The sequence below is a fragment of the Polypterus senegalus genome, chromosome 14 (genome assembly GCF_016835505.1).
Source record: "Polypterus senegalus isolate Bchr_013 chromosome 14, ASM1683550v1, whole genome shotgun sequence".
Classification (NCBI taxonomy): domain Eukaryota; kingdom Metazoa; phylum Chordata; class Cladistia; order Polypteriformes; family Polypteridae; genus Polypterus; species Polypterus senegalus.
The window spans coordinates 3,625,121-3,685,120 of NC_053167.1; the positions used below are offsets into that span (position 1 = coordinate 3,625,121).

At 42.9% G+C, this 60,000-nt stretch overlaps 10 protein-coding genes across 10 annotated transcripts; 4 read left to right on the forward strand and 6 right to left on the reverse strand.

The window, feature by feature from the left end:
- Positions 1–12,473: 12,473 nt before the first annotated feature.
- On the forward strand, positions 12,474–12,902 carry LOC120514481 (histone H2B 8-like). The gene has a single exon (XM_039734880.1). It carries the CDS (start codon positions 12,485–12,487, stop codon positions 12,860–12,862), a length of 378 nt encoding a protein of 125 aa, XP_039590814.1. The 5' UTR covers positions 12,474–12,484; the 3' UTR covers positions 12,863–12,902.
- Positions 12,903–13,640: 738 nt separating this feature from the next.
- LOC120514483 (histone H4) lies at positions 13,641–14,028 on the reverse strand. The gene has a single exon (XM_039734882.1). It carries the CDS (start codon positions 14,014–14,016, stop codon positions 13,705–13,707), a length of 312 nt encoding a protein of 103 aa, XP_039590816.1. The 5' UTR covers positions 14,017–14,028; the 3' UTR covers positions 13,641–13,704.
- A 5,079-nt stretch (positions 14,029–19,107) lies between these two features.
- On the forward strand, positions 19,108–39,182 carry LOC120515170. Its single transcript, XM_039735920.1, has 3 exons — positions 19,108–19,565; positions 25,620–25,844; positions 38,715–39,182. Exons 1-3 carry the CDS (start codon positions 19,157–19,159, stop codon positions 39,131–39,133), a joined length of 1,053 nt encoding a protein of 350 aa, XP_039591854.1. The 5' UTR covers positions 19,108–19,156; the 3' UTR covers positions 39,134–39,182.
- Positions 20,041–20,850, reverse strand: LOC120514478 (histone H1-like). Its single transcript, XM_039734876.1, has one exon. It carries the CDS (start codon positions 20,685–20,687, stop codon positions 20,094–20,096), a length of 594 nt encoding a protein of 197 aa, XP_039590810.1. The 5' UTR covers positions 20,688–20,850; the 3' UTR covers positions 20,041–20,093.
- On the reverse strand, positions 24,189–24,668 carry LOC120514479 (histone H2A-like). The gene has a single exon (XM_039734877.1). It carries the CDS (start codon positions 24,621–24,623, stop codon positions 24,237–24,239), a length of 387 nt encoding a protein of 128 aa, XP_039590811.1. The 5' UTR covers positions 24,624–24,668; the 3' UTR covers positions 24,189–24,236.
- LOC120514480 (histone H2B 8-like) lies at positions 25,577–26,045 on the forward strand. Its single transcript, XM_039734879.1, has one exon. It carries the CDS (start codon positions 25,622–25,624, stop codon positions 25,997–25,999), a length of 378 nt encoding a protein of 125 aa, XP_039590813.1. The 5' UTR covers positions 25,577–25,621; the 3' UTR covers positions 26,000–26,045.
- Positions 39,183–39,606: 424 nt separating the features above from the next.
- On the reverse strand, positions 39,607–40,406 carry LOC120514812 (histone H1-like). Its single transcript, XM_039735383.1, has one exon. The coding sequence runs from the start codon at positions 40,254–40,256 to the stop codon at positions 39,660–39,662; it is 597 nt and encodes a 198-aa protein (XP_039591317.1). The 5' UTR covers positions 40,257–40,406; the 3' UTR covers positions 39,607–39,659.
- A 3,365-nt stretch (positions 40,407–43,771) lies between these two features.
- Positions 43,772–44,237, reverse strand: LOC120515131 (histone H2A-like). The gene has a single exon (XM_039735865.1). It carries the CDS (start codon positions 44,206–44,208, stop codon positions 43,822–43,824), a length of 387 nt encoding a protein of 128 aa, XP_039591799.1. The 5' UTR covers positions 44,209–44,237; the 3' UTR covers positions 43,772–43,821.
- A 940-nt stretch (positions 44,238–45,177) lies between these two features.
- On the forward strand, positions 45,178–45,641 carry LOC120515054 (histone H2B 8-like). Its single transcript, XM_039735764.1, has one exon. The coding sequence runs from the start codon at positions 45,218–45,220 to the stop codon at positions 45,593–45,595; it is 378 nt and encodes a 125-aa protein (XP_039591698.1). The 5' UTR covers positions 45,178–45,217; the 3' UTR covers positions 45,596–45,641.
- Positions 45,642–51,259: 5,618 nt separating this feature from the next.
- LOC120515113 (histone H4) lies at positions 51,260–51,645 on the reverse strand. Its single transcript, XM_039735842.1, has one exon. It carries the CDS (start codon positions 51,625–51,627, stop codon positions 51,316–51,318), a length of 312 nt encoding a protein of 103 aa, XP_039591776.1. The 5' UTR covers positions 51,628–51,645; the 3' UTR covers positions 51,260–51,315.
- Positions 51,646–60,000: the final 8,355 nt, after the last annotated feature.

The following is a 60,000-nucleotide window of genomic DNA, read 5'->3' on the forward strand; positions in this document are numbered from 1 at the left end:
GTATATGGATCATCTCTCGGTAGTAGATCCCTTTTGAAAGGCGCTACACGACGGCTGTGGTATAGAAATTACATTTTCTATGTGAGCGTTCAAATTTGTGCCTCTGGTAATGTGCCTTACCGGCATTTAAAGAAAATTAGTTTTGTGTCCTCTGCAGTGTTAAGCGAGAAAGGCTTTGGTTTGGGATAAAAGGAAAAAAGGTGTAAAGAAAGGAAAGTTGCCTTTTTCTTTTATATAGTATAGAGAGATGTGTTCGCTGACGTTATGATCGCCTTTTGAGGACAGTCGCGGTGAGTCTTGTGTAGACTGGTGAGACGCCCTCGCCATTAATCGGCTGTGATGGCACTGTCAGTCCTCTACTCGTGTGCGTGTCTTCATAATCCGGGGTGAGAACCTTATAATCGTATACGTGCAAAAGAAAGTGTGAATCGCCTTAATATTGTTTTGCCATGGTGTAGAAAAGGGGTCCCGTGTTTGCACTTGTCTGGGCTATAGCGCAGGGGGAGGATGAAAAAAATTAAAAGTGCTCACTTTGACTTAAGGCAGAAGCGCAGTCAGCGTCTCAAAGGCGGCACAGCTATGCACGCGCTGGCTGCTCGACTTTTGCAGGGCAGGAGACCACAGTTTTGCAGACACGTTCATGATATCAAAAGTCTCAGCGCTTTTGGAGGTCATTCATATATATATATATATATATATATATATATATTGTAAAGGACCGAGGAGACAGTAGCAAGGGTTGGGGTTTTCCGCCCCGTATATTGTAAATCACAACAAAAACAGGTCAAAATTATAAACAAAACAGTTCATATGCGCGCGCCGACTCCTGGCGTCGCGCCATTTTATTGGGGAGGAGCCGAAGTGGAGGATGCCGGGAAGGACCGCAAGGGAGGATGGGAAGGATGACGCCAGGGCAAGATGGCGGAGGAAGGGCGGAAGTATCGCACTGCGGTCAATCCAGGCCTATGGTGCAGGAAGGTCTTTCTTTCTATGAGGAAGCAGAGGGAGAAAGTTAATACCCCACCATTCCCTGGGGCGAATGGTTTCCCAGGTGCTATCGAATCAATCCGCGGCCTCCTACTGCGTGCGTGACACGATCCCCCTTAGCCCAGGACCGCCAGGTCGGGCGGACCTAACCGAGAGGTCGTGAATACGAGAGAGGGCATCGGCATTGGCCTGAAGGGTGCCCGCCGATAAGTGACAGTGAACTTATACGGCTGTAAGTCCAGGAACCACCTGGTGACCCGCGGATTCACTCTTTGTGTAGGGACATCCACTGAAGTGCAGCGTGATCAGTCACCAGAGCGAATTCGCACCCAGCAGGTAGTAACGGAGGTGGGTCACTGCCCACTTAATGGCCAAGGCCTCCCTCTCCACTGCCGCGCACGGGTCTCCGTCCATCAGTTTCCGCTAAGGTACATCACAGGGTGCTCGACACCATCGACGCTTTGGCTCAGCACGGCACCCAGGCCTGTGTCCGCGCCGGTCTGGAGAATAAACGGAGCCCAAAATCGGCGTCCGTAACACAGGTGCCGACGTTAGGGCCTTCTTTAGGTCACTGAACGCTGTTCTGCTTTGTCGGTCCACACCACGATAGGGGAGCCCTTTTGTCAGGTCAGTCAAGGGTGCTGCTCTTCGAGAAACGGGAACAAACCGGCGGTAGTAACCGCAAGCCCCAAGAAAGCCTGCACCTGTTTCTTGGTACTGGACGGGCCATTCTAAGATGTCTTTAACTTTGGAGCTCTGTGGCCGCACCTGTCCTTGTCCCACGAGGTAGCCTAAATATTTGGCCTCCTTTAATCCAAAAACACTTCCGGGGTTTATGCGGAGGCCGGCTTTAGCCAGTGTTCGGAGGACAGCTGCGACCTGCAGTAGATGCTCCTCCCAGGTGCCGGAATAGATGACAACGCCATCCAGGTAGGCGGCGCTATAGGACTGGTGGGGCTTCAGCACTCTATCTACCAGACGCTGGAAGGTCGCCGGGCCCCGTGCAGCCCAAATGGGAGGACCTTGTACTGCCAGTGCCCGCTAGGGGTGCTAAAGGCCGTTTTCTCCTTTGCGGATGCCGTTAAAGGAATTTGCCAATACCCTTTGTCATGTCAAGGGTAGTCAGATACGAGCCGCACTCCAGCCGCCAAGGAGGTCGCCAATGCGGGCATGGGGTAGGCATCGAACTTGGAGATCTGATTCAGACGCCTAAAGTCATTACAGAACCTCCAGGAGCCGCCTGGCTTGGAGACGAGGACAATAGGGCTGGACCAGGGACTATGGCTCTCTTCAATTATGTCCATGTCCAACATACGCTTTCACCTCCAGTTCGACCTCTGCGCGCTTTGCCTCCGGAGTCGGTAGGGCCTCTCCCGGACGATTACCCCGGCCCGTGACTATATCGCGGCTCAATCAGCGGTCCGCCGGGTGACTCGCCACTACCTCGGGATGGCTCGGAGTGTTTGGGCTAACTCCTGCCGCTGCTTGGGGTCAGCTCTTCGCCGAGGTTAAGGGCAGTTGTGCTTGCGAAAGGGAGAGTGACCTACGGAGCTGGGAGCTCCTCTCTATCTCCAGGGCTTTAACAGGTTGACATGATAGATCCTCTCACTCGGTCGACGCATTGGGCTGTTTCACCAAATAGTCGACGCAGTCCTTTCTCTCCTTAACCTCGTAAGGCCCTTGCCAGTGAGCGAGCAGCTTCGAGTGGGAGGTCGGGACGAGCACCATAACTCGGTCCCCGGCGGAACTCCCTGAGGACGGAGTTGCGGTTGTAACACCGGCCTGCGCTGCTTGCGCACGAGTCACGTGCTTTTTAGGAGGGGCCTGATCTTTGTGAGTCGGTCGCGCGTTGCGCTACGCACTCAAAATGTTAGAGGAGGGAAGAGCCTCGCCTCCCAGCCTTCTTTTAGGATGTCGAGGATTCCCCGGGTTGTCGCCCGTATAGTAATTCAAAGGGGAGAAGCCTGTAGAGGCCTGGGGTACCTCCCGGTAGGCAAAAGCACGAGCGGGAGGAGCTGGTCCCAGTTCCTGCCGTCCGCTGACTACCTTGCGGAGCATCTGCTTAAGCGCCTGATTAAATCGCTCACCAACCCGCCAGTTTGCGGGTGATAGACCGACGCTTTCAGGTGCTTTATCTGCAGTAATTTGGCTACCTCCTTGAACGTATCCGAAGTGAAGGGCGTACCCTGGTCCGTGAGGACCTCCTTGGGTATGCCCACGCGTGAAAACAAATTAACCAGTTCCCGTGCGATGCTTTTAGTATTAGCGGGCGCGGGGGACCCGCCTCTGGGTACCGGGTGGCATAGTCCACCATGACTAGGATATACTTGTGGCCACGGGTTGAGGGCTCCAGGGGTCCCACCAAATCGACCCCTATCCTTTCAAAGGGGATGTCCACGAGGGGAATAGGGACTAGAGGAGCACGGTCCCTCCTAGGAATCTGGCGGGTCTGGCACTCGGACAGGATTGACAGAACCGCCGGACCTCCTCATTGATCCCAGGCCAGTAAAAGCGGGCTTAATCCTCTCCAGTGTTTTTCGCCCCAGGTGGGCTTAGGAGGTGAGCATGTGCCAACTCGCATATCTCCGCCGGAAGGTACGCTGAATTAGCAACAACTTCCGCACCTCGCCTCATGGGTAGCCACCGGTACAACAGATCATTCTCAAGGACAAAGAAGGGTTCCCGCGTGTGGATCCGTCCGCTGTTGAGCTGTTAGGCAGAACGATCGCATTCCGGGCAAAGCGCAGGGAGTCATCATTCCACTGCTCCCTCTTAAAGGAGGCCGGCGTGGACCGAAATTGATGGTCCAGGCCGCCGAGGGTCTTGGGGCCTGGGCCGGGAAGAGTTCCCTGGCTAGTCCCTTCTCCGCGGAATCTTCCGGTCAAGGTCCGTAGCCACGAAAGGTCCCCGAGACACCAGCCCCATAGGGCCTGCCCTTGTGCACGGCGTGGAGGCCGCGGGAGGGGTGCCTTTTCCCCTCATAACAAGATCCAACGAGGCCCCGAGCGCGAATGGCTTACCGCTGATTCTTTTAGACCAGTCTTGTCCCAGAATCACTGGGAAGGGGGTCAGGTAACACAGCGACCGCCATTTGATTGGTTCCCCTTCCAGGTGACATAGCAGTGAGCGGAACGATATGACCTAGTCCCCCCATGCACACAGGTGACCAACAAATGCTGTTTTAACCACTGTTGCGGTAAGACAAAACGGCGAGCAACAATGGTAATGTTGCTGCCGGAATCAAACAAAGCCACCACGGCGTGCCCATTTAGCAACACCACTCCCGATTCGACTCGCCAAGGGATGCGGCGGGTACAATACCTCTCCGATGATGTCCAGCTGCAGTCCATAGGCTCCGGGCGATGTGATGGGGCAGTTTGGCAGCAGGTGACCGGTCTCGCCACACTTGAAACAGCGCGGACCCGCCTCTCTCTGGCTCTGGCTGGCGCTTCTGCAGCGCTGCCGGGGGCTCGGGTGGCCGCCCGTCCCTGCCGGTTCCCGCAGCAGGCTTTTCTGACCCCCAAGTCGGAGGACCGCCAACTGACGCTCCAGGACGCCGAGGAGGCCCGACATGTTCTGATAGGCGTGTCCCCGACCTGCTGGGCGAGGGAACTGGGCATCGCGTTGACCAGGCCTTCACAGGCCACCCGCCGACCACTTTCCGCCTGCCGGGCTCTCTGGCCGTAGCCAGCGCCCATCTTGCCCCAGAACTCAACGCCTGGGCGCGAAGCGGCTTTTCGGGTCAAAGACCCAGTTCCGCCATTCGCCGCCTGCTGGCCCGGCTAATGCCGAAGCGGCCAGTATTTCGGGCTTGAGGAGGTCGTAATTAGCGCCTCCTCCTCAGGGAGGTCATAATAGGCCCGCAGCGCTGGTCCTTCAGGTATGGCGCCAAGATGGACGCCCACTGACCGCTGCCACTCGCTCCGGTGGCCGCCCTCTCAAACATGCCCAGGTAGGCATCGACGCCCTCCGGCGCCCATCGGAACATAGGATGAGGCGGCTGCCTGGGCGGGTCTGGTCTCGCCCGCTGGGCTTCCACTAACCTGGCCTCGTGGCCTCCAGCTCCCGGTGGTGGCGGCTTGCGCAGCTGCAGCCTGGAGCTGGTCATTCATCCTGCAGCACGTGTTGAGGTCCTGTCCCTCCGCATTCCGGGATCTCTATCCTGCCGCTACGCCACTTGTAAAGGACCGAGGAGACAGTAGCAAGGGTTGGGGTTTTCCGGCCCCGTATATTGTAAATCACAACAAAAACAGGTCAAAATTATAAACAAACAGTTCATAATGCGCGACGCCGACTCCTGGCGTCGCGCCATTTTATTGGGGAGGAGCCGGAAGTGGAGGGATGCCGGGAAGGACCGCAAGGGAGGATGGGAAGGATGACGCCAGGGCAAGATGGCGGAGGAAGGGCGGAAGTATCGCACTGCGTCAATCCAGGCCTATGGTGCAGGAAGGTCTTTCTTTCTATGAGGAAGCAGAGGGAGAAAGTTAATACCCCGCCATTCCCTGGCGCTAATGGTTTCCCAGGTGCTATCGAATCAATCCGCTGCCTCCTACTCAGCGTGCGTGACATATATATATATATATATATATATATATATATATATATATATATATATATATATATATATATATATCAAAATACCCGCCCTCTGAGCGGAGTAGTGTGTTAAAGAAGTAATGAAAAGAAAAGGAAACATTTTAATAATAACGTAACATAATTGACATTGTCATGAGTGTTGCTGTCATATATATGCCTGCCTAAATAAGTCACCCTCGCTTGCTCTTACTTTATTTACCGCTCATTTAATCACGGCTAGTGGCGGAAAAATTATAAAATGGAAGGAGGATGGCTTTACCAAAACAATTATTGATGGCGAATCGATTATTCATAAAGCTTGAATTGGTGATCTGTTTTTCTGTGTTAACCTCATATTTTTTCATACTTCTTCTCAAACTAAGGTGGTGCGAGGGTAAAATGAATGGGGATGCGCTTGATCAAAGTAATCGGTGTACCAGGAAATCATGCATTGACAAAAGCTCCCTTTGCTTGTAATGCAAAGTGTGATTAAATGCATTATTTTTAACGTTATGGAGCACATGCATCAAGCTTCTCAGCTGTGCTTGTGCTAAGAAAAGGAAAGATTTTAAAAATAACGTAACACGCATTGTCAATGTAACATTTTGTAAGTAGTGCCTGGAGGATTCAGTGTGGAGAAACTCTATAGAGACAGCGTGTGTATTAACTTGTGGATTTTTCTGTGAGTATTTGGTGGCAGTCTGACAAATTGCTTCGGAAGACGGCGTTAGCTGCAGAGCTCAGCTCAGAGCCAAATGAGATGAATGGGAGGGGAGATGATGACGTGACTCCCCCACCCGCCTTAACTGTCAATCCCCACAAACACAGTCTCGAATTTGCATAAGCACACCCCTTCACCTACAATTTTAACTTAGTTACAAAGTGATCAAAACTCTCGCTTATATCCTCGCGCCCTCTCATTAAACTTGAATCCCGCATTACCTGTGGGCAAGTGAAACGCCAGCGGTAGCCTGTCTATGAACTTAATTTAAAGTTTAGGTTTACACCTTTCTTTCTTTCCGAGGTAGCAGCAGTCATGAATATGGTAGTATATGTCACTCGCTCGCTTCTTATTGTTTCGCTGCCTTCTCAATTATATAATGCATGTTTTCTTAAGCGCTTTTGGAGGTCTTCCTGGTTTTCTATGCACTGCGTTGACAGTCAGTTCACGTGATTACGTGAGAGGCGTGATGATGTCACACGAAACTCCGCCCCCCCACATCATTCCAGCTCAACTCCATTACAGTTAATGGAGAAAAATACCTTCCAGTTATGACCATTAGGCGTAGAATTTCGAAATGAAACCTGCCCAACTTTTGTATGTAAGCTGTAAGGAATGAGCCTGCCAAATTTCAGCCTTCTACCTACACGGGAAGTTGGAGAATTAGTGATGAGTGAGTGAGTGAGTGAGTGAGTGAGTGAGTGAGTGAGTGAGTGAGGGCTTTGCCTTTTATTAGTATAGATATATATATATATATATTGTGGTCCCTGGCCGGGACGCCCACAAGGACGAGAGAAATGCTTGTGCCTCCTCCAGACCGCGAGGGGGCGTCCGCCCTGGTTATGTTGGGGGCCTCGGGTAAAGGGCTTGGAAGCCCAGCCCTATAGGGACCCGTGGCCACCGCAAGGTGGCGCCCCAGTGTCTGAATATCCCAGGAGCCCAGGACTTCCGCCACATTAGGAAGTGCTGGGGGGAAGATGACAGGGAACACCCGGACAGCTTCCGGGTGCCCAGCCGGCACTTCCACAACACTGGGGTGTGGCTATGGAGGAATGCCGGGAAGCAGCTGGATCCCATCCGGCTTTGCACGAAAACTGTAAATATATTGTTAATAAACGTGTGTTGGGTGAACTTACGATGTCCGTCTGTGTGTGTCCGGGCCAGCGTCCACAGTGGCGTAGTCAGCAGGATGGCCCGTCTGGTGCAAGACGGGGACCTGCATCCACAAAACATCTTTCTGTGGATGGCCCGGAGCAGCAGCGGACCTCACACACTCGCCTCAGGTGTGGTTTATCCTACGGACTGCCGCCGGACCGCAGTATGGCCATGATCCCCGGGTGCGGAGTCGGAAGGAAACCGGGCGTTGCCAGAATGCAGCGGGCTCCGAGAGTCGCACTGCCGAGAAGGACGGCCCGGCCGGCGTTGTGACGCAGAAGGCCACACCGAGGCAGGGGCCTCGGCATGACGGGATCCGGAAGGTAAGTTCCCTGCCCTGGGTAATCGGCCCTGTGGGGTCGGCTTTACCTTGTTTTCCACAGGCAGGGATGATCCGGATCCACGTCCGTGGCAGGAGCACGCCGGTCCACAGGCTGTAGGCAGCGCGAGGGCGGCAGCGGAGGAGGCTGCGAGATCGGAGCCGCTGCAGCTCGGTAAATCGCAGCAGCTGCAACGCTGCGAGGAGGCATGCCAACACACCCAGAGAGGGGGAGATAAAATGGCCACGGGCCGGATGTCCCGCCGGCTGACAGGCACGGGATTGGCCGGTGTGTCTTGTGTTCCCGCCAATGACGGTACAGAGGCGGGACCAAGGAACGCCAGTCTCGTGCCAAGAAGAGACCCGATTGGGCCAGAGGGAGTGGCCCACAGGAGTCAGGCGACAAGTCTGGCTGATCGACAGGTAAGCCCACCGGCGTCTGTCTCTCTGTTTTTGCCAGCAGCTCGGCGTGAGGTGGAGGGATCCCTTCGGCCCGCTGAGTCGCCTTTGTTACAGTTGCTGGTTACTATCCGGTTGGAGCAGCTGAGGGGGAAGGCAGTCGCGTCGGGAGAGACGGCAAGTAGGACGGAGGATCGGCGCGACGCTGTAGCCTTTGGCCGACAGAGTACTGCAGGGAAGGTAAGTCTTGCCGTCCCCGTAAAGCATGAGGGGGGTTTCACCGAACACGGCCGTGACTGTGTAAAGGAAGACCGGCTTCGTGTAGGCAAATCCCCAACAGCGGACACGGCGGTGCAGACGGCCGATGGAGCGAGGAGAGCGAGTATGCAGGCGCTGGCAGGACAGGGGCTGATGAGTCCCCTGGGTCCTAGCGCCCTGTGCTCCAAGCCCGCGGCAGTCTCTTGTCGCTCTGCAGGGAAGCAGACAGGGCTGGATTTGAGCTGCTGCCATGCTCAGACGTAGAAGGAGGAACCAAGGGGTGAATGCCGGTTCCTCCGATAGGAGGGGACGTCTCGCTGGGGGCGAGCGTCCGGAGGAAGGCCGTCCTCTGCGGTGGCAGAGGGAATCCCCTGGGCGGCTGGGCAAGCCGCCTGTGAGAGCGGTCCCTTTGACAACACGAGGACGGGCATGAAACCGGCAGCGGAGGAGCCAACCAGGCAAGTCGGGGGCTGTCGGAAGGGGTGGAGAGCACTGCCGGTACAGAGACCGACAGGACGCTCGGGATGAGTGTCCAGGCAGTGCTTTTGGCTCTCCCTTTTCTCTTTTTACAGGCCTGAAGCCCCGACGAGCGCTGGAGCCGACGTCGTTGGGAACCTGCCCTCCTGAAACGGGCCGCTCCGCGGGAGGACTCCCCGCCGGGAGGCCAAAGGTGCCCCGACTGGCGGGGACGACGGGGGCGAGAGCGGCGCAGGCCAGAGGGGCACGTCGGTGTTGGAGGGGGTGCCGAAATGAGATGTCCCAGGGTGCCGTGTTGGACCCTGGGGACATAGTAGGACCCTCTCTGGGGACGTGCTGCCCTTTCGGGGAGTGTCGCTCGGACCCACGTGTCTTCGCTAGCGGTGGGGTACTGTGGTCTGGCCGGGATGCCCAGGAGGACCGGAGGAGGGCTTGTGCCTCCTCCAGACCGCGAGGGGGCATCCGCCCTGGTTATGTTGGGGGCCTCGGGTAAAGGGCTTGGAAGCAGAGCCCTGTAGGGACTCGTGGCCACCGCCAGGCTGCTCCCCAGTGCCTGAATATCCCGGGAGCCCATCACTTCCGCCACACCAGGAAGTGCTGGGGGGAAGACGACCGGGCACACCCGGACGGCTTCCGGCGCACTTCCGCCACACTGGGGTGTGGCTATGGAGGAATGCCGGGAAGCAGCTGGAGCCCATCCGGGTTCCCATTTAAGGGGCCGCCTCCCTCCAGTCATCGGCAGAAGTCGGGTGGAAGAGGACGGAGCTGGAGGGAGGACTAGAGGCGGCCAAGAGAAAGGCACTGGAACTGTGTGGCCTGGACATTGGGGAATCGGTGCTGGAGGCACTGGGGTTTTGTGAGTGCACGAAAACTGTAAATATATTGTTAATAAATGTGTGTTGGGTGAACTTACGATGTCCGTCTGTGTGAGTCCGTGCCAGCGTCCACAATATATATATATAAGTTATATATATATATATACTCAGCAAAAAAAGAAACGTCCTCTGACTTTCAACTGTTTTTACTTTCAGTAAACTTAAAGTGTAAATATTTGTATGAACACTAAGAATCAACACCATAAGACATAAACTAAAAATGTTTCACAATGTGTCCCTGAATGAATGGAGGCTCAAATTCAAAAGTACCAGTCAGTATCTGGTGTGGCCACCAGCTGCTTGAAGTACTGCAGTGCATCTCCTCCTCATGGACTGGACCAGATTTGTCAGTTCTTGCTGTGAGATGTTACCCCACTCTTCCACCAAGGCACCTGCAAGTTCCTGGACATTTCTGGGGGGAATGGCCCTAGCCCTCACCCTGTTATCCAACAGGTCCCAGACGTGCTCAATTCCTTCGACGATAAACACAAATCCGTCCATCACCCCTGGTGAGACAAAACCGTAACTCATCAGTGAAGAGCACTTTTTGCCTCTCCTGTCTGGTCCAGTGAAGGTGGGTTTGTGCCCATAGGCGGTGTTGTTGCTGGTGATGTCTGGTAAGGACCTGCCTTACAAAAGGCCTACAAGCCCTCAGTCCAGCCTCTCAGCCTATTGCGGACAGTCTGAGCACTGATGGAGGGATTGTGTGTTCCTGGTGTGACTCAGGCAGTTGTTGTGGCCATCCTGTACCTGTCACGCAGGTGTGATATTCGGATGTACCGATCCTGTGCAGGTGTTGTTACACGTGGTCTTCCACTGCGAGGATGATCAGTTGTCCTTCCTGTCTCCCTGTAGCGCTGTCTTAGGCGTCTCACAGTGCGGACATGGTACTTAATTGCCCTTAGCCACATCAGCAGTCCTCATGCCTCCATGCAGCATGCCTAATGCACGTTCACGCAGATGAGCATGGACCCTGGGCATCTTTCTTTGGGTGTTTTTCACAGTCGGTAGACAAGTCTCTTTAGTGTCCTGCGTTTTTAGAACTGTGACCTTAAATGCCTACTTTCTGTAAGCTGTTAAGGTCTTAAGGACCATTCCACAGGTGCATGTTAATTAATTGATTATGGTTAATTGAACATGCATGGAAAATATTGTTTAAACCCTTTACAATGAAGATCTGTAAAAAGTTATTTGGATTTTTAAAACATTATTGTTGAAATACACAGTCCTGGAAAAAGGAATGTTTCTTTTTTTGCTGAGTATATATATATATATATATATATATATATATATATATATATATAAACTGCTCAAAAAAATTAAAGGAACACTTTGAAGACACATGAGATCTCAATGGGAAAAAAAATCCTGCTGGATATCTATACTGATATGGACTGATATGGTAATGTGTTAGGAACTAAAGGATGGAAATGAAAATGATCAATCTACAGAGAGAGGGCTGAATTCAAAGACAACCCGAAAATCAAAGGGAAAAAATGATGCAGCAGACAGACGAGTTCATTTTGCCAAAATTTCATTGCAGCAACTCCAAATTGTACTCAGTAGTTTGTCCCCCACATGCTTGTATGCATGCCTGACAACATCGGGACAAGCTCTTAATGAGATGACAGATGGTGTCCTGGGGGATCTCCTCCCAGATCTGGACCAGGGCATCACTGAGCTCATGGACAGTCTGAAGTGCAACCTGGTGGTGACAGATGGACCAAAACATAATGTCCCACCCAAAGGTGTTCTATTGGATTGAGTTCAGGCAAGTGAGTGTGGGGGCCAGTCAATGGTATCAATTCTTTCATCCTCTCGCCACATGAGGCTGGGCATTGTCATGCACCAGGAGGAACCAGCATAGGGTTTGACATTGGGTCCAAGGATTTCATCCCAATATCTAATGGCAGTCAAGGTGCTGTTGTCTAGCCTGTAGAGTTCTGTGTGTCCCTCCATGGATATGCCTCCCCAGACCATCACTGACCCACCACCAAACCGGTCATGCTGAACGATGTCACAGGCATCATAACGTACTCCAGACCCTTTCACGTCTGTCACATGTGCTCAGGGTGAACCTGCTCTCATCTGTAAAAAGCACATCTTTCGTCTCTCTTCCTTTTCTTCATTGCATTGACTACTCTGACGTCTGAACACTGCTTTGGTTAACACGTTTGATGTTTAAAAGACGTTGTCTTTCAAGGCGATATACCGGGATAAAAGATTAACTCCTTCTGCAACAATGGCAATAAAAACCCTTTGCTTTATTCTGTTTCTGTCTTGTAGCCCCAACATGTTCACGAGATGAGCAGAGCTAACTATCTAAAGCTATCGTATCTTTAACGAGTATTTGATCTATTAGAAAGTTCAGTATTTTAATATTTTGCAGTGATGTGCAAGTGACTTTATTTTCTGTCATGTGATGGACCGATAATATGTTTTGTATTCACCACGCATATCCTGAAGCACGTACGAAGACAACTTGATTTTAGGGGAAAAACCCTCGGTATATATTTCTGAGGGCAGAAAGCCCAGTTGCAAAATTGCGCACGACGTTTACCCCATCCATTAAGACAAAGGGCCGTGCCTGAAAGGAGGGAAACGACTCCTCCCTCCCTTATCGTCGGTGGCCACGTCAGACGGTGCGCCGCCTGACTGCCTTTAAAAGCAGAAAGCCGGAATGTAGCGACATTCCGTTTCTCGTCATAGTCTGTAGCTATGCCTGAGCCTAAAGCCGCTCCTGCTCCCAAGAAGGGCTCGAAGAAAGCCGTTTCTAAAAGCCAGGCGAAGGGTGGAAAGAAACGCAGAAAGACTAGGAAGGAAAGCTATTCCATCTACGTGTACAAAGTGCTGAAGCAAGTTCATCCCGATACAGGCATTTCTTCTAAAGCGATGGGTATTATGAACTCGTTTGTGAATGACATTTTTGAGCGCATCGCCGGTGAGTCTTCTCGCCTTGCTAACTACAACAAGCGCTCAACCATTTCTTCCCGGGAAATCCAGACTGCCGTGAGGCTCCTGCTACCTGGAGAGCTTGCTAAGCACGCCGTGTCCGAGGGCACTAAGGCAGTTACCAAGTACACCAGCTCCAAGTAAATGACTGCTTAAAACCAACGGCTCTTTTCGGAGCCACCCACTTTCTCTGAAAAAGAGCTCCATTAACCCGTTTTTGTGATGCTGATTTATTGTACCTTTTTCACGTAACCCCCTTGTTAGCTTGCTCTGTCTCTCCAAGTAAACAAGTGCCTCCTAAGAACCAACGGCTCTTTTCAGAGCCACCCACTTACTTTGGAAAAGAGCTCCATTAACTCGAGTTCCCGTTCTTGTGATGCGGATTGTCGTGCCTTTTTAGCTTGCACTGCCTGCGCGCATTAATTTGTATTATCTAGCGCCTATGAATGCCTTGCCTCCTCTGGATCGGCAGCCTGTATTTCAGTCACGAACACGACTGTGCACCAGTTTCCATTACAAAGGCACTAGGCCGTTTAGGTTTGTTTTTCTGATTCTGGAGTGCAGCAATCAAGTACGAAAACAAAGCTTATTTTCTCAGATTTGTTCATGAAATTGTTAAACTCGAGAAGAGCTACACTAGTCATAGGAGTAGAACATTGACAGGACAAATCGTTTGAGCTAGCTGTACTGGAAATCAAGCTCGGAAAAACAGCACTCTTGGAAACTATGCTCAGCCTAATAGGGAATCGATAAAATTGTCGCTGGTACGTTAAGAATGCAGCAGCCTTTAATCAGAAGTGGATTGTAATCAGTAAAACGCTCGATCCTTTGGAGCGCGCCCATCCAATTGACTGACTCAAAGAACAGTTAACTTACCGTAAGATTATACAACACTGGAAAAACTCTCCAAGTAGAACACGTATGTGGCTCTGAAAAGAGCCTTTGGGGTTGGGTGGGAATTTGCTTTGTAAAGCTCCAATCGACATTTAACCTCCGAATCCGTACAGAGTACGACCTTGTCTCTTCAAGGCATATACCACATCCATGGCGGTCACGGTCTTCCTCTTGGCGTGCTCCGTGTAAGTGACAGCATCCCGGATGACATTCTCCAGGAACACCTTGAGAACGCCGCGAGTCTCCTCATAGATCAAACCAGAAATTCGCTTCACTCCACCTCGGCGGGCTAGACGACGGATAGCAGGCTTTGTAATGCCTTGAATATTATCTCGCAGCACTTTACGATGACGCTTTGCGCCACCCTTACCAAGCCCTTTTCCTCCTTTACCACGACCAGACATATCTTCAGGATGTTCAATCAAACTTGTGATAACAACGCTGGCAATTACCGCTCTAATATGAATGGAAGGACGACCTGCTCGAAAACAGCCCAGGAAATGTCTGCGCGGGCTTTTAAAAAATCGCGCTTTGTTTTGGCTCTTCGGTTTCTGAAAGAAAGACGCAGAACAAAGACGCTTATTAACCACATGAAAATGAATATCAATGCGCTTCCAAAGGAGTGACATAGTTCTGCCTTCATGAACCTTTACTCCTTTCTTTGTAAGTCCCGTTCTGCACATGTAACTCTGGTAACTCGCACCTTTTCAGCCTCTTGGGCAAACACTGCTTTGTGGTGAGTTTAAATTTTGGACGATGGTTTTCTTTCTACATGATGAGAAAATGACAAACCTGAAGAAAAGCATAATCTTATACATCCGCGTCCACTCCGCCTGCCCCGTTTAATCGCATATCCAAATATTCAACCAAAATAAAATCAAGTCTTGCTTTCTTTTTCCGATTCTGGATTTCTTTATGAAAACACAGAAATTTACTTTGATTTCCTTTATGAGAACTTCTCATAATGACAACAAATGCATTTTCAATTACTTTTGCTGCATTTGCTTAAAGATATAATCTCAACCGCAACGAGTGTAATTTTTCATTGCTTGCTCATATTTAAAATGAAATCTAATATAGTTATATTGATATAATTTTATGCAAATATTATACTATATAAACATTTATATAATTTTTAAGTTAGACTCCAGTGAAGAAGACAAGGGCCAAGACAATACATGCATAAAATGTTTCTTTCTGCCTTGCCACCAGGGCTGCTGTGGCAAAAGCTCCTTACCCCACAATCCTGGATGACAATTAGCTGCTTCCACTAGGACTAGATCACTAAATTGACTTAAGTTATAAAAATACATGGGATGTTTCAATAACAATAAAAAAAGAAAAGAAAGGAATTCCTTTCCCTAATTATGCATGCTTTGAAACGGAAGCACTGCACACAACAGTTTTTGCTTGTTAATTCAGATCAGTTAGTTTTGATAGGGTGGTGCAGTGGGTAGAGCTGCTGCCTCCAGTTAGGAGACCTGGGTTCGCTTCCCGGGTCCTCCCTGCAAGGAGTTTGCATGTTCTCCCCGTGTCTGCGTGGGTTTCCTCCCACAGTTCAAAACACATGCAGGTTAGGTGCATTGGCGATCGTAAATTGTCCCTAGTGTGTGCTTTGTGTATGTGTGTGTGCGTGTGTCTGCGTGCTCTGCGGTGGGCTGGCGCCTTGTCTGGGGTTTGTTTCGTACCTTGCGCGCTGTGTTGGCTGGGACTGGCTCCAGCAGACCCCCGTGACCCTGTAGTTAGGATAACACAGGTTGGATAATGGATGCATGGATGGATGGTTTTGATATAGAACTAACAATTAAGTACAGGATCAACAAGGATAAATTGTACTACCTTTAACCATGTACAGAAGGGTTATCACACAACTGCAAACAAACAGTGTGCTGGAGAAAATTCAGGTTCATTAGCTGCACAACTATGAAAACTCAAAATCCATTCTAACTAAGAATGGCCAGATGACAACACGGGAGATTGTGAAAAAATGTGGTCAAAATCACAATTGAAGGCTGTAGCATAAATGCTAGGATACTGTATATCCCTCTTTATCACCAGCCTGGGTCAAAGCGCTAACTTACAGGCACGATGCCACTACTGACCAACACAGGGACTTTGACCTGCTCTGTTCCCAACCTGAGCATGTTGCCTTCTCCTTAATCAACATGGTAGCCTTAGGCTCTCCCAGGAGCACAATGCTGATGCTGAAGTTAGCACAGACACCTGGTTGATATAGGGATTCTGCCATCGACACCTCCTGAGCACAAGCTACCCTCCAAGCTTGGACTGTGGAGCAGCTGGGATTACAGACATGCCACTGCTTCCAACAAGAGTTCTCTTGAGGCCAATGCTTCTTCTTTGTGGTGTGGATACATTCTGGAAAGTGTGTACCATGGGTCTGGAACATGGAAAGGAATGACATGGCAGCTTGTGCAACGAGCTTGTGTAGCTTGAGTGGTACCTGAGAGGTGTATGGCTTATTAACGACAGCAACAAAAAGAAAGGAATTTTGCAATAACACTAATAAATTCAGAACAAAAAGACACACTAGAAATATAATAAAGCTGCATTTAGCTTTCAGGAAACTTATGGGTCCTACAACTAATCTGCCATCACACACATGAACACAGAGCAAACAGCACTCTGCTTCTACCTACTGTAAAAAAGTGGCAACATTTCATTGCTGAACCACAGCCACAACATTTGGTATAAAGCCTGCACCGTTTTCTTCTTCAGTGAAATGATTACTGTTGTGTGTCACCATTTTCCTTATTTGTGACTTTTACAACTTTGATTATATTCATTACATTATTAATGTGTTTGTTTGTTTGTTCAGTGGATATCTCTTTCTTCCTGCAAATAAGAAATACTTAAATTACACAAAAGACAAACTCATTCAAAATGAATTATTGACAGTGTGACGGGCGGCCTCATCGATTACCCAGTTGGGATGCCAACTGGATAAAAGGACCTGGGGAGAGAGCATCTTGAAGGCACTATCTCCCCTGGGACGATAGAAGGCAAAACCTCTGGGTGGCTGTGGCACCATGGATTCTCGCAGGGCACGCTCTAACTTAGAGTTTGGCACAGCCCTGTTGGGTTCTATGGCGGCCACCAAGGGGAGCTGCAACACCCTACAATGGACTTTCACCATACCTGGGAGTGATTCCAGGTAATACTGATGAGCCACCTGGAGCACCCCTCAGGAACAGAATAAAAGGAGCTGGCTCACTCCATTCAAGGAGCCAGAGTAGACGAAGCTTGCTGAGAGAGAGAGAGAGAGAGAGAGAGAGAGAGAGAGAGAGAGAGAGAGAGAGAGAGAGAGAGAGAGAGAGAGAGAGAGAGAGAGAGAGAGAGAATATATATATATATATATACAGTATATATATATATATATTGACAGCCGTTGTATGATTCTGCCAATGTTTAAAGAAAATTCATGTTCATGAATATTGCTTTGAGGGGATGGAGATTTATGCAATCAAATAGGTTTTTTTTATGTTTGAGATTAATCCTATATATATAGGAGATAAAAAAAAAAAACTTGGCAAAGGAGGCTTTGGTATAATTCAAAGTAGTAATTTCTCTTTTTAGATAACAGTAAAAATTCAAATTATAAAGAGACTGTGTTAGTTGGACATGAGGGTCATAGTTCACTTTTTGAATTCACATTTACAATTTTTCCCTGAAAAATCCTGGAGCAGAGTGAGTGGCAAGCAGAATGAAAAAAAATCAAAGAATATCAAAACTTAAAAAATGAACATGTATTGTTGTTTTCTTTATATACGCAATTTAAGTCTGATTTTAAACTGTGACAAGACAAAAACTTTCTACTTATATTTCTTTATTGTGTTCATGTAAAAAGTCATTATTTAAAATTCAAACAATTTCCTGAGTTTAATTTTGCAAATCCCTTATCTTTGTGGTAGTTTTTCTTTCCCCAGCAGTGTGAAATCGGAGGTAGTTGTAGAGCTGTTTCTGTGACACTAATGGAAAATCGATCAGTCAAGTGAATACAGCATATTTGACTTCCATTGCACAAATTAATTTAGAATATAATTCTTCAGATTTCAGAAAAAAGAAATCTGATATATGACAATATGCGTAAGGCCTTTATATGGCAAGGTCATTTTGGAAAAGGCAATAGAATATCACCAAATAACCCAGCCAACTTTCACCAGCAACATCCCAAATATGGGTTATTAAAGGAGGGACATTTACAAAAGAGCTGGCCTGATCCTGGCACCAGGTTAAAGGCTGAGAGATGAAAAACACTTATAATAGATAATAGCACATTTTGTCCAAAACTAAAGCAACTGCTACTGGTAATCTTTCCATCGATTGATTCAGTTTACTGTTACAGTGTCCAGAAACCAGCCTGGCAGCACCAGTCAGAAGGAATGAATTCTGGATGGATGTGAGATCATTCACTCTAGAGTTGTCAATGCACCTAACAGACAAGACTTTTTGATGGAGAGACAAAAAAAACCTGTGTCCCTAGAGAAAAACACAAAAATACATTCAGCCATGAACTGTAAGTAGGCCAGCACTAACTTCTGTGCCCCCTCCCACCACCCCCCAGAAAACAAGAAACATTCAGTTGTTTTTTCCCATGTGGTGGTAGTGTATGGGTTTCCTCCAAGTCCAAAGACATGCATCAGTGGATGTATTTTAATGGATGGTGTTGCAAAATTGCCTGAAGTGATTTTGTGTGTTTACCCAGTGATGGACTGGTGCTCCTTTCAGGTCTTGTTCCTGCCTTGTATCTTATAACTCCTGGAAAGGCTCCAGCTGCTCAACAACACTGCACTGCTTAAGTTATTTGGGAAAATGAATGATGTTCTACCCCTTATTAAGATTTGGTCCTTGCAGCCATTATCGTGCTTGTTTTGAAGCATGATGGAACTAGAAAATAGATAAATAAGTTTGGAAGCAATTGTTCTTGTCATTTAAAATATTTGCTTAATTGATTTGTCCTTTAGGTCATTCTTCATTTTTTGGCCGTAGCATTACAGGAGCAAGTATGAATGAAATGAAATGACACTGTATACCCAGTGTGTTTGTCAATCGTTTCCAAGGTTCCTTTCCATAACTCTTTCTCAACTTAACAGTAAAAAAAGCGTTGTTAATTTAACAACTTCACTCAGTTTTGTTCTCTTTATATCTCACTCTCAACTGCGCACTTTGTGTCAGTAATAAAATACACATGGCCGACTTTGGAAATTGTACTAATAGGGGGGTTAGGGCAAAGCCAACACTATAATAAGGGACAGTAAACGGTGTTTACCTCGCTGACTTTCTGAGAACAGTTGACAGCAGTAACCGTTAGACGTTGAGAGCACGGAAACAAAGGCAGCTTTCAAATTGCGCGCCGAGCTTCTAAGTTGAGCAATAGAAAGGAAAATTCTAGGCTGAACAAAACGCGTATGCCCGGCCCCCTTTACTTTCATCCAATCAGAAAACAAAAGGACCTCAATATAATGCGCCTCGTGCACCTTTAACGCTGCTCATTTTTTTGGTCTTAGTTGGTAGTAAGACAGTAAAATGGCAAGAACGAAGCAGACAGCTCGTAAATCTACTGGTGGCAAAGCTCCGCGTAAACAGCTTGCCACGAAAGCAGCTCGTAAGAGCGCTCCTGCTACTGGTGGGGTAAAGAAGCCTCACCGTTACAGACCCGGCACGGTAGCTCTGCGAGAGATCCGTCGCTACCAGAAATCTACTGAGCTGCTTATTCGTAAGTTGCCTTTCCAGAGACTCGTAAGAGAAATCGCCCAGGATTTCAAGACCGATCTCCGTTTCCAGAGCTCTGCTGTCATGGCTTTGCAGGAGTCCAGTGAGGCTTACTTGGTCGGCCTGTTTGAAGACACCAACCTGTGTGCCATCCACGCGAAGAGAGTGACCATTATGCCCAAGGACATCCAGCTGGCTCGCCGTATTCGTGGGGAGCGCGCCTAAGACACCGTTTGAATTTACATGTCAAAAAAGGCTCTTTTCAGAGCCGCCACAAGCTCAGCTGTAAGAGGAAATCCACTTTCTGCCTACCATATACCACTTTGACATTTGTTATAAATGTCTTTATATAACTGCGTTAAAATGCTCGAGACCAGAAAACGGTGCCGCAACTAACTTTCCGAAATCCCGTCAAACTTGTCACTCTGACGGTAGTTTAGTTGGTTTGGATAAAAGTGTCGGTCAAATAAACATTTGACATATTGGTTATATACAGTACCTCCAACTGGAGCACAGGCAGATGAAGTGACTTGCTCAGGGTTACACATTTCAGTAATGGGATTCTAACCCAAAGGGTTTGAAGTCCAAAGCCATACTGATCCCGAGTGTGGTAGTGCAGAATTGCAATTAACACCCCGTGCAAATCGGCCCTTTCAACACAAATCAAAGAAAATAGTTTAGCCTTTGAGGATGATATGGGGGCTCTGAAAAGAGCCGTTGATGGCTTATAGTAAAGTTACGTATAAACGGATCACTTTTTCGGTGCATCCTTCTTCACTGCTTTTGGCTTGGCCGCTTTAGGCTTAGAAGCTCTGGCCTTCTTAGGACTCTTTGCTGCCTTTTTAGGCTTTGCGGCGGGCTTCACTTTCTTGGGACTCTTGGCGGCTTTCTTGGCTGCGGCAGGCTTCTTAGCGGTCTTCTTGGCTGCTGCGGGTTTCTTAGCTACTGGCTTTTTCACTTTCTTGGCGGCAGCCGGCTTTTTCGCAGCTGGCTTTTTCTTTGGAGTCGCCTTTTTCTTCGTGGCTTTCTCCTTGGCTTCCGCTTGCTTCTTGTTGATTTTAAAAGATCCAGCCGCGCCGGTGCCTTTTGTCTGCACGAGAGAGCCTTTGCTCACAAGACCTTTTACAGACAGTTTTACGCGGGCGTTGTTTTTCTCCACATCGTAGCCACCAGCTGCAAGAGCCTTCTTGAGCCCAGCCAAAGATAGTCCATGACGCTCCTTTGAAGCCGACACAGCCTTCACGATCAAATCGGACACACTAGGGCCGGTCTTCTTAGGCTTCGAGCTCGGTTTCTTCTTTGGCGCTTTAGCCGGCGCGGGAGCTGCTGGAGCGGTTTCTGCCATTTCGAAAAGACACACTTGGATTTCTCTGTAAATTTCAGCTGCGAGCGCAGGCTCAGTCGCTCATATTGGATAGGTGAGAACCGTGCAGACTCAAGCAGTCCGCTGCACATGCAAAGAGCCCTGACAACGGCGTTTCCTGCCCCCACAAAGTCCCGTTTACTACATGGAAGAAAAATGGAGAAATCACAACTGCGAACTCTAGTATTATCGAAGGTAACATGTTGTTAATGAGGCATGTGCCATCGCTTAAAAATGAAGTTTCGGTGAAAATGCCAGACGGAGATATGGCACCGTGTAAAGGACGAGCACTCACTCTTTACAAGTCCAGCGCGAATGTCGTTACTGATAAACGGTTACTGCAATTATCTCAGACTGGAAACACGACTGACTAATGATAGATAGGTCCGTTACCAATGACAAAAAGTATTCACAACTTTTATGCAAACACCCACAGATAATCCGAGCTCTCTGCAAATTCAGATTAACATACTAACACGAGTAGTGGTTGCCTAACTCTTGAACGTTTCCTTGAAATATTCTTGTTACGGAAACAACGTTCTTTCACAAATCTTGTGTAAAAAAACTACATTATGCTTCAGAAATTAAAAATGTCTATTCGTCACCAGAAGGATCAATCCATCCATTATCCAACCCGCTATATCCTAACTACAGGGTCACGGGGGTCTGCTGGAGCCAATCCGTTGTCTATAATATCTTATAACCACAGATCGGAGGTTTGATTATTATTCACGACAAAATGCATCTTCAGCAATGAAAGACACTTTGAAATTCCAGATGATGTAGTTTTCATCAAACGCAGCTTCAATTTTCAGCTTTTCCGTTAGCAATATACATCGATCGATCCTTGTAAGGCCAGTCTCTGTATACTTTTAAGTTAAAATTATCAGGTACAATCAAATGAATGAAAACTGTCACACAATCCAATTCCAGTAGAAAGCAGTTACAATGTATATGTCAGTTTCCTGACCACCTTTAGTCCAACTTGAAGGTGTGGAAGAAAATAAAGGGAATGGCAAGTATCGATCTGTCAGCTTCAACTGTAAAACAAGAATCCAGACTTTGCCTGAATTAACCATTCAGCCACACGCACTGACATGCTGGACCCTTTTGGTGTATGGAGGGTTGACTTACACGACAAAACACCTGAAGAGTTGGATAAAATAAAAATGCTCAAGACACTAAGGATGTGTGTCAGCTCTGTGCAGGCAGTGAACAGAGTGAAACTGCAACCCAATCTAACAGAAGCATAGCAGTGTACAACTGAACAGGTTTTAGTGCTTATTTATACTTTCAAGAATTATTTTAATCAATCTGATGTATATTTTAACTATTTATTTGTAAATTTTGTACATCTCCAGTAGGTGAAGTACAAAGTGAACCCCTGCCCATGGAAATGATTTTTGCAGCAGAGGAAATATATAATTTTATTTATTTTTTTAATATGGATAGTGTTCTAGAGTGGTTTAAGACAAATTTAAGTATGGGTAGATGAGATAGTGCTAGTGCATGCTCTTTGGAGTGATCATCCCATAACCTACATATCAGATAAACTCGGCTTTTGTAGACCATCAAAACATTTACAACAAATATGTTTCTAGGTTTAAAAGGCCCTGTCTGTACATTCCTACTCCACTTGCCTTATGAGAAGCATGCCTGCAATAGATGATTGAGAAAAGCAGAAGATGTTTTTCTTGGAATGTCATCTTTTCTACAATTTAAAATGATGTGAAAGTCATTTCCATATCAAAACATGAAAACCTATCTATTTCCCCTGTTCCTGTAAACTTTTATATGAACATTCACCCCCTCTGCCTGCCCTTCACTACTGAAAACAATTGAGAATTAGACCGACAAAACCATAGATTTCCCTTTAAAAATATTACCTCCTTCTTGACCAAAGCTATATTTAACAGTGGTTTTTTAATCAATCTGACCAGGCCAATCTTGTGTGGTACCATCATTTGTTAATCTTCATTTGTCAACTGTATTTTCACCTGTATCAATGTTCAATCGAGTATGGGTTTACCATCATTGAATGTGTGTGTACAAACTACATTTTTTTTTTTTAATTAATTGCTTGTTATCCTGTTTGATCTTAAACTATGTCAAGTGTCTTTATCCCCGGCAGCTGTAAATGAAGACTGTGCAGTAAAAGGAACGTTTCAATTTGTTCCTTTTCAATTGTTTCCTTCAGTATGCAGAACCCCACACGCAGGCCAGCTGAATTACAAAATCAGGACTGTTGCAAACATAATTGCCACCTCCAGAGTCCAACGACTTGACAAGCTCTAGATCAAGCCAAACTGCTATAATACCAGTACTGCTCAAAAATTGTCTAAAGATAGATCAAGGGGAACCTCTGGATTAAGTTCTTACAGGGATTTCAATATAAAAAATGTATAGATATGTAACTTTAAAGATCACATAACATTGTAAAAATAAGAGTAATGGGTACCCATATGTGCATGATAAAATACCAGGGATTAGAGTATAAAGCATACTGTATTTGTAAAAGACACAATAATTAAGAGACAAGACTCGAATTTCCAAGTACACCTCTAAGCATGAACGAGAGCATGTATTATGGGATATTCGTTGAGGAGAAAGATACATGTTTCTTGTTTCCTTGTAGATATTTCTTTAAGTAGTTAAAATAATTGCAATAGCTAAGAATTTCTAAAATACAGAATCAGTCACAAAATGATTGGGCAGCATGGTGGCTCTGAGGCTAAGGATCTGTACTGGTATCCCAAAGGTTGCCGGTTCAAATCTCTGTCACTGCCAAAAAAAGATCCTATTCTGCTGGGCAAGGCCCTTAACCTTCAACTGCTCCAAGGGCACTGTACAATGGCTGACCCTGCACTCTGACCCCAAGGGGTATGCAAAAAAAAAAAACCACGAAATTGTATAAGGCAAAATAAACAAAATAAGAGTGCGTTGATAACCAGAGGTTTGTTCATTTGTATTTGACTTGCCTTTCATGCTTGTTATAAGTTGACACCAAGTTGTTTGAAGGGTACAACTTCATGCATTGAGGATGTGCCTTAGTGTTATGTTCATGCAGCAACATTATTTCAGTAATAGTTTATGGTGTTAAAGTACTGTACATTGATGCAAGGTTATCAATACGGTTTAGACTTCATCGATTTGGATTTCATACAGCCAATAAGCTAGTACCTGATATGAGTAATACTGACATCTAGTGGACTTCAATACAATTTACTAAATCTTATCTTTTATTCAGACCACGTATACTGTACCTGTTGAAATACATGTATATATCTTCAGAACGATATTGACCGATTTCTTTGAAATGCTGTGTGGAATTCTCAGCATCATCATTTACTAATGCCCTGATCGACCCTCCGGAGTGAACCATGTTTAGGACTCCGATACAGTCCTCCATCGCTACACTACTTAAAGATGCTGTATGATCAAAATTGAATACGTCAATGGAAAAGGCTCTACTTAGAACAGATGGGTGGCTCTGAAAAGAGCCGTTGACTTAAATAAACACATCGCCCTAGTTTACTTGCTCTTCGCTGGTTTTTCGGTTTTCTTGGGCAGAAGCACAGCCTGAATGTTCGGCAGCACACCACCTTGAGCGATAGTCACACCACCCAATAACTTATTCAGTTCTTCGTCATTACGGACAGCCAACTGCAGATGACGAGGAATGATTCTGGTTTTCTTATTATCACGGGCGGCATTTCCGGCTAACTCGAGAATTTCAGCGGTCAAGTACTCGAGCACAGCTGCCAGGTATACCGGGGCACCAGCGCCCACTCGCTCAGCATAGTTGCCTTTTCTCAAAAGCCTATGAACACGACCAACAGGGAACTGCAGACCAGCTCGAGAAGAACGAGTCTTAGCCTTGGCGCGTGCCTTACCACCGGTCTTGCCTCTTCCAGACATGTTGAAAAGTGACTATAACAACTCTCTGCAAGAAAATACTTCACTAGCCCTGCTTAGAGGCGTTTATAAAGGCTTCAATTGAGCGCGTAGTGCTAAACGAGCTGACTGCTGATTTGCATCTGCTGCTGCGTCACTAGACTGGCGGGAATCCCAGTAGGCACTGCCCTCGAACCGTTTTGAACAAAGCTTCACGTTAAAAACTAAAGCTGAAACGACAGGTGGAAACTTGATAACATGTGTGTATATATATATATATATATATATATATATATATATATATATATATATATATATATATATATATATATATATATATATCCATTACATCTCTCTTCCTAGTTCCTATATTTCATTGCACTGATATTTTCTTTATATTTCGTCTCTCTTCCTGTACTTTATTGCACCAACTAGCCCCAAGTCTGAACACTGTTTTGGTTAACATGTTTGCTCTGCAGAAGGCGATGTCGCTCACGGGGGTATAAAGATGAACTTCTGAAACAAGTGCGATATAACCCCTTTGCTGTTTCGAGTGCATTATAGCTCCCACATGTTCATGAGATGAGCGGAGCTCCCTACCTAAAGCTAAAGTGCCTTAAAGAGTACATTATTTGATCTATTAGAAAGTACAGTATTTTGATCTTTTTGTAATGATGTGCAAGTTACTTTGTTTTCTCTCTAGTGATGGACCGATAACATGTATTCACTATGCACATCCATTCTCCTGAAGCAGGTACGAATACAGCCTGGTTTTAGGGAAAAAAAACCTCTGTATTTACTTTTGAAAGCAGAAAGCCCAACTTCAAAATTACGCGCGAAGTTTATTCCGTTCATCAGGACAAAGGCTTTGCCTGAAAGGAGGGAAACGGCTCATCCTCCTCCCTTGTCGTCAGAGGCAACGTCATCAAATGCCGCACAGCCGAGTATTTGCATAACAGGCTTTAAAAGCAGAAAGCCGGGAAATTGCGACGTTTAGTTTCTTGTTGCTATAATCCGTAGTTATGCCTGAGCCAAAAGCTGCGCCTGCTCCCAAGAAGGGATCGAAGAAAACCGTTTCTAAAAGTCAAACGAAGGGTGGAAAGAAACGCAGAAAGACTAGGAAGGAAAGCTATTCCATCTACGTGTACAAGGTACTCAAGCAAGTTCACCCCGATACGGGCATTTCTTCGAAGGCGATGGGCATCATGAACTCGTTTGTAAATGATATTTTTGAGCGCATCGCCGGTGAGTCTTCTCGTCTTGCTCATTACAACAAGCGTTCAACCATCTCTTCCCGGGAGATTCAGACTGCCGTGAGGCTCCTACTACCAGGAGAGCTTGCTAAGCACGCCGTGTCCGAGGGCACTAAGGCAGTTACCAAGTACACTAGCTCTAAGTAAACGGCAAAATGCCGGCTAGTATCCAACGGCTCTTTTCAGAGCCACCCACTTACTCTGGAAAAGAGCTCCATTAACCCGAGCACGCACTTTTGTGACGTGGACTTATCGTACCTTCTTCACGTACCGTTTGTTCGCTCGCTCTATCTGCGCGCACTAGTTTTGTATTATCTGGCGCCTGAACACGTTTTTCATTCTCCAGATTGGAAGACTTTATTTGTCTCCAAAAGGGAAAAAAACACGGCTGTGCATCACTTAATATTAAAAAGGCACTAGGCCATTTAGGTTAGGTAGATTTTTCTGATCCCGGAGTGCGGCAGGCAAGTGCGCAAACAAAGGTTATTTTCGAAGATTCGTGTACGAGAGACCTAAGACAACATAGAGCCATGAGTGTTAAGGAGTTATACTAAAATGAGTATTAAAAAAAATAATAAAATTATCAAGATCTGTTAATTGAACAGTTTTCGTTTACATTCATGAAACGAAATATACAACATAATTACAATGTTTGCACCACGTTAGAGTTTAGTAAAACGTTAATAAAAGTGATTACGTTTTTTAAAATGTCCTATGCATGTGTGCAATATTGTTCTAAACCAATTTAGAATTAACATTTAAGCCAATCTAATATTTTTTAACATATATGTGGAGCAAACGGCAACACACATTCTACAATGAAATATGATGTATATTAATTGCTTTATATAGAACTGCTCTAGTTTTTGTTACTTATTTTAAACGATGGGCCATCAAAAAAAGAAAAAACAAATACTAATAACACTATATAGCGCCCTTGTGCCCAAAATTCAGAAAGAACAGGACCTATATAACATTGGCTACAAATAATATCTTCACTAAATAAATACAGGATATATAAAACATTCAAATAGAATAAAAGACAATAATGCAGACTAAAATACAACATATAATACTACAAATAATTCTTGAACAAATAACATAAATTATGATAAAAATTCAAACCCTGAGTACCTGGACAGACAGAGGGGGTAATCTGAAAGAAGGGGCAAAATGTCAGGTCTGTTTAATGTCCTCCTAAACAAATGAGTTTAAAACAAATGAATGGAGTCAGCTGATCTCTAATTCTGGAGGTCATTCCACAGTCAGGGCGCTATACAGCTGAAGGCCCTGCTGTCACCCACAGAGTGCAGGTTAGTGAGGCGCACAGAATGAGAGGACCTTAGTGGGAAGGTTAATAACAGAATTTGATATTCAATCCTGTAAGACACAGGGAGCAGCAGTGAAGGTGCAGCAGGATGGCTCTGATGTGTTTGTTGTTGTTGGTCCGTGTCAGGACTGTTGCAGTTAAGTTTGGAATCAGATGGAGCTCTAATATAAGATTAGAAGTGGCACCTGCCAGTAGTGACTTACAATAATCAATGTGGGATGTGACAAAAGCAGGGGAAAGATTCTCAACATTAGAAAAGAAGAGGAATGAGCAAACATAAGACATGTGACACAGGTGGAAGTTTCCTAATGTGGCTTACATGGGTGAAATAAGAAAAGGAGGAATCAAAGTGACACTGAGATTCTTTGCAGTAAAAGGTCTGATGAGATCATCACCCAGAATGGTGGAAAAGGAGTTTATTTTCTTAAGTTGCACTTTAGTGCCACTTTGCAGGAGTTCAGTTATGTTGTAATTTAATTTTAAAAGGTGCTCTGTTCAGGGTTTAATTTTAATTGAATTTCACTGAGACAAGTTGTGAGCTGAGAAAGCTGTGATGAAGTATCACTTTTAACACTGAAATAGATCTAAGCATTATCTGCATAAAAAGATAAACCAGTCCAAAGCTATGAATAACATGCTCAAGTGGAAGTATACAGATACAGAAGAGCAGAGGATGTCATTTCATTAACAAAAGGAAGTCAGATGGAGGAACTCCTATGAGAAATTAAGGCATGAGGGTTACACTTGATATGACATAAGCTGCATGGCCACAACACCATAAGTAATAACCTACTTTTACCCAAACTGGGGCAGTAGCTTCTCAAGAGGAAGGTAACAATGCTTAGCACAACAAGGAAAAATAAGCCAGAGCTCCCATCTCAACTGTTGGCCACACAGAATAGGCCAGTAAAGACCTTCATGTTTGTCTAAACAAATGACACATCCTTTGTGCACAATGTGATCTGCACAGGGATAGGAGATTCCATGACCAGAAATGATAATGAACTATAATGCTACAAAAAGAGGAGTGGAGAATTTAGACAAAACACTATGTTGGATGCTGGCCACAGGTAATTTTTTCAACATATTGAACATCTCAGAAAAAAATACTTTTGTCATCTCGACATCCTTGAACTGAGACTGGAACAGGGAGAAGGAGACAGAGCCTTCTTGAGGAGCAGGGTAAACCACTGGTGACACCTCGCATGCTACTGGCTACTGACCCCAGCATGCACAGCCATTGTGTCGATTCAACAGTCCAATCCACAGGGGAAGCAACAACGGCACCTGCAGTGTGTATTCATATGGCACTTTTCCACTGCATAGTACGGCACGACACGGTTCAGTTCAGCTCACTTTTGGGGTGTTTTCCACTGGTAACAGTACCTGGTACCTGGTCCTTTTTTTAGTACCACCTCAGCCGAGGTTTCAAGCGCGCTGAACCGTTACCAAAACGTGACGTGTAAACTCTGCTGGTCACTGATTGGCCGGAGAAAATCGTCATTACTGCGTCACTGGCTATTCTTTTCTTTAAAGGTACACACACGCGGAAGTTTGTGTCGCGTCTCTCCATCGCTGGACGCAGTTTGTTGCATAAGTGGATGAATGTTTCTTCAGACATTCGAAAGTTCTCCAGCCACTGAGTGTTTAAAACCGGGAACAATCACATCCCACCACTCTGAGGCACGGTTAAATGTCCAAACAGATGGTCTGTTGCGGCGACTTTTTTGCAAAATGTGGAAGATCTGTAATATACAGAATCAGCATTTTAATGTTACATTGGCAGTTAAGTTCATTTTATGCTTTGCAACAGTGATAAAAGTTAGCTAGTGACGTGCTTTTTTTAGATGCTTACCCTTGCGCGTCGTCGAGCTAAAGTGTTGTCGTTGTCTGCGTGTTGTTGTAAAAGTTCCACGGTGTCACGGCAGTAGAGGCGGCGCAACTATAACGACACGTGAATAATCCCGCCCACTCTAAAGCGGTACTAAACTGCAGTCGAAACGCAAACCGAGCCGAACTGAGCCGAACCAAGGTGAGCTGTACTGAACCGTGCTGTGTCGTACTATGCAGTGGAAAAGCGCATTTTGTGAGTGTGTTTTTGTCTCTCACTGTGTGAACTGTACAGTTATTACAGTATTGTGTAGAAAATCAAAATATTCAGTTCTTCTTGATAATCAAATAGAATGTGATCTGAGGGTAAAGAGTAAACAGGTTATTTACATTTCTTGTTAAAATAACGTGATCATCTAATTAGTACAAACGTAGTAAAAATGTAATCATAAATTGAGATTCAACACAATAATTTTTCATGCTTCTCAAAGAGGAATTAAAATATGATGTTTGAAAAATACAGCATTTGTGAAGGACTGAAGTGTGGGGTGCTGTCCAAAACTATCATTGAGTGTATTTCAGTAATGTTTATAGTGACTTATAAAACCACAATATTACATTAAAATGCACTGCTCAAAACTATTAAAGGAACCCTTTTTAATCCGAGTATAGCATTAAGTCAATGAAACTTCTGGGCTGTTGATCAGGGGCCTCATGTATAAACGGTGCGTACGCACAGAAATGTTGCGTAAGAACTTTTCCACGTTCAAATCGCGATGTATAAAACCTGCACTTGGCGTAAAGCCACGCACTTTTCCACGGTACCTCATGCCTTGTCGTGCGCAAGTTCTCCGCTCGGTTTTGCAAACTGGTGGCACCCAGCGTCAAAGCAATGGTACTGTTCTTGTGTGATTACTCATTATTTTCATGACGCGGCTTTATAAATACACAGAAACTAACCGCATATTGTTTATTAGTGTAATGCATCTGATTGTAATTAACTCGTAACAATATAATGGTCCAGGGAACAGCCATAGTATTCCAAATACCATAACTGCTTTAGCGTTGTTACTCTCACTACTTCTTCTTCTTCTTCTTCTTCTTCTTTCAGCTCCTCCCGTTAGGAGTTGCCACAGCGGATCATCTTTTTCCATATTACTCTCACTGCACGACTCGGAGTATTTATATCACTGTATCTGAGTGTGAATCACAGCAGCAGCTGATCGGAAAGAGAATTATCGATATACAGCTTTAAGGACACGCTACCTCAGCCACTGCAAAGCGTTTTAAAGCCTTTCCTGTACGGACCTCGCGGTTCAGAAACAGTTTAATCCCAAGAACTTTAAATGCAGCCAATCAATTGCTGCTTGTAGAACTGTTTGTACTTATAAGTACAATCACCCCACTGTAAACTTGCACTACAGTTATAATATCTCACAACCTGGGCCACTTTATAAAGCGCATATTTACATATGATGACGATATCATTTTTAAGGTGAAATGCAGCAAAATATGTTTGTTAAATTATACACATAAAACTTTAACTTCATTTAAATAATCTATATTCTTCACTGGGAGTGTCGTGAAGGATAGAATAATTAAACATGTACTACGAAGATATTTCAATGTTCTTTAAACGTTTTGAAGAATAGGCTAAGCTTACAGATGGCTTAACTTCTATTACAGAGCTGATTGTGTGGCGATCGGTTACTTGGGAAAGAAAAGCAAGGACTCTTGGGCGCACGCCAATATATATTGAATATAAAACAGAAAGAGAAAATAACAACACAGCTAAAAATGCAGCGACAAATTTCGACAAAAGATAAATGCTTGTCATGAGCACGAGGCTCATGAAACACATGTTTAATAATGTGCTTTAGCTCCTATCATCATGAAAATGACATCACGTATACATCTCAGTATTTTAGTTATTCAGAGAGCTGTAATATCACAAATGTAATGGACTCTGTGTCCAGTTGGAGGAAGAGAGCCAGTTTAAGAAGCAAGTAGTGATTCACACACATAGATCACATAGAGTAGAAGATCAAATACAAAACAAAGCATTTAATGTGCTACTTTAATTACGATGTAATTTTGAGAAACTGGTTAATTAAACGATTTTAAGATGAAGTTTATAATGTTCTACTAAATGACAAAATAAACTACGTGATTAAAGTGGAAAATTCGAGATTAAAGTTGACATTTCGTGCTTTTTCCCCACCGTGTGCCTTTTTTCTCTGTATCCTAATAAGCTTTCATATGACACTCAGACAGTGGGCTTACAACTCTTCTTTTCACGGCAACTTTTATATGTGACTTCTTTTTTATTTCCGGCACTGTGCGATTTTGTGAATGTGAGCTTTCAAGTTTCTCCAACACGCTATGTCACTCGATCAACTTCCTTTTGTTGATTATACCATGGTTTATTTGAACAAATAGTATGTTTTTTCTTTGCCTCCACTTGGTATTCGCTGAAATTCTTATATTTTCCCCGTGCTTTTCCCATTGTCTTTTCACAGAAGGCTGCGCTTAAGGGCGATTTATATTGATTTGCATATTTAAATAGGCGTAATTCTGGGAGGATTTGGGGCATTACAAAATGCGCGTGCACGAGCGTTAGTTTTCACGCTGATCGGGATTTATGTAACGAAAGAACGTGGAAGTTGGAGTACGCACAGATTCCTGCATCTGAATTTTTCTGTGCGTAAGCACATTTCGGCTTTTGTGCTTACGCCATGTTATAGTGCGAGTTCTACGCATGGCGTTATACATGAGGCCCCAGGTCAGTGAAGTAGTTGAGGGGCTCGTTAATCTGTTTCAGCTGCTTTGGTGCACTAGAGGGGCAACAATGAGACGACCCCCAAAACAGGAATGAATGGTTTAACAGGTGCAGGGAAGCCACTGACATTTTGTCACTCATTTTGTATTTGGCTACGGTCAGTGTCACTACTGGTAGCATGAGGCCATACCTGGGGCCTCATGTATAAACGGTGCGTACGCACAGAAATGTTGCGTAAGAACTTTTCCACGTTCAAATCGCGATGTATAAAACCTACACTTGGCGTAAAGCCACGCACTTTTCCACAATACCTCACACCCTGTCGTACGCAAGTTCTCCGCTCGGTTTTGCAGACTGGCGCCACCCAGCATCAAAGCAGTGCTACTGTTCCTGTGTGGTTACTCATTATTTTCCTGAAGCGGCTTTATAAATACACTGAAACTAACCGCATATTGTTTATTATTGTAACACATCTGATTGAAATTAACTTGTAACAATATAATGGTCCAGGGAATAGCCATAGTATTCCAAATACCATAACTGCTTTAGCGTTGTTACTCTCACTGCACCTTCTTCTTTCAGCTGCTCCCGTTAGGAGTTGCCACAGCAGATCATCTTTTTCCAAATTACTCTCACTGCACCACTCGGAGTATTTATATCACTGTATCTGAGTGTGAATCACAGCAGCAGCTGTTCGGAAAGAGAATTATCGGTATACAGCATCAGGCACACGCTTCCTCAGCCACGGCAAAACGTTTTAAAGCCTTTCCTGTACGGACCTCGAGGTTCAGAAAAAGTTTCATCCCAAGAACTATAAACGCACACAATCACTGCTCCTTGTAGAACTGTTTGCATTTTTAAGTACAATTACCTCACTATTAACTTGTACTACAGTTATAATATTGCACAACCTGAGCCACTTTATAAAGTGCATATTTACATATGATGACAATATCATTTTTAAGATGAAATGCAGCAAAATATGTTTATTATATTATACAGGTAAAACTTTAACTTCATTTAAATAATCTATATTCTTCACTGGGACTGGCATGAAGGATAGAATAATTAAACATATACTACAACGATATTTCAATGTTCCTTAAACTTTTTAAAGAATCAGTGCTCTAAATTTACAGATGGCTTAACATCTATTACAGAGCGGATTGTGTGGCAATCGGTTACTTGGAGAAAGAAAAGCAAGAACTGCATGGGCGGCCACGTCAATACATATTGAATATAAAACAGAAAGAGAAAATAACGACACAGCTAAAAATGCTGCGGCAAATTTCGACAAAAGTTAAATGCTTGTGTCATGAGCACAAGGCGGCTAGTGTCTACAACGGACGTGGCCATCCGCCGTGCATAAGCTACCTCACTGACATTGGCGGGCGAAGGAGCCACCGATTCTTTTTCTGCCCAGTGCCACCACAAACCTAGAGCCGCCCCTGAGTACTGCTGCAATGAATAATTTCATCGATGGTCGTGCACAATCGCTGCACTGTAAAACCCATGTTTAATAACGTGCTTTAACTCTTAATGACATCACGTATACATCTCAGTATTTTAGTTATTCAGAGAGCTGTAATATCACGAATGTAATGGATTATGTGTACAGTCGGAGGAAGAGAGCCGGTTAAGGGGTTAAGAAGCAAGTAGTGATTCACACACATAGATCACATAGCAGATCAAATACAAAACAAAGCATTTAACGTGCTAGTTTAATTACGATGTGATTTGAGAAACTGGTTAAGTAAATGATTTTAAGATGACGTTTATGATGGTCTACTTTAATGACAAAATAAACTACGTGATTAAAGTGGAAATTTCGAGATTGAAGTTGACATTTCGTGCTTTTTTTCCCCACTGTGCCTTTTTTTTCTCTGTACCCTAAAAAGCTTTCATATGACACTCAGACGGTAGGCTACGACTCGCCTTTGCACGGCGACTGATATCTGAGCTTTCAAGTTTCTCCAACACGCTATGTCACTCGATCAACTTCCTTTTGTTGATTATACCACGGTTTAATTAAACAAATAGTATATTTTTCCTTTGCCTCCACTTGGTATTCGCTGAAATTGTTATATTTTCCCCTGTGCTTTTCCCATTGTCTTTTCACAGAAGGCTTAGCTTAAGAGTGATTTATATTGATTTGCATATTCAAAGAGGCATAATTCTGGGAGGAGTTGGGGCGTTACATAAAGCGCGTGCACGAGCGTTAGTTTTCACGCTGATCGGGATTTATATAGCGGAAGAATGTGGAAGTTGGAGTACGCACAGATTCCTGCATCAGGATTTTTCTGTGCGTAAGCACATTTCGGCTTTTGTGCTTACGCCATGTTATAGTGCGAGTTCTACGCACAGCGTTATACATGAGGCCCCTGGACCCTACTGAGCTGGCACAGGTAGTCCAACTTCTCCAGGACATTACATCAATACGTGGTATTGCCAGAAGGTTTGCTGTGTCTCCCAGCACAGTCTCAAAGGCATTGAGGAGATTCCAGGAGTCAGGCAGTTACTCTAGGAGAGCTGCACAGGGCTGTAGAAGTTCCTTAACCCATCAGTAGGACTGGAGGAACAGAATGAGCACTGCCACAGCCCTACAAAATTACATGCAGCAGGCAGGCCACTGGTGTGAATGTCTTTGACCTCTGACAAAAAGAAACAGACTTCATGAGGGTGGCCAGAGGGCCCACCGTTCTCTAGTGGGCCCCGTGGAGCTTGATTGGCATTTGCCATAGAATACCAGAATTGGCAATTCCACCACTGGCTCCCTGTGCTTTTCACAGATGAGAGCAGGTTCACCCTGAGCACATGTGACAGACGTGAAAGGGTCTGGAGAAGCAGTGGAGAACGTTGTGCTGCCTGTAACATTGTTCGGCATGGCCGGTTTGGTGCGGGGGTCAGTGATGGTCAGTCTGGGGAGGTATATCCACAGAGGGACGCACAGACCTCTACAGGCTAGACAACAGCACCTTGACTGCCATTGGTTATCGGGATGAAATCCTTGGACCCACTGTCAGACACTTTGTAGCATATGTCATGTCCAGGGCAACCCTTGTGCCTTAATTTATAATATAATAATTAAGTTATCTTAATTTTATAATAATATAATCTTATATCACAGCTCCAGCTGATTCAAAACTCAACTGCAACAGTCCTGACACAGACTGGCAACAGCGAGCACATCACAGCCATCCTGCTGCACCTTCACTGCTCCCTGTGTCTTATAGGATTGAATATCAAATACTGTTATTAACCTTCCCACTAAGCTCCTCTCATTCTGTGCCCCACACTAACCTGCACTCTGTGGGTGACAGCAGGGTGTTCAGTTGTATTGCGCCCAGACTTTGGAATGAACTCCCAAAATTAATGAGATCAGCTGACTCCATTCATTTGTTTTTAACTCATTTGTTTAGGAGGACATTAAACAGACCTGACATTGTGCCCCTTCTTTCAGTTTACCCCCTTTATCTGTCCAGGTACACAGGGTTTGCATTTTTATCACAATTTATGCTATTTGTTCAAGATTGGTTTGTAGTATTAAATGTTGTATTTTAGTCTGAATTATTGTCTTTTATTCTATTTGAATGTTTTGAATATCCTGTATTTATCTTTATTTAGTGAAGATATTATTTGTAGCCAATGTTATAAAGGGCATGTTGCTTTTTGTGAATTTTGAGCATAGGAAGGGTGCTATATAAATACATTTTGTTCTTATTAGTATTTTTATTTTTTTTTCCTTTTGATGGCCCATCGTTTATAATAAGTGACAAAAACTAGTGCAGTTCTACATAAGGCAATTAATATATAGCACAATTCAGTTTTAGAGTATGTATTGCCGTTTTCTTCACATACATGTTTAAAAATATTAGATTGGCTTAAATGTTTATTCTAAATTGGCTTAGTACAGTATTTCACACATGCATAGTACATTTTAAAAACGTAATCACTTTTATTATTAACGTTTTACTTAATGGTGCAAACACTGTAGCTATATTGTATACTGTATTTCGTTTCATGAATGTAAACGAAAAACTGTTTTCAAATAACACAGATCTTGGTGATTTTCATTTTGACGACATGTTAAATTGCTGCTGGATTATGTGAATTTCCCCTTGGGATTAATAATCTATCTATCTAAATGGTTCCCACAGACCCGAACACAAAGTAAATGTTAATAGCGTATTACACTGAAACGATACGTATTGTTTAATTTGATGTATGACACGACGTGATGGCAGAAACCCTCTGAACTCATGCGTATTACTTGGTTTGATGTACTTTTTTCCTTGTCATTTTTAGCGCTTAATTTTGAACGGGTCCTTCACCCGACGTTATATTCCGGGCATTGCCAAAGACCTGCCGAAACCTTCCAAAAGTAATTTTATGAAGTCAGACCTGAAACGACAGAGACGTCAGAGACGCCAGACGTCCGGGTAGAAAAAAGTTACAGCTTGGTGCAAAAAACATTATCAGACCTAGCGTTTTGGATCCAGATAAAATGCTGCTACCACCGCTTTGTATTATTAACTTTGATGAAGTAGTTTGTCAAAGCCCTATGAAGAACTGTAGCATATTTTAAGTATTTTCTCCTAATGTTTCTTAATTTATCAGTGGCTAAATTGAACAGACCTGATATTAGAGTTTTGATGCATATTTAGATAGATAGATAGATAGATAGATAGATAGATAGATAGATAGATAGATAGATAGATAGATAGATAGATAGATAGATACTTTATTAATCCCAAGGGGAAATTCACATAATCCAGCAGCAGTATACTGATAAAAAGAAACAATATTAAATTAAATAGTAATAAAAATGAAAAAATGAAAAAAAAAATTTAAATAAATAAAAAATAAACTAAAATAAAAATTTGGTGGTGAGATTAAAAAAAAAAAACTTGGCAAAGGAGGCTTTGGTATCATTCAAAGTAGTAATTTCTCTTTTTAGATAACAGTAAAAATTCAAATTATAAAGAGAATGTGAAAAATGTGTTAGTTGGACATGAGGGTCATAGTTCACTTTTTGAATTCACATTTACAATTTTCCCTGAAAAATCCTGGAGCAGAGTAAGTGGCAAGCAGAATGAAAACATTTCAAAGAATATCAAAACTTGAAAATGAACATGTATTGTTGTTTTCTTTATATACGCAATTTAAGTATGATTTTAAACTGTGACTAGACAAAAACTTTCTACTTATATTTCTTTATTTTGTTCATGTAAAAAGTCATTATTTAAAATTCAAACAATTTCCTGAGTTTAATTTTGCAAATCCCTCATCTTTATGGTAGTTTTTCTTTCCCCTGCAGTGTGAAATCGGAGGTAGTTGTACAGCCGTTTCTGGGATACTAATGGAAAATCGATCAATCAAGTGAAAGCAACATGTTTGACTTCCATTGCACAAATTAATTTAGAATATAATTCTTCAGATTTCAGAAAAAATAAATCTGATATATGACAATATGCGTAAGGCCTTTATATGGCAAGGTCATTTTGGAAAAGGCAATAGAATATCACCAAAGAACCCAGCCAACTTTCACCAGCAATATCCCAAATATAGGTTATTAAAGGAGGGACATTTACAAAAGAGCTGGCCCGATCCTGGCACCAGGTTAAAGGCTGAGAGATGAAAAACACTTATAATAGATAATAGCACATTTTGTCCAAAACTAAAGCAACTGCTACTGGTAATCTTTCCATCGATTGATTCAGTTTACTGTTACAGTGTCCAGAAACCAGCCTGGCAGCACCAGTCAGAAGGAATGAATTCTGGATGGATGTGAGATCATTCACTCTAGAGTTGTCAATGCACCTAACAGACAAGACTTTTTGATGGAGAGACAAAAAAAAAAAAAACCTGTGTCCCTAGAGAAAAACACAAAAATACATTCAGCCATGAACTGTAAGTAGGCCAGCACTAACTTCTGTGCCCCCTCCCACCACCCCCCAGAAAACAAGAAACATTCAGTTGTTTTTTCCCATGTGGTGGTAGTGTATGGGTTTCCTCCAAGTCCAAAGACATGCATCAGTGGATGTATTTTAATGGATGGTGTTGCCAAATTGCCTGAAGTGAGTTTGTGTGTTTACCCAGTGATGGACTGGTGCTCCATTCAGGTCTTGTTCCTGCCTTGTATCTTATAACTCCTGGAAAGGCTCCAGCTGCACAAAAACACTGCACTGCTTAAGTTATTTAGGAAAATGAATGATGTTCTACCCCTTATTAAGATTTGGTCCTTGCAGCCATTATCGTGCTTGTTTTGAAGCATGATGGAACTAGAAAATAGATAAATAAGTTTGGAAGCGATTGTTCTTGTCATTTAAAATATTTGCTTAATTGATTTGTCCTTTAGGTCATTCTTCATTTTTTGGCCATAGCATTACAGGAGCAAGTATGAATGAAATGAAATGACACTGTATATACCCTGTGTGTTTGTCAATCGTTTCTAAGGTTCCTTTCCATAACTCTTTCTCAACTTAACAGTAAAAAAAGCGTTGTTAATTTAACAACTTCACTCAGTTTTGTTCTCTTTATATCTCACTCTCAACTGCGCACTTTGTGTGCGTTGTGTCAGTAATAAAATACACATGGCCAACTTTGGAAATTGTACTGATAGGGGGGTTAGGGCAAAGCCAACACTATAATAAGGGACAGTAAACGGTGTTTACCTCGCTGACTTTCTGAGAACAGTTGACAGCAGTAACCGTTAGACGTTGAGAGCACGGAAACAAAGGCAGCTTTCAAATTGCGCGCCGAGCTTTTAAGTTGAGCAATAGAAAGGAAAATTCTAGGCCGAACCAAACGCGTATGCCAGGCCCCCTTTACTTTCATCCAATCAGAAAACAAAAGGACCTCAATATAATGCGCCTCGTGCACCTTTGACGCTGCTCATTTTTTTGGTCTTAGTTGGTAGTAAGTCAGTAAAATGGCAAGAACGAAGCAGACAGCTCGTAAATCTACTGGTGGCAAAGCTCCGCGTAAACAGCTTGCCACGAAAGCAGCTCGTAAGAGCGCTCCTGCTACTGGTGGGGTAAAGAAGCCTCACCGTTACAGACCCGGCACGGTAGCTCTGCGAGAGATCCGTCGCTACCAGAAATCTACTGAGCTGCTTATTCGTAAGTTGCCTTTCCAGAGACTCGTAAGAGAAATCGCCCAGGATTTCAAGACCGATCTCCGTTTCCAGAGCTCTGCTGTCATGGCTTTGCAGGAGTCCAGTGAGGCTTACTTGGTCGGCCTGTTTGAAGACACCAACCTGTGTGCCATCCACGCGAAGAGAGTGACCATTATGCCCAAGGACATCCAGCTGGCTCGCCGTATTCGTGGGGAGCGCGCCTAAGACACCGTTTGAATTTACATGTCAAAAAAGGCTCTTTTCAGAGCCGCCACAAGCTCAGCTGTAAGAGGAAATCCACTTTCTGCCTACCATATACCACTTTGACATTTGTTATAAATGTCTTTATATAACTGCGTTAAAATGCTCGAGACCAGAAAACGGTGCCGCAACTAACTTTCCGAAATCCCGTCAAACTTGTCACTCTGACGGTAGTTTAGTTGGTTTGGATAAAAGTGTCGGTCAAATAAACATTTGACATATTGGTTATATACAGTACCTCCAACTGGAGCACAGGCAGATGAAGTGACTTGCTCAGGGTTACACATTTCAGTAATGGGATTCTAACCCACAGGGTTTGAAGTCCAAAGCCATACTGATCCCGAGTGTCGTAGTGCAGAATTGCCATTAACACCCCGTGCAAATCGGCCCTTTCAACACAAATCAAAGAAAATAGTTTAGCCTTTGAGGATGACATGGGGGCTCTGAAAAGAGCCGTTGATGGCTTATAGTAAAGTTACGTATAAACGGATCACTTCTTTTTCGGTGCAGCCTTCTTCACTGCTTTTGGCTTGGCCGCTTTAGGCTTTGATGCTCTGGCCTTCTTAGGACTCTTTGCTGCCTTTTTAGGCTTTGCGGCGGGCTTCACTTTCTTGGGACTCTTGGCGGCTTTCTTGGCTGCGGCAGGCTTCTTAGCGGTCTTCTTGGCTGCTGCGGGTTTCTTAGCTACTGGCTTTTTCACTTTCTTGGCGGCAGCCGGCTTTTTCGCAGCTGGCTTTTTCTTTGGAGTCGCCTTTTTCTTCGTGGCTTTCTCCTTGGCTTCTGCTTGCTTCTTGTTGATTTTAAAAGATCCAGCCGCGCCGGTGCCTTTTGTCTGCACGAGAGAGCCTTTGCTCACAAGACCTTTTACAGACAGTTTTACGCGGGCGTTGTTTTTCTCCACATCGTAGCCACCAGCTGCAAGAGCCTTCTTGAGCCCAGCCAAAGATAGTCCATGACGCTCCTTTGAAGCCGACACAGCCTTCACGATCAAATCGGACACACTAGGGCCGGTCTTCTTAGGCTTCGAGCTCGGTTTCTTCTTTGGCGCTTTAGCCGGCGCGGGAGCTGCTGGAGCGGTTTCTGCCATTTCGAAAAGACACACTTGGATTTCTCTGTAAATTTCAGCTGCGAGCGCAGGCTCAGTCGCTCATATTGGATAGGTGAGAACCGTGCAGACTCAAGCAGTCCGCTGCACATGCAAAGAGCCCTGACAACGGCGTTTCCTGCCCCCACAAAGTCCCGTTTACTACATGGAAGAAAAATGGAGAAATCACAACTGCGAACTCTAGTATTATCGAAGGTAACATGTTGTTAATGAGGCATGTGCCATCGCTTAAAATGAAGTTTCGGTGAAAATGCCAGACGGAGATATGGCACCGTGTAAAGGACGAGCACTCACTCTTTACAAGTCCAGCGCGAATGTCGTTACTGATAAACGGTTACTGCAATTATCTCAGACTGGAAACACGACTGACTAATGATAGATAGGTCCGTTACCAATGACAAAAAGTATTCACAACTTTTATGCAAACACCCACAGATAATCCGAGCTCTCTGCAAATTCAGATTAACATACTAACACGAGTAGTGGTTGCCTAACTCTTGAACGTTTCCTTGAAATATTCTTGTTACGGAAACAACGTTCTTTCACAAATCTTGTGTAAAAAAACTACATTATGCTTCAGAAATTAAAAATGTCTATTCGTCACCAGAAGGATCAATCCATCCATTATCCAACCCGCTATATCCTAACTACAGGGTCACGGGGGTCTGCTGGAGCCAATCCGTTGTCTATAATATCTTATAACCACAGATCGGAGGTTTGATTATTATTCACGACAAAAATGCATCTTCAGCAATGAAAGACACTTTGAAATTCCAGATGATGTAGTTTTCATCAAACGCAGCTTCAATTTTCAGCTTTTCCGTTAGCAATATACATCGATCGATCCTTGTAAGGCCAGTCTCTGTATACTTTTAAGTTAAAATTATCAGGTACAATCAAATGAATGAAAACTGTCACACAATCCAATTCCAGTAGAAAGCAGTTACAATGTATATGTCAGTTTCCTGACCACCTTTAGTCCAACTTGAAGGTGTGGAAGAAAATAAAGGGAATGGCAAGTATCGATCTGTCAGCTTCAACTGTAAAACAAGAATCCAGACTTTGCCTGAATTAACCATTCAGCCACACGCACTGACATGCTGGACCCTTTTGGTGTATGGAGGGTTGACTTACACGACAAAACACCTGAAGAGTTGGATAAAATAAAAATGCTCAAGACACTAAGGATGTGTGTCAGCTCTGTGCAGGCAGTGAACAGAGTGAAACTGCAACCCAATCTAACAGAAGCATAGCAGTGTACAACTGAACAGGTTTTAGTGCTTATTTATACTTTCAAGAATTATTTTAATCAATCTGATGTATATTTTAACTACAAAGTATTTATTTGTAAATTTTGTACATCACCAGTAGGTGAAGTACAAAGTGAACCCCTGCCCATGGAAATGATTTTTTGCAGCAGAGGAAATATATAATTGTATTTTTTTATATGGATAGTGCTCTAGAATGGTTTTAAGACAAATTTAAGTATGGGTAGATGACATAGTGCTAGTGCATGCTCTTTGGAGTGATCATCCCGTAACCTACATATCAGATAAACTCGGCTTTTGTAGACCATGAAAACATTTACAACAAATTTGTTTCTAGGTTTAAAAGGCCTGATCTGTACATTCCTACTCCACTTGCCCTATGAGAAGCATGCCTGTAATAGATGATTGGGGAAAGCAGAAGATTTTTTCTTGAAATGTCATCTTTTCTACAATTTAAAATGATGTGAAAGTCATTGCCATATCAAAACATGAAAACCTATCTATTTCCCCTGTTTCTGTAAACTTTTATCTAACCATTCACCCCCTCTGCCTGCCCTTCACTACTGAAAAAAATTGAGAATTAGACCGAAAAAAAGATAGACTTCCCTTTAAAAATATTACCTCCTTCATGACCAAAGCTATATTTAACAGTGGTTTTTTAATCAATCTGACCAGGCCAATCTTGTGTGGTACCATCATTTGTTAATCTTCATTTGTCAACTTACTGTATTTTACTGTACTGTATTTTCACCTGTATCAACGTTCAATCGAGTATGGGTTTACCCACATTGAATGTGTGTGTACAAACTGCATTTTTTTTTTTCTTTTTAATTAATTGCTTGTTATCCTGTGTGATCTTAAACTATGTCAAGTGTCTTTATCCCCAGGAGCTGTAAATGAAGACTGTGCAGTAAAAGGAATGTTTCAATTTGTTCCTTTTCAATTTTTTCCTTCAGTTTGCAGAACCCCACACGCAGGCCAGCTGAATTACAAAATCAGGACTGTTGCAGACATAATTGCCACTTCCAGAGTCCAACGATTTGACAAACTCTAGATCAAGCCAAACTGCTATAATACCAGTAACTGCTCAAAAATTGTCTAAAGATAGATCAAGGGGAACCTCCAAATTAAGTTCTTACAGGGATTTCAAGATAAAAAATGAATAGATATGTAACTTTAAAGATCATATAACATTGTGGAAATAAGAGTAATGGGCACTCATATGTTTATGATAAAATACCACGGATTAGAGTATAAAGCATACTGTATTTGTAAAAGACACAATAATTAAGAGACAAGACTCGAATTTCCGGGTGCACTTCTAAGCATGAACAAGAGCATGTATTATGGGATGTTTGTGAATGAGAAAGATACATGTTTGTTGATTCCTTGTAGTTATTTCTTTAAGTAGTTAAAATAATTGCAATAGCTAAGAATTTCTAAAATACAGAATCAGTCACAAAATGATTGGGTGGCTCTGAGGCTTAGGATCTGTAGTGATATCCCGAAGGTTGCCAGTTCGAATCTGTCACTGCCAAAAAACAATCCTACTCTACTGGATCCTTGAGCAAGGCCCTTAACCTTCAATTGCTCCAGGTGAGCTGTAAAATGGCTGACCCTGCACTCTGACCCCAAGGGGTATGTAAAAATTAATATGAGAAATTGTATAAGGCAAAATAAACAGAAAAATAAAGTGTGTGTTGATAACCAGAGGTTTGTTCATTTGTGTTTGACTTGCATGCTTGTTATAAGTTCAGACACTTCAAAGGGTACAACTTCATACATTGGGAATGTGCCTTAGTGTTATGTTCATGCAGCATTATTTCAGTAATAGTTTATGGTGTTAAAGTACTGTACATTGATGCAAGGTTATCAATACGGTTTAGACTTCATTGATTTGGATTTCATACAGCCAATAAGCTAGTGCCTTATTTGAGTAATACTGACATCTAGTGGACTTCAATACAATTTACTAAATCTTAGGTTTTATTCAGACCACGTATACTGTACCTGTTGAAATACATTTATAGATCTTCAGAACGATATTGACCGATTTCTTTGAAGTGCTGTGTGGAATTCTCTGCATCATCATTTACTAATGCCCTGATCGACCCTCCGGAGTGAACCATGTTTAGGACTCCGATACAGTCCTCCATCGCTACACTACTTAAAGATGCTGTATGATCAAAATTGAATACGTCAATGGAAAAAGGCTCTACTTAGAACAAATGAGTGGCTCTGAAAAGAGCCGTTGACTTGAATAAAAGCTTCGCCTTAGTTTACTTGCTCTTAGCTGGTTTTTCGGTTTTCTTGGGCAGAAGCACAGCCTGAATGTTCGGCAGCACGCCACCTTGAGCGATAGTCACACCACCCAATAACTTATTCAGCTCTTCGTCATTACGGACAGCCAACTGCAGGTGGCGAGGGATGATTCTGGTTTTCTTATTATCGCGGGCGGCATTCCCGGCTAACTCGAGAATTTCAGCGGTCAAGTACTCGAGCACAGCTGCCAGGTATACCGGGGCACCAGCGCCTACTCGCTCAGCATAGTTGCCTTTTCTCAAAAGCCTATGAACACGACCAACAGGGAACTGCAGACCAGCTCGAGAAGAACGTGTCTTAGCCTTAGCGCGTGCCTTACCACCGGTCTTGCCTCTTCCAGACATGTTGAGAAGTGACCACAACAGCTCTCTGCAAAAAAAAAAAATGCTTCACTAGCCCTGCTTAGAGGCGTTTATAAAGGCTTCAATCGAGCGCGCAGTGCTAAACGAGCTGACTGCTGATTTGCATCTGCTGCTACGTCACTAGGCTGGCGGGAGTCCCAGTAGGCACTGCCTTCGAACCGTTTTGAACAAAGCTTCACGTTAAAAACTAAAGCTGAAGCGACAGGTGGAAACGTGATAACATTTGTGTAACTATACACACACACACACACACATATATATATATATATATATATATATATATATATATATATATATATATATATATATATATATATCCATTACGTCTCTCTTCCTAGTTCCTATATTTCATTGCACTGATATTTTCTTTATATTTCGTCTCCCTTTACTTTATTGCACGGACTACCCTGACGTCTGAACATTGCTAACATGTTTGCTCTGTAGATGGCGATGTCGCTGAAGGGGGATAAAGATGAACTTCTGCAACAGGGGCGATATAATCCCTTTGCTGTTTCGAGTGCATTATAGCCCCCACATGTTCATGAGATGAGCAGAGCTACCCACCTAAAGCTATAGTGTCTTTAGCGAGTACATTATTTAATCTATTAGAAAGTACAGTACTGTATTTTGATTTTTTGTAATGATGTGCAAGTTACATTGTTTTCTCTCTAGTGATGGACCGATAACATGTATTCAATATGCATATCCATTGTCCTGAAGCAGGTACGAATACAGCCAGGTTTTACTGAAAAAAAAACTCGGTTTATACTTTTGAAAGCAGAAAGCCCAACTTCAAAATTACGCGCGAAGTTTATTCCGTTCATTGGGATAAAGGCTTTGCCTGAAAGGAGGGAAACGACTCATCCTCCTCCCTTGTCGTCAGAGGCCACGTCGTCAAATGCCGCACAGCCTAGTATTTGCATAACAGGCTTTAAAAGCAGAAAGCCGGGAAATTGCGGCATTCAGTTTCTTGTCGCTATAATCTGTAGTTATGCCTGAGCCAAAAGCCGCTCCTGCTCCTAAGAAGGGATCGAAGAAAACCGTTTCTAAAAGTCAAACGAAGGGTGGAAAGAAACGTAGAAAGACTAGGAAGGAAAGCTATTCCATCTACGTATACAAGGTATTGAAGCAAGTTCATCCCGATACGGGCATTTCTTCGAAGGCGATGGGTATCATGAACTCTTTTGTAAATGATATTTTTGAGCGCATCGCCGGTGAGTCTTCTCGTCTTGCGCATTACAACAAACGCTCAACCATCTCTTCCCGGGAGATCCAAACTGCCGTGAGGCTCCTGTTACCCGGAGAGCTTGCTAAGCACGCCGTGTCCGAGGGCACCAAAGCAGTTACCAAGTACACCAGCTCCAAGTAAATGGCAAAATGCCTGCTAGTATCCAACGGCTCTTTTCAGAGCCACCCACACCCTCTTGAAAAGGGCTCCATTAACCCGATCACGCACTTTTGTGATGCGGGTACCTTCTTCACGTAACGCGTGTTGGCTCACTCTATCTGCGCGCACTAGTTTGTATTATCTGACGCCTAAACATGTTTTTCTTTTTCGACTGAAAGCCTGTATTTGTCTCCAAAAGGAGGGCGGGGAGGAGACACGGCTGTGTATCACTTTCTATTACAAAAGCACTAAGCCATTTAGGTTAGGAAGATTTTTCTGATTCCGGAGTGCGACAGGTAAGTGCGAAAACCAAGAGACCTAAGACAACAGAGCCATGAGTGTTAAGGGGTTATACTAAAATTAGTATTGGGGGAAAAAAAAAAATCAAGTTTCTGTGTTAGTTTTTCGTTTACATTCATGAAACTAAATACAATATAATTACAATGTTTGCACCACGTTAGAGTTTAGTAAAACGTTAATAAAAGTGATTTCGTTTTTTAAAATGTCCTATGCATGTGTGCAATATTATTCTAAACCAATTTAGAATTAACATTTAAGCCAATCTAATATTTTTAAACGTGAAGAAAACGGCAACACACTCTACACTGAATTATGCTGTATATTAATTGCTGCATATAGAACTGCTCTAGTTTTTGTCACTTATTTTAAACGATGGGCCATCAAAAGAAAAAAAAAATATATTAATAACACTATTTATATAGCACCCTTCCTATGCCCAAAATTCAGAAAGAACAAGAGGACCTATATAACATTGGCTACAAATATCTTCACTAAATAAAGATAAATACGGGTTATATAAAACATTCAAATAGAATAAAAGACAATAATGCAGACTAAAATACAACATAATACTACAAATAATTCTTGTGCAAATAACATAAATTGTGACAAAAATTTAAACCCTGAGTACCTTGACAGGCAGAGGGGGTAAACTGAAAGAAGGGGCACAATGTCAGGTCTGTTTAATGTCCTAAACAAATGAGTTAAAAACAAATGAATGGAGTCGGCTGATCTCATTAATTTAAGGAGGTCATTCCACAGTCAGGGCGCTATACAGCTGAAGGCCCTGCTGTCACCCACAGAGTACAGGTTAGTGAGGGGCATAGAATGAGAGGACCTTAAGTGGGCAGGTTAATAACAGAATTTGATATTCAATCCTGTAAGACACAGCTTACTGTATTGTTGGTCCGTGTCAGGACTGTTGCAGTTAACTTTTGAATCAGCTGGAGCTCTAATATAAGATTAGAAGTGGCATCTGCCAGTAGTGACTTACAGTAATCAATGTGGGATGTGACAAAAGCATGGACAAGATTCTTGGCATTAGCAAAAGAAGAGGAATGAGCAAACATAAGATATGTGACACAGGTGGAAGTTTCTTAATGTGGCTTACATGGGTGAAATAAGAAAAGGAGGAATCAAAGTGACACTGAAATTCTTTGCAATAAAAGAAGGTCTGATGAGATCATCGCCCAGAATGGTGGAAGAGGAGCTTATTTTCTTAAGTTGCACTTTAGTACCACTTTGCAGGAGTTCAGTTATGTTGCAATTTAATTTTAAAGAGTTTTTCTCTGTTCAGGTTTTAATTTTAATTTAATTTCACTGAGGCAAGTTGTGAGCTGAGAAAGCTGTGATGAAGTGTCACTTTTAACACTGAAATAGATCTAAGCATCATCTGCATAAAAAGATAAACCAATCCAAAGCTATGAATAACATGCTCAATGGGAAGCATAGAGATACAGAAGAGCAGAGGATGTCATTTCATTAACAAAGTGAAGTTAGATGGAGGAACTCCTTTGAGAAATTAAGGCATGAGGGTTAGCCTGGACATGACATAATCTGCATGGCCACAACACCATATGCAATAACTTTTACTTTTACACAAACGTGGACAGTACCTTCTCAAGAGGAAAGTAACAATGCTTAGCACAATAAGGAAAAATAAGCCAGAGCTCCCATCTCAACTGTTGGCCAACACAGAATAGGCCAGTAAAGACCTTCACGTTTGTCTAAACAAATGACACATCCTTGGTGCACAATGTGATCTGCACAGGGATAGGAGATCCCATGGCCAGAAATGATAATGGACTATAATGCTACAAAAAGAGGAGTGGAGAATTTAGACAAAACACTACGCTGGATGCTGGCCACAGGCAATTTTTTCAACATATTGAACATCTCAGAAAAAAATACTTTTGTCATCTCGACAACCTTGAACTGAGACTGGAACAGGGAGAAGGAGAGGAGCAGGGTAAACCATTGGTGACATCTTACACTGGGACAACATGTGCCAAAGACCCCAGCATGCACAGCCATTGTGTCGATTCGACAGTCCATTCCAATGACAGCACCTGCAGTGTGTATGCATAGTGTGTTTGTGTGTCTCACTGTGTGAACTGTACAGTTATTACAGTATTGTGTAGAAAATGAAAATATTCAGTTCTTCTTGATAATCAAATAGAATGTGATCTGAGGGTAAAGAGTAAACAGGTTATTTACATTGCTTGTTAAAATAAAGTGACCATCTGATTTAAAAAAAAAGTCCCTCAGTAGTACATACGTAGCAAAAATGTAATCATAAATTGAGATTCAAAACAATTATTTTTCATGCTTCTTAAAGAGGAATTAAATTGTGATGTTTGTAAACTACTGCATTTGTGAAGGACTGAAGTGTGGGGGGCTGTCCAAAACTATCATTAAGTGTATTTCAGTAATGTGTGTAGTGACTTATAAAACAGCAATATTACATTAAAATACACTGCTCAAAAATATTAAAGGAACTCTTTTTAATCCGAGTATAGCATCAAGTCAATGAAACTTCTGGGCTGTTGATCAGGTCAGTGAAGTAGCTGAGGGGCTCGTTAATCAGTTTCAGCTGCTTTGGTGCACTAGAGGGGCAACAATGAGACGACCCCCAAAACAGGAATGAATGGTCTAAAAGGTGGAGGGAAGCCACTGACATTTTGTCACCCGTTTTGCATTTGGCTACGGTCAGTGTCACTACTGGTAGCATGAGGCCATACCTGGACCCTACTGAGCTTGCACAGGTAGTCCAACTTCTCCAGGACATTACATCAATACGTGGTATTGCCAGAAGCTTTGCTGTGTCTCCCAACACAGTCTCAAGGGCATTGAGGAGATTCCAGGAGACAGACAGTTACTCTAGGAGAGCTGGACAGGGCCGTAGAAGGTCCTTAACCCATCATTAGGACCGGAGGAACAGAATGAGCACTGCCACAGCCCTACAGAATTACCTCCAGCAGGCAGGCCACTGGTGTGAATGCCTCTGACAAAAAGAAACAGACTTCATGAGGGTGGCCTGAGGGCCCACCGTTCTCTAGTGGGCCCCGTGGAGCTTGATTGGCATTTGCCATCGAAAACCAGAAGTGGCAATTCCAGCACTGGCGCCCTGTGCTTTTCACAGATGAGAGCAGGTTCATCCTGAGCACATGTGACAAACATGAAAGGGTCTGGGGAAGCAGTGGAGAACGTTGTGCTGCCTGTGACATTGTTCAGCATGGCCGGTTTGGGGCGGGGTCAGTGATGGTCAGTCTGGGGAGGCATATCCACAGAGGGACACACAGACCTCTACAGGCTAGACAACAGCACCTTGACTGCCATTAGTTATTGAGTTGAAATCCTCTAACCCACTGTCAGACACTTTGTAGCATATGTCATGTCCAGGGCAAACCTTGTGCCTTAATTTATAATATAATGATTAAGTTATCCTAATTTTATAATAATATAATCTTATATCACTGCTCCAGCTGATTCAAAACTCAACTGCAACAGTCCTGACACAGACTGGCAACAGGGAGCACATCACAGCCATCCTGCTGCACATTCACTGCTCCCTGTGTCTTATAGGATTGAATATCAAATACTGTTATTAACCTTCCCACTAAGCTCCTCTCATTCTGTGCCCCACACTAACCTGCACTCTGTGGGTGACAGCAGGGTGTTCAGTTGCATTGCGCCCAGACTTTGGAATGAACTCCCAAAATTAATGAGATCAGCTGACTCCATTCATTTGTTTTTAACTCATTTGTTTAGGAGGACATTAAACAGACCTGACATTGTGCCCCTTCTTTCAGTTTACCCCCTTTATCTGTCCAGGTACTCAAAAAATGCATTTTTATCACAATTTATGCTATTTGTTCAAGATTTTTTTGTAGTATTATATGTTGTATTTTAGTCTGAATTATTGTCTTTTATTCCGTTTGAATGTTTTGTATATCCTGTATTTATCTTTATTTAGTGAAGATATTATTTGTAGCCAATGTTATATGGGTCCTGTTCTTTATGAATTTTGAGCATAGGAAGGCTGCTGTATAAATAATGTCCTTATTAGTATTTTTATTTGTTTTCTTTTGATGGCCCATCGTTTATAATAAGTGACAAAAACTAGACCAGTTCTATATAAGGCAATGAATATATAGCATAATTTAGTGTAGAATATGTATTGCCGTTTTCTTCACGTTTAAAAATATTAGATTGCTTAAATGTTTATTCTAAATTGGCTTAGAACAATATTGCACACATACACATTACTTTTTAAAAATCGCAATAACTTATTATTAACGCTTTACTTAACTTTAACGTGGTGCAAACATTGCAATTATATTGCATATTTCGTTTCATGAATGTGAACGAAAAACTGTTTTCAATTAACACAGATCTTGATGATTTTCATTTTGTCGATCTGTTAAATTGCTGCTGGAGTATATGAATTTCCCCTTGGGATTAATAAAGTATCTACCTAAATGGTTCCCACAGACCCGAACACAAAGTAAATGTTAATAGTGTATTTCACTGAAACGATCCGTATTGTTTAGTTTAATGTATGACACGACGTGATGGCAGAAACTCTCTGAACTTCGATGCGTATTTGGTTTGATGTACTTTTTTCCTTGTCATTTTTAGCGCATAATTTCTGAACGGGTCCTTCACCCGACGTTACTTTCCGGGCTTTGCCGAGATCTGCCGAAACCTTCCAAATGTAATTTTACGAAGTCAGTCCTGAAACGACAGAGACGTCACTTCCGGGTCTGTAACTGCGGTGACGTATGGCGCTGTGGGTTCTGCAAGTGGATACTACTCAGTTGGATTTTGGAAACTAGCTCCGTGTCATCTATATACGTAAACAAAGATTATCTGATAGACTCCGTAAGAGTTACACGATTTCTACAAGTATTCACTGTTGACAGTACATACATCGGTAGAATCACTACAGCTAGCTGTATTAATAATAATAATAATACATTTTATTTATATAGCGCCTTTCCCATGCTCAAGGCACTTACAGAACATAAGAAAGAACGGCAGGGTATACAGTATATAGCATAGTACAAAGCAAATTAATAAATATTAGAACTCAAAATGATTAAAGCTCGGGATAATAGCAATCAAGTCGTTGCTATTAGGACCGAAGGCTGCGATAGTGAATTTTCAGACTGCAGCAAAGATCAGTGCCGGCAGTTAGCATAACGCATGTCGCTTATGATTCTCTTTCGAGCGGCCAAAGCAAGTTAACATGAGCTCACTAAGCACACCAGTTCTCTCGCAGCCAGGCGAATTGTTTCAAGAGAATACAAACCAGGAAAAAAAACTCTTAAAGCAGAAAACGTGGGCGGCTCTGAAAAGAGCCTTTTATAGGAGTTTCTTTGTAAAGCCTCAGTCGTCACTTAACCTCCGAAACCATACAGAGTACGACCCTGTCTCTTTAAGGCATATACCACATCCATGGCGGTCACAGTCTTCCTCTTAGCGTGCTCTGTGTAAGTGACAGCGTCCCGGATAACATTCTCCAGGAACACTTTGAGCACTCCGCGAGTCTCTTCGTAGATCAAACCAGAAATTCGCTTCACTCCACCTCGTCGGGCTAGACGGCGGATAGCGGGCTTTGTAATACCTTGAATGTTATCTCGCAGCACTTTACGATGACGCTTTGCGCCACCCTTACCGAGTCCCTTTCCTCCTTTACCACGGCCAGACATCTTTCTCGCACGCTTCTACTCAAACGACTGTTAACGCTATGGACGATAATCTCTCTGATATGAATACAAGGACGACCTGCTCGAAAACAGCCCAGGAAATGGCTGCGCGGGCTTTTAAGAAATCGCGCTTTGCATTCCTTGTTTGGTTTCCGAGAACAAAACCCAGAATAAAGGAGTGATAGATTTGTGATCTCTTGAACCTTAACGCCTTTCTTTGTCTGCTCCATTCTTTACGTGTGACTGGTAATTCGCACCTTTTCAGCCGCTTGAGCAAACACTGTTTTGGGGTGGATTTAAATTGTGGACGATATTTTTCTTTCTTTATGATGAGATAATGCAGAAAAATCATACGTTTAATTTTAAATATTAAAAGATTCCAACACAATTGTAGTGCTAGTCTACAGACCACCAGGGACATATTCATTGTTCATGACTGAATTTGGCAAACTATTATCTGATTTGGCTATTAATTATGATCACGTATTATTGATTGGGGTTTTTAATGTACACATTGATGAGGAAACTGACATTTTTAGCAAATGTTTTACTTATTTGTTAAATTCAGCAGGATTTTCAGCAGATTGCCAAAAGTCAAATGCATAATCATAACCCCCAAATTAGATTTAATTATAACTTACAAAGCTGAAATTCAAAATTTAAATATAACTCCATTAAATGAAGTTGTTTCCGATCACTACCTATTTACATTTGATTTGGTTCTGCCCTTACCAATAAACCCAGATTAAAACAAAGACAGTGCAACATCTACTTTGTAATTCTGTCTCAAAATTTATAGACACTTTGAGTCAAGTCAAGTGTAATTTTGGAAACCATTTATATCAGTTAACATCAAATATAAATGTGAAAAACAATTTAGATCAACTAACATCACATCATAATGTGACACTCTGGATGCAGTGGCTCCCCTTTAAACTAAAGTGATCACAGCATATAGAAACTCTCACAGGTTTAATGAGAACACTCAAGCTCTTAAATTAGAGTGTCAAAAACTGGAGTGAAGATGGAGAACAACAAAGCTGCATGTCTTTCAAATTGTATGGGCAGCTATTGTTAAAAAATATAAAAAAGCTCTCTTTAAAGCTTACTCAGACTAAAATTCTAAAATAATGCATAGCAATAATAAAAATCCTTGGGTACTGTTTAAGAACAGTGGCTAAATTAGCAAATGGGAATTCAGATCTACAGTGCAAAATACCAACAGACATTAGCAGTACAGACTTTATAAACTTTTTGAATGAGATTAAAGATCCCAGATCACTGTACAAACCACATAATAGCTTGCCAGACCCTATCTCACACTGCATTCAACACTTTAGAAATTTTAATCCTGTAACAAAGCAGGAAGTCTTGACTTTAATTTCTAAAATTAAACCTACTACTTGTTCCCTAGACCCAGTGCCAGCAAAACTAGCAAAAAGTCCAATGGGTGTTCTTACACAACTATTCTTAACATTATTAATAGTTCATTATTGCACAGCCCAGTACCTGATGCACTAAAAGTGTCAGTCATTAAACCATTAGTTAAAAAATCAGACCTAGACCCACACATACTAAACAATTATAGACCCATTTCAAATTTACCCTTTCTCTCTAAAATGTAGTCACCAATGAGCTTCAGTCACACCTTACGCATCACAATTTATTTGAGAAATTCCAGTCTGGTTTCACTGGTCATAGTACAGAAACTGCACTAACGTGTGCTGTAAACATTATTCTGATATCCTCTGATGAAGGAAACTGCACTGTAATTATGTTGTTAGACTTAAGCGCAGAGTTTGACTCCATTGCCCACCTGCCAAGTTGTTTTGCCTGCATAAGGTAAAGTAATTTCTGATGGATGATCACAGGAATCATCGGGTAGAGGGGTCCTTTCATCAGATTGGGTGGCTGACCGCTGACTCAGCTATGGAATGGTCATTAGGGGGAGGCAGCTTAATAGGTGATGTCTCCAGGACTCTGAAAAAATCCAAATCATAGTATGTAATATCATCTACTGTTGAATTAGGCTCTGTACTTGTAATATTTCTCTTGCACTATTATATTGTATTAATGATTACTTGTGTTCTGTTCTGTGTATTGTATTGTATTGACCCACTTCTTTTGACACCCACTTCTTGCCTAACCTACCTGGAAAGGGGTCTCTCTTTGAACTGCCTTTCCCAAGGTTTCTTCCATTTGTTTCCCTACAAGGGTTTTTAGAAGAGTTTTTCCCTTGTCTTCTTAGAGAATCAAGGCCGCAAGGGGCTTGTTGAAGCCCATTGCGGCACTTCTTGTGTGATTTTGGGCTATGCAAAAATAAATTGTATTGTATTGTATTGTATTATACATCCCTGTCCACTCCGCCCCCTGCCCTTTTTAATTGCATGAACTAATAATATTTAATTAAAATAAAATCAAGTCTTGTTTTGTTTTTCTGAGTCTGATTTCCTTGGTCATGATAACTTCCTCATATAATGGAAACAAATGCATTTTCCATTTACTTTTTTCTGTATTTGCTTAAAATATATTTTCACCAGCAACCAGTGTAATCTTTCATTGCCTGCTCATGTTTAAAATCAAATATAGTTATATAATATTTATATAAATAATATACTATATAAACATTTATATAATTTTAAAGTTAAACTCCAGTGAAGAAGACAAGGGCCAAGACATCCATACATACATAAAATGTTTTTTTTTCTGCCTTGCTTCCAAGGCTGCTGTGTCACAAGCTCCTTCCCACACAATCCTGGATGACATTTTGCTGCTTCCACTATGAACAGTTCACTAAACAGACTTTAGTAAAAAAAAATGTTTCAATAATGATTAAAGGAGAAAAGAAAGGATTCCCTTTCCCTAATTTTGCATGCTTTGTAACTGAAAGCACTGTACACAACAGTTTTTGCTTGTTAATTCTGATCAGTTGGTTTTGATAGAGCACTAATGACTGAGTATAGAATCAAAATGCACAAGCAACTGTAGAGCTAAACATTATCAAACATGTTCATAAGGGTAATCACACAACAGCACACAAGCAGTGTGCAGGAGAAAATTCAGCCTCATTAGCTGCACAACTGTGAAAACTTAAAATCCATTCTAGCTGAAGAATGGCCAGATGAAAACATAGGAGACTGTGAGAAAATCACAACTGGAGGTTGTAACATAGAGGCCAGGATGTGTCTAACTTTAGCACTCAGGCTGGGTCAAAGCGCCCGCTTACAGGGATGATCCCACTGTTGACTGACACAGGGAGTGTGACCTTCACTCTTTCAAACCTGAGCATGTTAACTTCTCTTTTATCAGCCTGGTAGCCCTAGGCTCTCCCAGGAGCACAATGCTGATGCCGAACTTAGCGCAGACACCAAGCAGACGCAGGGAGTACTCTTGTAGCACAGGAAAACTGTATCTGTGATGAGTTCAAGACTTGTAGTATTCACTCTGTAGTGTTGGTCAGGATAACGGTAAATGATGCAGAGAATTCCACACAGCAATTCAGAATGTAATTATGACTGATTTATTTGATGATATATACCTGTATTTGAATATGTACATGTGTGATCTACAATTAAAAACAGATGCATAAAACTTATTAGTAAATTACTCAGAAGTCCACTATATTTCAGTATTACTCAAATTAGGTACTAACTTATCCAATAATATCCACCTGCAGAGCCACAGCACCATACTTCACCACAGGTCTAATCCAGCAGTGGTAGGCCAACAGTTTCAGGACAGAAATGACATCACCATTTCTAGGCAAGCTAATACAATGGTCTCTATTTCTAGGCACAAACACAACATTCTCGAGCACATAAAAACAAGGCAAAAAGCGCCATGGTATTGTTGTTATTATTATTATAACTATTGTTTTAATTATAATTATACAGACTGTAACAGGTTTAAAAGTTAATGTCACGTTAAATGTACATGTATGTTATGTATGTTGTTTGGCTGGCAAGCTAATTGTTAATGACTGTAATACTAGTTATGATGCGGTTCAGTTTGGCTCGTAAAAATGGGGGGCGCACATGAGGATGTCACTTCCAGTCGAGAAGACATCACTTCTGGTTCCAATCCCAGTTATTTCACTTCTGTCTCTGCCTTTAAAGCCACCATCTTTACAGCCTTAATTCAGTTCTGTTTTGGACTCTGACCTGTGAATAGCTCACAATAAATGTACCCATTTGCAGCCAGGGCATAATATACGAGTGGTTTTCCCAAACCTTTTTAATGTCTCCAGTTCATTCTAATGACAAGTAATTGTAATTGAGCAGACCAGTTTTCACATGTGGGTCCTCCTGATTCCAACTTAATTGTAAGAATTGATTAACCAAAAGGCCATCATCCTTTAACAGCTCAGGATTAGGATGTGGGAACAAAGGGAGGGGATATCAGGTGAACTTCTGAAGTATTGGTGGTAAATATGTCCTTCAAGCCAATTGGCTGTTATGAGAGGATGGTTTGGGAAGGAAATTTGTTATGAGAAGGTTTACTGGGAAGAAGATTGTTGTGGGGAAGCCTACAGGGGCAAGGGTATTTTTATCAGAAAGTCTACAACAGCAGGTGATTATTCCAAGAAAAGTTCCTAAATGAGGTCATCATCATGAGAAACCCTGTACAGCAGATGATGGGAAACAGTATGAAGGGGGACATTTTGTCATAAGAATCATAGTAAAAGTGGGATTCGCAGAATGTTCAGGGGTCATTTCATGAACTGTGACGGCTTTATGTGATCTGCAATGGTTTCCTATACTGAGCGATAAAGTCTAAACTCTGACTGCCTTTCTGAAGACTCTGCTAGTTTTTTCTGAAGATTTCTCCACAACACTATATCAATGGTATTCAGATCATCTAGTACATGAAGCATCTCAGTTTTTTAAAACAAAAGCTTACATAGTAGAAATTAGATTCCTTGAAATTTTCATTTGTTGAATACTAACAAAACAGAAGCGCTAGTCATTGGTTCGAAAGCTACTAAAAGACAATCTGAATGTAACATATCTGTTGATGGCATCCCAATCACTCCCAGGGGAGAAGTAGTGTGTTAAAGAGGTAATGAAAAAGAAAAGGAAACATTTTAAAAATAACGTAACATGATTGTCACTGTAATTGTTTTGTCACTGTTATTAGTGTGTCTGTCATATATACAGTATATATATATTCAATGCATTCATAGTCTGTATGGGTGGTTACCTACCAGGTAACGCCTGTGGTTGGTCAGCAAGTCGGCTAACACCCGCCAAAGTGCCCTCTTTCAGTTGCGAGAAGCAGGTCATAGAATGGTTGAAATAATTTGTAGCGGGGCTACATAGTAGTAATAGTGTTTGTGTTCGTACCACGTGCGTCTTGTTTCCATCGTCCCGTTTACTGTTTGTGTATGTCAGTGAATGCTGTCCCTGTAAAGGGGGACGGATGATGGAAGGAGATCGCAGCCCCAAACCTGGAAAACACCGGTTTTCAATTAATCAATTACATTCGTCACAGGACTATAAAAACAATCAAGAGAAGAGGAAGAAAAAAAGGAGAGAAGGAGATTTTTCGATATACGACCACGAACCACGAACCACCTGTACCTGCTGTATTTCACATCGCGCATTTCCATCCAGTTTGTTTTTCATTCCGCCGGACTCACTCTAACACCCTCATCATCAAGAGACCCCGGGGTCGGATCATTTTCCACCTCTGCCGAGGATACACGGTGAGGCTGTTCCATTTTTTCCGGGAATTACAAACACTTCATATATTGGTTAACCAGTCATCTGCATTCAGGACAATTGTTACTCGAGCTCAAGTTCACGACCGTTCATTTCCGTATTTCATTCATTCTTTTTGGTATTTGTGTTGTTTGTTATATGTTACAAGGGCAAGGGAGGGGTAGTTGTATTCATCTAGGGATTTGTCACAGTGTTGCTTTGGTGGAGGGATATTTATAATTTGTTTAGCTTGTCTGCTTCATTTAATACAATTTATCAGTTTAAGTTTACATATCTGCTTTTCGTTCGTGCTTTTTTACACCGTCGATTGTGGGGGAAAGGTTTAATTTGTTAAAGGTACGGCTTGATTAAGATTTAACCTCAGCAATTAATCCAGGCCACAGGTCTTGGAGGTGTAGCTGCCGGCCGGGTAAGGGGCGGCCGTTACAAGTTTTACTGTCAAATAATGCAAAGAGTACGCGACACGTGTTTTGCCCTGATTCTGGGCTCATCAGGCATACACACCATACAATTAGATTGTGATTCAGACCACGAATGCATTGAATGTAATTACCCCGATCTACATACTGTCAAATAAACGAATCACACTCCGTGCCTCAATGTAAGAGGCTTCGCCTATGGCGCTGACGTTATAAGGTTCGATTCCCGAGAGGGGATGCAGTGAGTGTGTATGCCTGATGAGCCCAGAATTAGGGCAAAACACGTGTTGCGTACTGTTTGCATTATTTGACAGTAAAACTATATATGTGTGTGTGTGTGTGTGTATATATATATATATATATATATATATATATATATATATATATATATATATATATATATATATATACTAATAAAAGGCAAAGCCCTCACTCACTCACTCACTGACTAACTGACTGACTGACTGACTGACTCATCACTAATTCTCCAACTTCCCGTATAGGTAGAAGGCTGAAATTTGGCAGGCTCATTCCTTACAGCTTCCTTACAAAAGTTGGGCAGGTTTCATTTTGAAATTCTACGCATAATGGTCATAACTAGAAGCTATTTTTCTCCATTTACTGTAATGGAGTTGAGCTCGAAAGTCATGGGGGCGGAGTTTCGTGTGACATCATCAAACCTCCCATGTAATCACGCAGTACGTAGAAAACCAGGAAGAGCTCCAAAAAGCGCTGAAGAAAACATGCATTATATAATTAAGAAGGCAGAGAAACAATTAGAAGCGAGCGAGTGACATATAAAACCATATTCAGCGGCTTACGTGAACTGACACAGTGCGCAGACAAAAAGCGACAGTTCCAAAGAGTGCTGAACAAAAGCCGAATGGCACAATAGTAGAGGCTTTGCCTCTAGTGCCGATGTCCGAGGTTCGATTCCCGAAAGGGGATGCACTGAGTATGTACGTGCGCTTCCCAATTCATTTTAGCCTCACATCCCCTTGATTTGAGACGTATGAAAAAATATGCGGTTAACGCATAAAGACAGATCACCAATTGAAGCTTTATGAATAATGGATACTTTATTCGCGATCAATGATTGTTTTGCTAAAGCCATACTCAGTGTATTCATTAGATGAACGGTAAAAAAGTAAGAGCGAGGGGAGGGTGACTTATTGAGGCACGCAGGCAAAACCACTATAGCACGCGGGCTCAATGTACTGTAGTGCGCGTCAACTCGATCTGAATTGCGCGATCACATTTGAAAAAATATATCTTTTCAAGTTCTATTTAGTCCATATGTGTCAAACTCAAGGCCCGCAGGCCACATCCGGCCCGGCGGATTTTATATATTATTGTTATTAATGGCCCGGGGATATGAAGCGCTGGTAATACAATAAACTACAGATCCCATAATGCAGCGCTTCAGCTGCCTTGCCGAACACTTACCGCGTTAATCAAGTCTAGCTTATGATGCTGCAAGTTATTGCGAAGCTAGCCCACATGATGCCGAAGAGAAAAGGTGATTCTGAACATAGAGCCTTTAAAAACTGATGGGAGGCTGAGTATATGTTTACTGACATTGCCGGTAAACCCATGTGTCTCATTTGTGGAGCTAATGTTGCTGTAATTACAGAATTTAATCTAAGACGGCACTATGAGACAAAACATCAAGATAACCTGAAAGACCTGAATGCAATGCACAAGATACAGAAAGCAGAAGAGTTAAAGAAGAATCTGACACTTCAGCAGACATTTTACCGTGCAAAATCACAAAGTGATTTCAAGTGAAGCTACTTTTATGGGAGACACAAATGCACCAGTGCAACTTGCCCCACTTTCCCTGTTGCGAAGTAATGTTGAACCAAGTCGGCACTACGGTGTTCCCAAATACGCATTTTGCTGATAAACTGAGCGCACTGTGCACTGAGTTCGCATGGCACTTTGGTGACTTTGTAGAACAAAAAAAGAATTTTGAGTTGTTTCGCAACCCATTTGCCGTCGATGTGGAAACTGCATCTGTGCAGATTCAGATGGAGGTGATTGAGCTGCAGTGTAATGGCACACTGAAGGCAAAGTACGATACTGCAGGGCCCGCACAGTTTATTCACTCCATTCCCGCAGAAATGCTCCAGCTCCGTCTACATGCGGCTCGAACCTTGTGCATGTTTGGTACCACATATCTGTGTGAGAAGCTCTTCTCAGTGATGAAGACTAACAAAACAGCGCACATGAGTCCC

What these genes read in the sequence shown, in the direction of transcription:
- LOC120514478 (XM_039734876.1), bottom strand. Translation starts at nt 20,687, where the DNA reads ATGGCAGAAACCGCTCCAGCAGCTCCCGCGCCGGCTAAAGCGCCAAAG.
- LOC120515054 (XM_039735764.1), top strand. Translation starts at nt 45,218, where the DNA reads ATGCCTGAGCCAAAAGCCGCTCCTGCTCCTAAGAAGGGATCGAAGAAA.
- LOC120515170 (XM_039735920.1), top strand. Translation starts at nt 19,157, where the DNA reads ATGGCAAGAACGAAGCAGACAGCTCGTAAATCTACTGGTGGCAAAGCT. An exon ending in TATTCGTGGGGAGCGCGCCT is followed by an intron (nt 19,566 to 25,619) that starts AAGACACCGTTT and finishes TATAATCCGTAG; the next exon opens with TTATGCCTGAGCCAAAAGCT. An exon ending in TATTTTTGAGCGCATCGCCG is followed by an intron (nt 25,845 to 38,714) that starts GTGAGTCTTCTC and finishes GTTGGTAGTAAG; the next exon opens with TCAGTAAAATGGCAAGAACG.
- LOC120514481 (XM_039734880.1), top strand. Translation starts at nt 12,485, where the DNA reads ATGCCTGAGCCTAAAGCCGCTCCTGCTCCCAAGAAGGGCTCGAAGAAA.
- LOC120514479 (XM_039734877.1), bottom strand. Translation starts at nt 24,623, where the DNA reads ATGTCTGGAAGAGGCAAGACCGGTGGTAAGGCACGCGCCAAGGCTAAG.
- LOC120514480 (XM_039734879.1), top strand. Translation starts at nt 25,622, where the DNA reads ATGCCTGAGCCAAAAGCTGCGCCTGCTCCCAAGAAGGGATCGAAGAAA.
- LOC120515131 (XM_039735865.1), bottom strand. Translation starts at nt 44,208, where the DNA reads ATGTCTGGAAGAGGCAAGACCGGTGGTAAGGCACGCGCTAAGGCTAAG.
- LOC120514812 (XM_039735383.1), bottom strand. Translation starts at nt 40,256, where the DNA reads ATGGCAGAAACCGCTCCAGCAGCTCCCGCGCCGGCTAAAGCGCCAAAG.
- LOC120514483 (XM_039734882.1), bottom strand. Translation starts at nt 14,016, where the DNA reads ATGTCTGGTCGTGGTAAAGGAGGAAAAGGGCTTGGTAAGGGTGGCGCA.
- LOC120515113 (XM_039735842.1), bottom strand. Translation starts at nt 51,627, where the DNA reads ATGTCTGGCCGTGGTAAAGGAGGAAAGGGACTCGGTAAGGGTGGCGCA.